At 47.6% G+C, this 72,089-nt stretch overlaps 2 protein-coding genes and 1 long non-coding RNA gene across 3 annotated transcripts in view; all 3 read right to left on the bottom strand.

Moving 5' to 3' along the window:
* Window positions 1-257: 257 nt before the first annotated feature.
* On the bottom strand, window positions 258-8,440 carry LOC144142684 (uncharacterized). Its single transcript, XR_013317031.1, has 3 exons — window positions 8,136-8,440; window positions 6,339-6,607; window positions 258-3,448 (listed from the first exon to the last, which is right to left on the bottom strand). It is a non-coding gene; the product is annotated as an uncharacterized LOC144142684 (long non-coding RNA).
* A 2,543-nt stretch (window positions 8,441-10,983) lies between these two features.
* LOC144158166 (uncharacterized) lies at window positions 10,984-13,781 on the bottom strand. Its single transcript, XM_077688845.1, has one exon. The coding sequence runs from the start codon at window positions 13,779-13,781 to the stop codon at window positions 12,084-12,086; it is 1,698 nt and encodes a 565-aa protein (XP_077544971.1). The 3' UTR covers window positions 10,984-12,083.
* Window positions 13,782-55,512: 41,731 nt separating this feature from the next.
* The window catches only part of LOC144158181 (potassium channel subfamily T member 1-like), a 254,850-nt gene continuing 238,273 nt past the window's right edge, over window positions 55,513-72,089 (bottom strand). Inside the window, 2 exon segments of the mRNA XM_077688863.1 lie at window positions 55,513-62,829; window positions 67,403-67,649. Coding sequence (XP_077544989.1) covers window positions 62,764-62,829; window positions 67,403-67,649 — 313 coding nt within the window. The 3' untranslated portion in view covers window positions 55,513-62,763.

Genomic DNA, 72,089 nt, shown 5'->3' on the forward strand with positions numbered 1-72,089 from the left:
TTGGACTACACTGTCAAGAGCTTTGACATCTACAATGACGTCTACAAAGCAGGCTTATACTGGTAGAATGTTTCATACCATAATTACTGTGTGTTCAGAGCTCACGTGTGAAGTATGGATACTGCTGCTTCAGCAAGAACCGAGGATGAGCACCCTTCCTGGTTCTGAAAAAAAAATAACAGAGGAAATGCCTTAAGCAGGATTCTGAAACGGGGTTGAAAGAAACAAGAATGAACAAGAAATTCTTTCAAAACATGTAAAGCAATGCAAACAAATATTTATTTCAACTTATTTCTACAAAAGACCACCTCATGAAGACTGGTGGTGGGGTATTGGCTCAAAAAAAAAGCAGAGAGCACTTGTACAAATGCTACAGGGAGCCTTCGCAGCCAACAATTGTTTGAACACACCTAAACTAATCACTGTTCAACAAACTCATAAAAAATGTTTGAATGCATAAAAAACCAGTGGTAAACACAGGAAACAGTTAAAACAGAATGACGGCACAAGTTTGTCCCGTCGTTCTCTTCTGTGTCCTGGGTTTTCCTATGGTTTTTCCTCCATTCAAACATGTACCAGCTAGCCCAGTCCAACGTCTTGGCATCATAAAAATATGGATAGTCAATCCTTACACAAAGTTGAAAAAAAAGAAAGTATAAAGTAGGTGACAAAATTAAAACGACAGCAAATTGGTTGGCTTTTAATTTTAAATGATAATATAAAAAATAATGGCATGAATGAAAGTGAGCAGCACGCGAAGTACCTTGTTGCTAGCCCGACATTCCACTTTGAAGCAAAATGTCCGCTTTCAACACTACATAGGCTAAACATGCAATGAGGCATTCCTTTAGGCACACAAAATATACCATAATTGTTAAAAAAGCTACGAATTAGTTGAAAAAAACCTGACCACAACAAATTGGAATTAGTGACTAGATACAGTTTCAGAAATACACAGCGACATCATATAAAAATATATGGTTCCCATACAAAGATTGATCATAACGAAAATTCAGGACTACATTTATCAGACTGGCATCAATGTGCAAAGCAGCTTAATGAAGGAAGACGGTCTTCACTAAAAACATGTGAATATTGGGAGCTCATGTGCTTCCCTGCAAGTTGGGTGTGTAAACCCACTGACATCTTAACTAACCCGCCTGAATCATCACTTGATAGACATTGAGGAATTTTACGAATTGGTTTATTGTAGCCAGCTGTCTAGTTTATTTCCCTATTTTTCTTGGCATTTCGTGTCTAATTCTAAATTTGGTGACTAGATAGCTTTTACTATGGTCATGCACTGGTGACGACAAATATTTGATCTTACTTTAAAAAAATTTCAGTTTTGTTTTATTGCTCACCAGCCAACGATCTGAAATATCAGAGGCGCTTAAAACGTATGTTGGCATTTCCTTCCTGCAGTGTAGTACAACTAATCATGACTTTTACCATAATTTGTTCACAAATCGTAATATGTGGAAAGTATTCAGCTTAATGAAAATGTCATTTCAGAAGCATACACAATCAACAAGGCCTCAATGACTCTCATGACGTGGTCCACTTGTTTCTGTCACAAATAACCTGAGTGCAGACACATTCCACCGAAGACGAAGGTAACATGCCCTCTTGGGTGATGAATATTTAAAAAGCCTTACGAGTAAATTTGCTGCTGAGCACGTGAAATTGTGTCATTAAAACCAGGGTGTCGAACCGGAACCGAACCGAACCGAAAACCGGAACCGAACCGGTATTTTTTCCGGAACTGAACCCGAACCCGAACCGTTATTTTTTGAGCACGCTGAACCCGAACCGGAACTGAACCGGAAAAAGAAATAACGGTTACCGGTTCATGCCGAAACGGTTCGACCCTCTGTTGTTGATATTGCACAGTCAATGCAATTCAGGCCTTTTTTTCTTTCCCGTACCATCAACTTCGTACTTGCTCGCGCACTTTCCCCTCCAGACAATTGAACACTATCACGCTTTATGTAACAACAGGGGAAATGAATGAGCACCAATGTAGCATTGGTCTGTTGCTGCTGGAGGCGCGAGCGTAGTGCAAGCTGACCAAACGAAATGTCATTCTCGGCAGCTTGCAGGTGATATAAAACGACTTTGCCCTTCCCTAGCTGCGACTTCATTGGAGAAATCAGGCTGCAGGAGTGCTCCACTGCGCAACAGCGAAAGCTCACACCCGATGTGTGCAAACTTTTTGCATTTCATAATTTGTTGAAAAGGTCCGACACCTGCAAATTATTAATACTTGACAAGTGTGACCCCAGGAGCTGCTCAGTGGCTAAGCTGTTTGCTAAGCCGTTTGCCCAACTCGCTACATTGCTTCTACTGCTACTCGTTCCGGAGGGGAGTACTGCTGTGGACGAATTAAAGAGCGTCTACCCAAAAAGTCCCATCTCATGCTCCACGTGTCAAATTTCCCTTTCATTTTGTAACCGCATTACCTGTTATAAGATTCCGCAATGCAGCACACGGAACGATGGTAGGGGTTCAGGCGGTACGATGACATACTGATTGTAATGCACACTTTCGGTATCGCAAAAGGAATTGCAGTGGTCAGAGCAATAATGCAGTGACTGAGCGTAACTAAAGCTTACTTTTAACAAAAGTGTGGCTAACACATTCGATAAGGTGACAGCTAACAAATTATTCAGGGTTACCAAATAATATAATTCATTGGTAGTATTTATGTGCCTGTTGTACAATTTTTCTGTTTTGTTACAAATATAAAAAATGTGCGCCATTGTTATTAAGCGCTGGTATTTGAACACGCCCGTACGCAGGACTAAATTTAAGGCCTCAAGGTTAGCGTGATGGGCGATTGCATAGCGACAATTGCGATTTCAACAAAAAAGGAAAGGACAGAAAATATATCCCACCATCATATCTCTTGGCGTTGGCTTTATGAATAGTTGCTAGGACAACAGAAAGTCTGAGCGATAAAGAAGGTGGTAAATCGTCGCCACTTCATGTGTTTTTCTAATATCTCCTAATTGTTTAAAGTTTCCTTTGCAATTGCGCCACTGCCCTTGGGGAGCAGCACCATTTTGAATGTCAGTTTGTGTTTTGATTTGACGGTCGTTTTAAACTAGTAAATGTTTTTTTTCTAATTTTAGTGATAATTCAACTAATCGAACCGGTTCGCGAACCGGTTCAAGCTCCCGAACCGGTTCGCGAACCGGTTCGGTACGTGATTTTGTCGAACCGGAACTGAACCGGAACGAAATTATTTCACCCGAACCCGAACCGTAACCGAACCGGTATTTTTTTCGGTTCGACACCCTGATTAAAACAAAAGATCCCTCTGCGGCATCTTTCACTTGGAGGAGCGCTTGACCACAAACTTTGAGAAGCTGGAAAATGCTCCATGAACCGCTCCAGCCAGCAGAAACGATGCAGGACACAAGTTGGTAGGCGGACCGTTGGCATCCTGCGATTGTGAAGATATTTCTGTTTAGTAGATGCTCTTCTTTTTGTACCACTGTTTATTTCACCTTTAACAAGCAGCTGAACTCCTTAACGTTCGCATAATAAAATGCTGCAATGCGGAACAGTTAGCAGGGTTACCTCAATTTTGCTTTTCTACGAATTAACACAATGTAGGTAATCTGCACACAACTACAATCAAACTACAATTTTCACCTACTTCACTGCTAACATCAGCGTTTGGCTGCTCAAGCACAAATACAGGTTAGACATGTGAGCTATCTGCTAAACGTATCCCCACAAACTGAACAATCAGGCATCAGAAATCGGCAAGGAAGGAGGTGTCACGTTTAAATGGCACTTTTTTTGTTCAAAACATAAACAACACCTGGAAGCTTGAAGCGTGAGAGGGGGTCTTTCACGCTGACAATGTCAGAACATAGCTTGCTAGTGGGCACCTGCACGATGTGCACAATGTGTTTCTTTAAAATGCGTGCGAAAGTTTGATTGATATGTAGGATGAGAATTGCAGCACGTTTTGACACAGGCCTTGTGGACGCTTCTGCCTGCTAATGTCAATGTGGATTCTTGCTAGTCGCCCTCTTCGCTTCTTTCTGAATATAATGCTTTAGGCATTATATTCAGGACAACGACTGCATCAAAACGTGCAGCAATTACCCACGTCCCACACATCGATGAAACTCTCACACACATTTTCAAGACACGCAGTGCATACATTGTGCATGTGCCCACTAGCAAGCTGCGTTCTGACATTGTCAGTGTGAGAGACCCCCTCTCACGCTCCAAGCTTCCGGGTATTGTTTATTAGATTCCATGCGCTGAATGCATATCAGTGTACATTGGCGATACGGGCAATCTGCACAGAAGATTAATGCAGCACTGGAACGAAGTGAACAAGGGCCATGCAAAAACAAGTCCACTGGCAGAGCACCGTGAGAGGACGGGACACGTGGTCGACTGGAACAAGACAAAATTACTGACAACTGAGTGCAATCTATCTTCTCGATTACTGCTCGAGTCCCTCATTGTTCAGATGACGCCCAACATTATCAACATAATGGATGGCAATCTGCACCATATTTATGCAAACTCATTGCGCCGCGTAATGCCCAATATATAGCTTCGTTTTCCACGACACATGCTCACCGTGAACAAGCAACAAACCGTTAGATGGCTTTCTTGACTTGGTCAGTGACCTACGTTTCATCACTGCAATAATGCTTTTACCTGCCTACACGGCATTCCGTCAAACACTGGACTACACCACATGAGCCATTGGCGTTCTTAACCTGCACCAGAGTATATAACCTTTCACTACTGCTATGAGATAGACCCATAAACGCACTTCAATTTGGCCTTTATATTTAGCTCTTGGAAACATTATGTATAATTTTACCTTTAAGTTGCACCTGCTACAGCAGCTGGTACTATACCAAAAACATGAAAAAAAAAAAAAAAACGGTGGTTTAACACGCCAAAGCTACACTTGGGATATGGGGAGCACTGTAGGGGAAGGCTTCGCATTAATTTTGACCATCTGGGTATTTTTGTGCGCATCGAAATCTCCAAACACGGGCGTCTTTACGTGTTGCCTCCATCTGAAAAGCGGCTACACCAAGCGGTATCTAACCGACATTCGCCTCCACAGCACACCACCCTAGCCACGGCAGTGGGTTAAACATATGAAATAAAGCGAGTTTTGGAGTGCAAATGAAAATATTAATCACACGTCTTATTTTCCCAATCGATGTACCTTTTGAAATCCACCATGCAATCCCCCCTCCCCTACCGGCCTACCAAAACACCTTTGTCTCAAGAGGTAATCAGGCTGTTGTTAATGAAGTAAGTATTTACAATCCGAGACTTGCCACCGTTAAAGTCATGCACTTTGTTTTAGAGATAAGCGACATTAGCCATTTGCAGCACCAGGAGTTAATTGTGTTAAGATCAGATTGAAAGCATTGACGGTAGTAGTTGAAAGAAATTGTGTGATAAATTACAACATCATCTGCAAATAGACCTACATGGGAGGATATGCAACATGGAAGATAGACCAAGCAACCTGCCTGGGGGGACAACAAAGTGGCACGAGCAAAAGAAGTATATAGTTATTAGAAGTAAACTGCATTTGAGAAGAATGAAAATCTTTTGCTCAAGTGAGGACATTAGGGTGAAGTTTGAGAAGTAGTCTGTGGTGTGCAATGCGATTGAATGCTTTAGAAAAATCGAGAAAAACTACCGCAGTTTGTAAGCCTGTGTCAATGGATCAATGTAGATCGTGAACAAATCCTGAAAGTTGTGTTTGTCAAGTAACCCTTGTGAAAACCGTGGTGATACTCGAATGTGATATTGTGATTTTATAAATAATTAGCGACCTGAGAGTGGATGAAATGTTTCCTGACCTTGCATATGGTGCTTGTTAGGGAAATTTAATGGTGAAGTACCGTCTCCTGATTTAAAGACTGGTGCTACCTCGACTATCTTCCAACCATTGAGATTAGTGCCTGTCATGAGAGACTGCGAAAAAAGCGCTGTCAGAATTCTACAGACTGCGGGATGTATTTTTCGGTATAGTATGATTATTACCAGTATGATCTGAAGTAGACCAGTTTGTATTGCAAGTTTAAAACCATATCGAAAGATCCTAAATGTTTGCTTGGCTTGATTACATACGAATACTTGCTTCAAAGTCAGTTCAATTTCTCTTCTTGTCCTTTAGTCGTCAGCCCCAGATTCTCTTCAATATCTCTGCTAAGCAATGACACGCTCCATACGCACAGCACTGCTTCATGAAAATGTTTCAAATAATCAGAGGCCACAGCACTGCTAACAGGTATACATCATGGCAAGTTCCACAACATGCAATAACTAACCTGAAAGTACATAATCGGTGGGTGCACCGATATGGCAGCAGTGCCTGGACCGATGTGTCGAGCAAATGCGCTGACTTCTGAACGGGTGGTCCAAGCGGCCAGATGATGGATGTCGACCATTCCTGGCGGCAAAGCGTACGGAGCACCAACGAAAGGCCAGGCAGTACTTGGGTACAGCAGGTGCAGTGTCGGTTGGCCAAGGGAGGCCCTGGCAAAGCCTTTGAAACTGGACTGGAAGGCAGCTGACCCAGGACAGCCAGCAGCAGCACCTGCAGGTGCATAATCTGTGAGTGTGCTGACACTTGTTGAAATACAAGAAGAGCACACACAAAGCACGAATGCTTACATCAAGTAGATTTTTAATCGTTTAAAGACAGTAACCTCCAAGGCACTAATAAGTACATTCCCGGAACACCCCAAGTGAAATTTAGGTCACAGTAAGAATGTATTTATTAGACCCGCAGGTACTGTGAGTGGGGTATGCATGATATATGCAAAGCTAGCTACTGAGCTAATTTGCATGGAACGCATGCTAGCAGCTCATCTGTATCCCTTGCTTTCAATCGGAACTGGTGTGTGAGAGTTGAGGCTCCTCCATTTCAATGTCTGACTTGTATCTGCACGTTCAATTCTCCAATATAAATCGAGTTGAGTGAGTGCCTACAGCTTTCTTGTTAGTCTCTGTATGGCCTGCGGTTTTGCGAAAATGAGAACTTGCGAATTGGCTCAATTTTCTGCACTAATTTAAACAATACATATGCCTCTGATATCAAGCCCCAGACTTCCCGAGAGCTACTCTGACAGAATCGGCAGGCGCCTCGTAGGCGTTGTGAAATCTCCCCCACTACCCCGAGACTATGCTAACTCCCTGCGAGGCCACATGCGCGCATTTCACCTTCAATTTGCACGTATGTGAATTCTATACCTCTATGAACTCTCAGACGGGCGTCGTCATATTCGTGCCGGACTCGTGAAGCTCGGCAACGTAAATTACCGCACTCGCTCGCTGGCGCGCGGCCCGAACTCTCTCACCGTTTCCGGCCCTTGCATACTATGTTCTCCACCTTGCACTTTGTAAATTCTCATGTTTAACTACACCTCGTGCGCCCTCATCTCTTGCCTGCTTTTCTTCCAGCACAACTTCGTCAGCACCCGGTCGACGCGTACGCTGTCGGGGCGCGTTGGCGAGCGAGTACGGCAATTTCGCTGTTGTCGAGCTTCACGAGAACAGCACACATATCGCGGCCCGAAGACCGCGAGGCGTACGGTCGCCGGTCTCGCGAGCGCAATAGCTGCGAAGCGCTCTGCACGGAATTCGTGGGGGGGGGAGAGAGATTTCACAACACCTACGAGACGCCAGCCATGGAATCACGTGTACGCGTTTTCACATGCACTTCCAGGGAACCTCCTGTTCATGTTATTTCTTGGTATACCGCGGGTATTCACGAGGGAGGACTAATCACAGCGTTGTGCCACTCACGCGAAATTGCGACTGCGATCTGCAACCGCAAAGGCACTGTTTGAGAGACACATAAACAAACGCCCCGGTGTTAAAGAGCCTTGCGTGATGTGAAATTATTAGCAGCCGTGTACCATAGCGCGAGCATCGTAGCCAAGGTCTAGCTTCAGCGTAAATTGATGCTGACTTCTGCGGAAACGGTGGACTGGGCGCCACACAAGTATACTAACTCACGTAGGCTCTCAGAGCAAACGAGATGGGGGTCTAGCGAATTACTGACCCATAAACACCAGAACTCGTTCCAACCAAATACAGAATAATAAAAAATGCGTACTTACCCGAGCAAAAACGATGTTTCCAACGAACAATTCTCCTTCACTGTCGTCTTCATCTCGCGGACACACGAACACGCTTTGTTCTGATGCAATGTCATCCACTTTTGACGCGCAGTAGTTTATCCGGCGATGATCGTTCTTCCGGGGTCCCCATGTTCAACACACGCGTAGGTTGGAAGGGTAGACATCACCCATAAAGCTTCTATAACTATGATTTAAGCTTGAAATAGATAAAACAGATTAAATCACGCCACCAACCACTCGGCACAAAACGCCATGAAAAAACACACACAAAAGTGAGAGATAGTTGCCAGACTTCAAATGCAGCACCTCTATGTTTGACGAAAATTGTCAGTCAGTCAGTAAACTTTATTGATGGGAAAGGGGATAAGGGAAGGGGAAGTGGGGCTAGAGAAGTGAGTGGAGCCCTCTTTCCAGGGCCCCAGTTTCAGCTGCCCCGATTTTCGCTCTCCGGATCACCTCTCGCTGAGTCCCGAGGGCGGAGTTGGCCAGGGCTGCCTCCCATGTCTCTAGTGTGTTGGGTTCGTGGGCGTTCTCCGGGGGCCATATAACGGGGCATCCCCAGGATGCGTGGAAGAGATTTGCCACCTCTCCACATTTTTTGCAGTGTTCGTTTGTGGTGTTCGGGAACATCAGAGCAAGTCTAGACTTGTGGATGAAGGTGTTCGTTTGAATTTTCCTTAGTGTTTGGCTTTCGTAGGTGTTAAGGCCTTTGTGTGGAGGGGGAAACTTCTGCCTGCTGAGACGAAGCCTGGCAAGGAGTTCTTGGTGGGTTTCAGGAGGGGGAAGACTGTACGAGTGCTCTGACTCGGCGCGGTACGTTAGGAACCTCGCTACCTCATCGGCCATCTCGTTTCCGTCTAGCCCCTCGTGACCGGGGCACCAAATGATGGTGTGCTTATGCTTCAGGGTTGCAGGAAGAATCCGCTCTGTGGACTTGGGAACTCTGCCTGCCGCTAAGTTTAGAATGGCTCTTTTTGAGTCCGTGAGGATGTTCAGCGCTTGGTCGTTGTGTTCGCCCCATCTTATGGCTAGTAGGACGGCGCTTGTCTCCGCTTCGTCGGTGTCTAAGTCTTTGATAGTTATGCAGTCTATTAGCTCGCCTAGGTGGTCCACCGCTACTGCTGTTGAGTTCCGGTTTGCGCCTCTGCTTGCATCCGTGTAGACTGTGTTGCTCTGGTGCTGGAATGATTTCCGTAGGTATTTGATTCTGGCAACCCTTCGGTCTTTGTGGAGGCTGGGGTGCATGTTCTTGGGTAGGGGGCGTGGGATCAGGCTTTTGCGTTGAGTTAGGGTGATGTTGGTCATCCGGTCTTGCCTGATTCTTTCTTGTGGAGTTCCGATTCTTCGCAAGATGGCTCTTCCTGCTGAAGTTTTGTTGAGACGCTCTCTCTGGGCTACTAGCACCGTTTCTCTTAGCTCTTGAAAGGTATTGAAGATTCCTAGAGCTGATAGTTTGTCGCTTGATGCATAGAAAGGCAGACCTAAAGCTGCCTTGTATGCTGTTCTTATGTTTGCCTCTATCCGTTCTTCTTGGGCTTTCGTGGTGATGTGGAAAGGGAGGCTATATGTGGTTCTACTGATTATGAGTGCTTGGACAAGTCTGAGTGTCTCTTTTTCGCTCATGCCGCTGCGGATTCTTGTAATTCTTCTGATAATCCCAGCAAGTTGGGTTGTTGTCTTCTTGAGCTTCTCCATCGTGGCGTCAATCTGGTTGTTGCTCTGTATTATCATGCCTAGTATTCTGATTTGTTTTTTTTCTGGGATGGTCTTTGTTCCGATTTGGATTTGGGAAGGTAGTTGTTCTTTTGTTGGATAGATTCGGATGAGCTCGCATTTCTCAGGTGAACATTCGAGGCTGTTCTCTCTTGCCTTTTCCACAACCACGTTTGCGGCAGCTTGCAGTTGTTCCGTTTTCTGTTGGAGGTTTCCTTTGGAGACCCATAGAGTAACGTCATCAGCGTAGATGACGTGACCTATGTCTGTGAATCGGGTTAGGGCTTCCGCAATCTTGACCATTGTAATGTTGAACAGTATGGGGGAGATAACAGAACCCTGTGGGGTGCCTCTGTTCGGCATTTGGAAACAGCCGGATCTCAGGTTTCCCAACCCTACTGTTGCAGTTCGGTTAGAAAGGAAAGCTTTGACGAAGTTGTAGATCCGTTCTCCGCTTCCTATACTGTTCAGGGCCTCTAAGATTGCCTCGTGGGAAACGTTGTCGAACGCTCCCTTGAGGTCTAGAGTCAAAAGCATTTGGTCTTTGTTATTCTTTTTGGCAAGGATTTCTTCCTTGAAGAGCAGGAAGGCATCTTGTGTGGATAGGCCTTTTCTGAAGCCGATTAGGCTGTATGGGAGGAGATCATTGTCCTCTAGGTAGTTGTACAGCCGTTTGGTTATGATGCGTTCGTAAAGCTTGCCCGCACATGAGGTAAGCGATATGGGTCTCAGATGGTTGATTGCTAATTCTTTGCCTGGTTTAGGAATAGTTGTGATTTCCGAATGCTTCCACTCCGGTGGGATGGAGCCACGTTTCAATGTTGTTCATTTATGTATTCGGTAAGTTCTTCTAGCTGCTGATTACCGAGGTTTCTGATGATGTTGTTCGTTATTCCATCTCTGCCTGGAGCGCCTTTTCTTTTTGCTGAGATTATTGCATCGAAGACTTCCTCTTTGGTGATGTCCTGATCAAGGATGTCGTTCTTTGCGCCCTTGTATTGGGTGTGGCTGTGATCCGGGGTGTCTTTGTCTCCAAACTTGCTCTTGAGTGCTTCTAAAAGCTGCTCGTTTGAGCCTTGGAACGTGTGGGCTAATCTTCTTACACTATGTTGGCTTTCTCTTTTGGTGTTGTTTGGATCCAGCATACTTCTCAAGATTGCCCATGTCTTAGAAGTGCTGAGAGTGTTCTTGAGGTTTTCGCAGAAATCATCCCAGTTTTGCTTGGAAAGCTTATGTGCGTATTCTTTCGCCTCTTTCGTGATGTTTTTGATTCTTTTTCGGAGTCGTTTGTTTCGTTTTTGTCTCTTCCATCTTTTGATGAGTTTGGCTCGCTTTTTCCATATGCTCATGAGATGGTTGTCCACGCATGGTGTTTCCTCGTCGCATTGTATTGTATTGGTAACTTTTCTTTGTCTGGAAATTAGATCTTTGCTCCAAATATCGATGTCGGTGATTGGGATTCTATCTTCTGTTAGTGGCAGTTCTGATCTGAACTTTTCCCAGTCTGTTATTCTGGCAGGCTTTCGTTGCAGTTTGTAGTTGTCTGACGTGGTTCTGACGCAGATGATGTTATGGTCGCTGCCCAGATTTTCATTAGTGTTGTGCCATATTATACGGTGGTCACTGCTTTTAGCAAAGGTGAGGTCCGGGCAGCTGTCTCTATTATTAATGCCTCCTGTTCTGGTGGGGCTGCTGGGATCGTTTATGGATTCTAGTCCATATCTGTCCATGTTGTTGAGGAGGTTTTCGCCTTTTTTAGAGTTAAAATTGTAGTTCCATTCTCTGTGGGGTGCATTGAAGTCCCCCAGTGCTATCAGTCTATTTCCTTTCACCTTGAGCATGGTTTCTCCCATGAGCTTTGAGAAATCCTCGCTTGCGTTGGAGGGTGAGCTATAGACGTTGAGAATAAAGACGGAACTTTTCTTCCTGTCGTTGGGAACAATTTCTATTAAGTTGGCCGATGGGGATCGGGTCATTAAGAAATGCTTGATGGTTGTGATGTCTTTTCTTGCGTATATCGCTGCTCGTAGGTCTTTCGTTATATCCATGCGGGTGTAACCTAATATATTCGTCATATATTCCACTTCCTGCAGGCATAGGATTTCGGGCTTCTCTTCTTTGCTTTGTATGTATTGTTCTAGGGAACATTTCTTGTTGCGTATGCTTCTGCAGTTCCATTGCCATATCTCTAATTTTTCTGATTTAGGGGCCTTTTTACGGTGCTTCATTTTTGTCTGAGATGTCTGCCTCAGGGTCTTCTATCTGTGCATCGAGTGCTTGTTGTTTGCTTCCTCTTGGGTTTAGTTGTTGTTCGAGTTTTCTCTTTGCCTCGTTATGCTGTTTCTGTTCTGCTGATTTCGCCATGTTGAGGAGAGCTTGCTGTATTTGGTCCATCCTATTGTTTAGAGCTTGTTGCATTTGTGCTAGGAAGAGTCCTATGCCACTGGGATCGTTTAGCAGCTGGGGGGGAACTGAAGGTTGCGGTATTGGGGCAGGCATGTCCTTTGGGGTAAAGGCGCACGTGCTTATGGCTGGACTTTTGTGCGGGCTTTCGCTACGTTTTTCTTTTTCAGATAGCTGTCTTCGGAGGTTTTCGATTTCGTTGTTCTGTCTGGCTAGTTGGGCTCGTAGTTCTTCAATTACCTTATCCTGTTTGGATTGTAAAGAGTCTATTTTAGTGTTTGTGTTCTGTAGGGAGGCAGCTACTTTTGGCCAACTCACCTTCTTGTTGCCTTCTTGCTTGCGCTCCTGGGAGGCCACTCGGTCTTTGGTGGTCTTGTTCCCTGTGGAGGCTTCATTCCCTGAGGAGATCGTCGCCTGCTCGGTGTTGCTCCGCACTGGTGGGTCGGTGGTTTCTTCCAGAGTTGGCCACTCCTCCGCAAACCATCTGGGCTGGTTGGGTTTTTTTGCTTGCTTTCCTTTGGGGATGTTGCCAGGGGGTATCCTTGAATTTCGAAACTTCTTCTTGCAATCCTTTGTGCCAGTTACGTGGCCCTCTTCACCGCAGAGAGCACACTTTGGGGAGCAGGGGTGTTCCGGGGCTGGGTTATCCGTGCCGCATTGGGGGCATTTGCTGACGTGTGGCGTAGGGCAGACATCTGACCGGTGTCCTGCCGTCATGCAATTCTGGCAGGCTTGACGCGTCTTTCTGTAGTGGTAGCACAGAAGTTCACCACCGTGGAAGTACACCGCCCGGGGAACCGTGTCACCCTCGAAAGTCAGCAGTGCAGTTTTCGATTGCCCCAGCATGCGGGCTTGGATTATTTTAGTGTTCAGCGTCCGCACTCTCAGGCCTCTCATGAGGTCTTCCGATGGTGTTCCCGGTGGAAATCCGTGGACGATTCCCTTGACTTCATGCTTGGAGAAAGCCACGTACGATGTTGTGTCATACGTGATGCTGCCGAATGTCAGGAAGTTGATTCTCCGAAGCTCATTCGCAGCCTCTTCGCTCGGCGTGCTGACGATGATTATGTTTGAGCCCCATCGTGGGCGAACAATCGCTTCGCTCAGGTTGTTCAGTCCTCCCGGGCACGCGTTTGCTACGGCCTGGGTTATCTCGAGTGTTGAAAAGGTCTTCAGAGGGAGTCCTTTCCTCGGCCTGATGACGATTTTAAAGTCGTCTTGCGGCAGGGGAGGGAGTCTTCTCTTTTGTTGCTGAAAATTGCCTTGCTTACTTGCACGGTCGCTGTTTCCGTCTTTATCAGGAGCTTCCCGCTCGAGGGTTCCTCGTGCTTCTTTCTTCATGCGCTGTTTAGTGCGGCGGCTGAGTGCTTGTTCCCAGCCGGCGTCGTCGTTGTTTTCCTGCACAGCGTGCGCTGGTGCTTGTTGTTGAGAAAAAGGCGAAAGTCCGCCGTTCGTCGTCGTTGAAGTCCCTTGAGACGCTTGGGGTTGGTCTATCGGCTGCTGGAGCATCGTGGCTTTCACGGCGCGGCCGGCGCCGGCGCGCGCGAACGTCGGGCGCTAGCCAAAGTTGCGTGCGCCGGCGTGGTCTGCGAAGTACGAAAGGATGGTCTTTCTCGTCCTGGGCCCTCGAAATACTTGTATTCCTGGGTGCAGGAGCAGGTTTGGCGATGAGATCGCCGCGAGAATTTCGAAACTGCGCCTCTTAGAAGGCCGATTTACTAAGATAACGACGGAGCTCATGCGAGACAGGTCTGCACTGCTCCGCTGCCGCGGCGGTTCTCCCGACGAAAATTGTGTTACTACTGTAATGTTGGTAATTATCTTTCTGCTTCCAAAGTCTGAAATGTGTTTATAACTTAAATTTAAGGTTTTTAAACACAAAAAGTGAATACACATAAAGTAATTGACATATATACTTATATTGTAAAGAGGTTTGACGTTTGTTTTGGTTTTGTTTTCACGGCGGGCTTCTCAAGAGAGAGGAGGAGGAGGAAAAAACGTTCGTGCGAGAAAACGAGCTACTTTGGGTTTAGGAAGAGGGCGGTAAATGTCGGCGTGATAGAGAGCAAGGAACAGGTGCTTACCCTGGTCGTTAAAAAAGGAGCTAATGAAACCCTCACGTAAAAAAAAAAAAAAAAAAAAAAAAAAAAAAAACACGTTCGACGAGGAATCGAACCATTGACCTACAAAACAGTAAACGGACGCGTTAACAAACAGCTATGTCGGCGGGCGGTGTTCGAGGCGCCTAAAACAACTCTATACTTACGTAAGTTGTCAACGAATATTGTCGCTTGTGTCTAGTCATCGCCTCCTTTAACGATGGTCTAGTTTATGCTGCATTTTTGAAATTCTGGCTGTCCTAACGCTTGTTTCTCACGCACCGGTCTTGCAGACGAGGCCGCATTGCTAGCGCTGCAAGCGATTGAGCCAAAGCTCCATTATTTGACTCAAGAAAAGCTATCGCAGTCAACCCGACCTTTTCTGCGCAAGCCACGGCAGCCACGAAATAAATGGAATGTGCCGTTAGAATTATGGCGTTGATAACGCTTGTTTGACCGGCACCGTCTTGCAGACAAGCAACGTCGCTCTAATACTACAAGCGATGTCACTCCTGGCATGCCAGGCGCATCAAACCCATCGTGTAAAACGACTGCTAACAGTGCGAAAACCTCTGAGTTTGTAACAAGTGGGGATTTGCGGTGGCGGCGACGTAATAGGTACAGCAAGCAGGTAGGCAGAACAGCAGCGTAGGGTTACAACCTTTCCACGAAAAAAAAAAACGGGCCTTCCGGAAGGGGGGGGGGGGGAGGGGGGATTGTGTTGAAAAAAGACGCCATGTTTTTTAACATGCAGTGCCATTTATTGTAGTGTTTTCTTAGAGAGAAATCAACATAACGTTTGTACTGAAAGTGATTGAGAGCTAGTTTGATCGCTCTACATGTGCTTCACTGAAAAGTAACCGCAATTGCTGACCGCGGCGGTAGAATTTCGTTATTTTGTTCTTCCCTTAGGTCCCCCTCCATCTGAGGCAGCGCGCTCGCCCGCGTATTTTCTCTCGACATAGGCGTGCGCAGGGTTCTCAATTTGGGGGGGCAAAGTCTTACCGCTGCGCCCCCCCCCCCCCCCCCCAGAGCAACTCCCGACCTCTTCTCACTGAAGGCCTTGCGGTGCGAACGCAGTGCAAAGAGGGATGGTTATAAAATTTTTATTTCAATGTGATGGAATTGCAACACACACACAATATTTCTGAGCAGAAATTTTACTTTCATGTGTTACATCGGCAAGGCATGGGGCAAATTTGGCGCCCCCTTCAGATGATTAGGGGGGGCGGCCGCCCCCCTGCCCCCCCTGTGCGCACGCCTATGCTTGTCGACACGTATTTATCGTCTTAGTTGTTGAATTGACGCTTATAAAACGCCAAAACGGGCAGAATCACGGCAGAAAAGCCAAAAAACCGGCTGATGACGGCTGGTTTTAGATATGGACCGGCAACCGGCCCGCTGTTTAAAAAACCGGTCGGGCCGGTCCAAAACCAGGAAGGTGGCAACCCTACGGCAGCGACGAGCGAAAATGATTTTACACGACCGCCCCCGTCGGCCTGCGCAAAAAAGGAAGATAGAACCCCTGCATACACGCCCTCGAAGAAAGCTGTACAGCCGATTCAGTTTGTTGTGGACGAAGAGCGACCGAGGCTGCAGCCACAAACGATTGCGCTTGCCGTGGTATGAGCCAAAGCATATCTTCACATAGTTATGTTATCGTCCGTCTGACTGTTACTTACTGAAGGGAAAATTCAGAACACAAACGTTGACGTCTAGCGTCTATGCCAGACATAGACGCTGCTGTTTAGGCCCTAAAAACCACCTTCAGGGCGTCTGTCGGTTCTGTCTGATGGCGTGCTCGCGCCGCTGATTACGAACGAGGCGTCTGTTGGCGTTGACTTATCGTGTTGGCGAGCCGGTAAACGCCATCACGGTTAAACTCCCTGTTGGAAGACTACGCTGTTGGGACGATAGAGTGCCGACAGAGCTTCTTATTGGCCCCACAAACGCCATCAAGGTTAAACTCCCTGTTGGAAGACTAGGCTATTGCAACGATAGAGTGCCGACAGAACTTCGTATTGGCCCCACAGGCGTGCTGTGAACCCAACAAGAAAGTCTTGTTGGAATTTTTGCCCGGGGCATAATAATACGGGAACAAATTCTTAGGTAAATTCGATTTCGTTGAGGACACCGATGCCTCGCGTAAAAGTTTTATTTATAGGACTACAAGAGGCATTTTGTAGCCTTTCCTTCCCGTGCACCCAGACATCGAAACGAACCTTGTGATACACTCGAAGCAGTAGATTAGTGCAGAGGGGAATTTAAACATTCAGCACGTTTTGTTCAATTTACGAACAGCAATTTTAGAGCCTTTCCCCTGGTCTATGTGGAGAGTTCATATTTATTCTCTCAACGGGCGGTGAAATAGTGCAATGTGCGGTTTAAACATTCAGCCTGTTTTTGTGCAATTTTGCATGCTTGCATTCACACACCATTCTTTTAGGCACCCTAACGATAAGGTGCCGTGGTAACACCCCAATCGAGAAGAAATACTTTTTAGCACCCCTTTAACGGTCGTAGCACCCTATGAAACTGTTGATTACACCCCTGAATTTTGGCACCCTCGAGGTGGGGTGCCCGAGCAATATTTGGGTGCTTGAAAGGTGCAAAAAGGGTGCAAAATGTTCAGTACACCCTCCTTGCACCTTAAAGGGTGTAAAAATGTTAAGATGTACACCCCTTAATATGTGGCACCCTCATGATTGGGTGCCGGAGCAATGTTTTAGTCCTTAAAAGGTGCAAAAAGGGTGCAAAATGTTGAGTGCACCCTTTTAGCACCTTTAAGGGTGTTAAAAAGTTTAGTGCGTAGCGTAGCAGTCCTCCAGGGCTACATATACGCCATGGGCGGCTTCAACGGCGAGGACCGAACATCGTCGTGCGAGCGGTATGACGTCACGCGAAACCAGTGGGAGTTCGTTGCGTCCATGCACGCAGCCCGGAGCGACGCCTGCGCCGCGGCGGCCGCCGGACGCGTCTACATCTGGGGCGGCTTCAAAGGTGACGAAGTGCTCAGAGTGGTACGACCCGTCGGTTGATTCGCGGTCTTACGCGATGAGAATGTCGAGTCCCCGCAGCGGCCTGAAAGCGGTTGCGCACGATGACGTGATATACGTGCTGGGTGGCTTCGACGGTGCCCTCAGGCTGGAGACGGCCGAGAGGATGGACGCGCGCAGGGGCCGTTGGTTCGAGCTGCCACGCATGACCATCCCGAGAAGCAACTTTGTGGCCGTGCTCCTGGAAGGGATCATCTACGTGGCCGGAGGGTTCGACGGCGATACGACGGTGTCGCTGGTCGAGCGATACGATATCCAGACCCGTCAATGGCACCGCGCCCCGGACGCAAGCATTGCGTGCAGTGGTGCTGCTGGTTGCGTTTACCCGGGAATCCCTAACCCGAGGGACTGGTTGTGATGACCCCGAGAAAAAGCACAGAGCTGTTGTCAACTGCGCCTTGTCTATCCTTCCCGACAATCATAATTCGCTGAACGTTCGGACCTTTTCCTCGCTGGCCTATTTCTCGCTTTCCACTGCTCACATGTGTCGGGTGCTGATGGTTTGACGAGTAAACCATTCGCTACCCACAATTTGCCTGATTTTGCAGCGAAGTTGTTAGCCTCTCGCTGGTCGGAAATTTCGTGTCGTTAACAAAAAACTCAGGCACGATCCAGCAGTGCTCGCCCAAAACACCGAGCGCATGCGTCAGTATGGGAAGGACCCAGCATTTGCCGCCAGAGTAAGTCCAGCGCAATCTTTCTTTGCAGCCAGGCATACAGTGCAGAGGTCAGTATTCGTTAAAACCGTAAAACAAGCATCGAAACTGCCCGATAGAAGATACAGTGCCTGTGAACAATGGGACCCCCCTATGTGTTTCTGGTAAAAACGCTTTGCAGCTTCTCGCGAAAAGGGGGGGTTGGCATCATTCGAGGGCGAGCGCATGCGTCAGTCTCTGCCGCCACTGAAGCTGAGCGCTAGTGACAAGCCTGTCGAGACGACGAGGAGCATTTCAAACCCTTCCACATCAGCATGTGTAGTGGTTTACAAAAGCTTCTCTGGACATCCACTTTCGCAGGGCGGGATGGCGGTCATTTTTGTAGTACAGTGGCTTTAATATGAGTGTCAAGAAAGTTTGATTTGAGGCGCGTCATAAAGATATTGGAGTAGTTAGGTCCGTCTATAGATCCACTTGACGTTCCGCTGACTTGCACGTAATTAACCACATCGAACTCAAAATATTGTGTTCAAGAATAAGACGAAAAAGTAATTAATAGGCTTGTCGCCGACTGCTCATATGCAGATGACAGCCGTGATGCTATCTGCATACGGAATGTTAGCGCATAAAGAAATAACATCGAGGGTGATCAGTAAGTAGTTACGAGGAATTTCAATTTTTATGTGCGAGAGACAATCGTTTGAATTCTTAGTGAAAGAGGGAAAGCTGGACGGAATATCGTCAGCGAGTGCTCAACATAACGCCAGAGGATTTCGTAACAGTGCCAATGCCAGAAACAATGGGGCGACCAGGGTTGTTTCTTGTGAATCGTATGGAGAAGGTAGAATTTACCGGCTACTGTGCATAAAGGTATCAGGGAACGAGCCGGGGTTTCATCGATTGCTTTTTTTATTGCAGGCGTGCTCTGTATTGTAAATTCCCGCAGCCAGCATTCTATTTAACGCATTTTTTTTTGCTTGTATAGGGCAACATGGAACTGGTATGGTCCACTGCCCAGCTTAGTACAAATCACAAAGAAAGAATTCTTGGAACAGTTCTTGCTTGAATGTGGAGTCTCTTTGCTTGCTTGACTAGAAACTTCAGCTACAGAATAGCGAGAGACATTACAGCTGCGCTTTTTCACAAAGCGGGTTAATTAAGAGGTCAAGAAACCGGACTGTAATCAGTTCGATGCTTTCGGTTTTGGTTCGCCAATGAGTAGGCTGGGTTGTATCGTCTAGCCTTCTCTTCTACTATGGTAACACACCAACGAAGAAGATTGGCCAAAACATGGGCCATTTTTTTAGTACTTTTCTTAGTATCTTGCATTTTTGTCCATTCTTTTGAATTGTTATCTTTCTCCTGTTTTAAGGCCCCACAAACCCACAAATATCGCTATGGTTTTTCTGTTTTCACCATCTGCATCTTGTATTATTTCTGAGTATCTACTTTAAATAAAAAAAATATTTAATTTAGGGATTGACCAAGGTATACTTGTAGGTATATGATTGAATAAATGAATTAATTTAGACTATGGAAGTTGGTGTTCCTCGTGTAGGGAAAAGTAGAGAGAGAGAGAGAGAGAGAGAGAGAGAGAGAGAGAGATAGAAGTAACGGGAAATGATAGACGAACGCGTGCTACTATGGGGGTAGCTGTGGTGTTGGCCCACCCGCGCAGGGAGATTGGTCAAGAAGGTACAAATGGGCGAGGCTGTGGGCGCAGCAGATCATCGTCTTCCACAGACTGCTCCAGCAACCCCTGCCTCCGTTCATCTTTCCTCTTTATTTTTAACACACCCGCAGCTACCATCAACGACTATAGCAATGATCGTAAATGTGATGCGATGCGCGGATGCCGAAACCAGACGACGTGTGGAACCAAGAGGAAAGAGAGTGGCTCCTTTACTGAATGCAGCGTTTATTAAGCCCCCCGTGTTGTCTCGCTTGCTTGGCGAAACCGAGAGGAAAGAGCGTCAGCACCAGATCGATGCCCGCACTCATTGACGAGCTGGTCGGCCGCTTCGGTGGGGAGTGTCACCAGCGCGCTGGGTAGTCTCCAAGACGTACTTGTTTCCCGAGCAGCTTCTGCGGTGCACCTGCTAAGCGATACGCGCCGGAAAATTTGAAACAAACTCCAGGCGCAGTGTTTGTCGCTATTGTTGCTTGAACCTAATTACCGTGTTCAATTGAAACCATTTGACCGGGTCTATTGTAGAGGAAACTGCGCTATACTATGCCATTGCAAAATGTCTTCGAAGCTCTATTTGCTTTGTCTCGTAATTGACTCGTAGTACTTACGCCGTTGTTCAAGTCCCAGTTAAGAAACTCTGTAAGGCCTTGGTCCACTTCCTGAAAAAATGTAGAGTCAAGCTTAATTCCACAAGCCGCAATGTTTACGTTGTCGTCACATAATCATTTCCATTTCGTGCCGCGTGACATGCGATATCGGGGATTCCAGTATACGTATTACACGTTCAGTCAAAAAGGCCCGAGAAGGCACTAAAATACCCCGCCCCGTTGGCTCAGTGGCTATGGCGTTGTGCTGCTGGGACCAAGGGCGAAAGTTCGACCCCGACCGTGGTGTCTGTTTCTTTGGCGGAAGCGAAAAAAAAGCCACCAGGGGGCCAAGGAGGGCGAATGTGCTCCACGTCGGCTCTGCTTTCGGCCACCACAGCAACAAATTTCGCTCAAAAGCCGGCAAGAATCCACGCCAACAGAGAGAACTCTCCCTCCGGAACCTGCTGACACCAGATTTAGCTCGGTGAGCCACCTTTTTTGGAATTCCGCGAGCACCGAAAACTCACAACGGTGGCGGCCCTGCTAGCCCTAACATAAGGCCTAGCCACAACCGGGGAACCAAGCGAGGATGTTGCAACCACCAGATCCCGGGGACGGGGAAATGGACCAAAGCAAACCTCCGGACGAAACCCGGACGCCTCCGGAAACCCCAAAGAACCCGTTATACGAATGGCACACCGTCGTGAATGGGAAATACATCCCGGTCAGCAAGCTCAACACGTCCAACGCGGGAGCCGTTATGAGGTCTAGCCGGCAGCCACTGCTACCGCGAGACGAACACAAAGTCATCGTACGACCACGCAACGGCCTACAACTAAATGACATCGGAACGGTAGCGCTAGCGAGGGCGCTGAGCAAAACGGTGCAAGCACCGAAAGAAATTTCAAGTGCCTGGACAGTCATCATTGAGCCAAACCAAAACATCGGCATTGTAAGCACACCACACGCTCAAGCGGCCTTATACCTGAAAAAACCTCCGAGCTGTCGACATCAATGGGCAAATGTGTGAAGTAACCGCCTATTTGGCGGCTCCAGACAACTCAATTAAGGGAGTTATTCACCAGATTCCACAAGGGACCACAGAGGAAGAGCTCCGAGACCAGATACGGGCGGACGGATATAACGTCATCCAAGCGAGAATGCTCGGACGCTCCACTTCAGCAGTGATCACATTCGAGGGCAAAACTCCGCCCCACCACATCTGCTACTGGGGTGCATACGTCCGATGCTACCCCTACAGAAGATCCACCCTTGTATGCCACGTGTGCAGAAAGATGGGACATCGGGCGGATGTCTGTCCGAACTCATCAGAGGGGGCATGCGGTGACTGTGGAGAAAAACACAACCCTCAACAGCTGTGCACTCCTAAATGCGCCATCTGTCAAGGAGAACACTCAACGGGGTCCAAGGCCTGCAACCAGCGATACAGACCGCCTGTAAAACCGAAACAAACCACTGACGACAAGACTTCAACCACCGGCGCCCGGAAAACACGACTGGAGACAGAAACCGGACAACGACACCGGTCCAGGTCTAAAACAAGAAACCCATCATCCACCACAGCACCACCAGGGATGGCCCAGGATGGAGACAATGGACGGCGAGCCGGATCCAGACCAAGATCCCCGTCAGGAACCAGGCACGGCCCGAAGGCGGACCACGGGCAGCGATCATCATCGGTAAGCTGGGCAGACCGCCTCATCTCCACTGCTCCAAAAAAATGATGCCAACAAAAACGACCCAACTTTAAGTCAAATTCTAGCAGAAATCAAACAATTCAAAAGCGAACTGCAACAAACCAAAGACTTTAACAAGCAATTACTAAAGGAAAACGAACAACTTAGGGCACAGCTTATGGCTAATCCGAACCATCACCAACCACAACCCATCACACCAACCTTGCACCCCTCATCCCAACAAAACCAATCCATGGAAATTCCACTCGTTGCCCAACTTCACACACCAGCCGTGCCAACCTCACCCACACAAACACCACACATGGAAATCCCACTCAATCCCCAACCTCAAACCCCAGCTATTCTTGACCCTGTCTTTGTGGCACAGAGTTTCCACGAGTTCAGAGAGCAAATCCAACAGTTGTTCGTCCTGTATAAACGCATCATGGACAAACTGAATGAGACCGATGACCAAAAAAGAAGGAAACTCAAATCCCCGAACGAAAACACCATGGAAACCGAAACGAATCAACATGATGGGCAAACGTAAAAAAAGAAAGGAAGTAAACATGTTCCACATATGGCAGTGGAATTGCAGGGGCATCAGGCAAAAACGAAGCGCCCTCTCGCTTTATGCCCAAACAAACGCTAAACCCCCCAACATTATCTCCTTACAGGAAAACAATGCCGAAGTGGCGATAACTGGATTCCAGTCTTTTCCAGGGACAGATCCCACCAAAGTCATTACTCTCGTAAAGAAGACGCACACAGCAATTGAGCACAATATCGACTCAGCAGGTATCGCCCACTCACTAATCGAAATTCTTCCCGAAAACAAAGGCCAACCCAGAACGTGGATACTTAACCTTTATAGCCCCCCCAAGGATAAAAACTACCCAATACACCAATTGCTGACGGCTACAGCCAAAATAGCAAATAAAGACCCCCTAATTGTATTAGGGGACTTCAATGCCACGCACCCTCACTGGGGATATTCCAAACAATGCAGTAAAGGAAGGAAGACGTATGAAGCAGCCAGTCAACTCAATCTGACACTGCATACCGATCCCAAATACCCAAAAAGAATGGGAACGAGTGTAACCAGGGATACGTGTCCCGACCTTACCTTCACTAAAAACGTAACTCAGGTCAGCTGGGAAAACACGGGGGAAAACCTCGGTAGCGACCATCACATACTAATCACTAGGATAGAGAAAACAGCACCTAAACGAAAAATCCGAACTAACAAAATCACCGACTGGGACGCTGTCCGTAAGGATAGATCCACGGATAGTGAACCCATACGGGACATACAGGAGTGGACAATACAATTAATCTCGGACGTAAAAAAAATTAGTGCCAATCCACACTGTGAATGTGGTTGGAAAGCAAAGCTGTAAACCACACCCACAACGATTACTCATGGGACGTCACTTAAATTCACTCACGTCGCTGTACATATTGTGAAACCAGAGGGAAGTGGAATGCACTTAGCCACACCCTCTATTACTGTAAGAGATATTCTTGGTAAGGTTAAATTAATGCACGATGCATGAACGGTGGTTGATTGAGTTGTTTGGTGGAACACATGAGTAAAAACTCATTTTTTAAGAAATTATAGATCAAACCCGGTGTTAGACGATCTCACTTCTCAGTCTCTGCCTTCGCGGACGGAGGCGATCAGATCGGCTGCAGAAATGGGGGAGGAGCAAGAGAGGAGGGAGAGCATCAGTAAATACTTAAATTCAGATTTCTGAACGGCACAGAGTGCCGCCCAGGGGAGTGGTTCCTTCTTCACTGTAGCGCATATTCAGTCCGCGCCGACTGTGCTCTGCCCAGCAGCTGAAACTGGGTAGGCAGAGAGGGGCTGGACAGCAGCATCTCACATTGCTCTTGTTCGGTGGTTGACGGAAAGAGAGGAGGGTGCTCAGGGATAAAGTCGCACACCCCGATTATGTGGCAGAGTGTTCCTACTTCTGAGAAAAATTTACATTCAGCGACGTAGCGATTGGGGTTCATTAAGTGAATGCGCGTCGGGTGTGGGAAGGAGCCGGATTGTACGAGCCGTAGGGTAGTTTGTTTTTCTATGAAGAGGTCAGGGTAAGGTGAAGGTAGGGTCTGTCTCAGAAGGCGATAATGCTGGGTTGTGTCCCTGAACGAGAGAAGCGGGTGACTGTCCTCGTGCAGCTCCATAGGATGGGGGGGAGGAGGTAAAAGTGCAGGCTGGGTGGTCGTATTCGTTGCCTCCTATGGAAGCGTTTGCGGGTGTCCAGATGAGCTGAATGGAACCATTTCATGAGTGGTTTTAGCACGCGCAGTGCAGGTCGGGATATCAAAACCGACTGGTTATTCTGGTAGACTCGTTGGGAATCGGTGACTACCTTACGAACCCCTGTTAGAGTGAGAGCCAAGGCGATGGCTGCCTTTTCTGCTGCCGTCATTTCTTCGGTCTCTAGTGCGGCACCCGCAAGAAGGTTGGTTCTGGAGGTAGCCTCAATGATGGCGTACTGCTAGTCTGGATGTTGGGAGGCGTATGTGTAGATAACGACATGATGGCCACCGAGGCTGGTGTTGAGCCTTTGAGCCGTGCTTGTCGGCGACCCTCGTCGTGTGAGGGGTTTATATTTTAAAGAAAAGGGAGCATATTTAGTTCTTGTCGCCAAACGTCCAGGAGTATATCAAGCGGATTGGCATTCTGTGCTGCCCAGCTAATCTGGTGAAGGATGCGGCGACCCGCCGCAGTTCTGCTCATTCGGTGCTTCTATACACAAAGATGGCCCTCTAACCGCTTTTCCACCGTCTTGTAGAGCCCCGTGCGAAGCAGCCTTTCGGTAGACGCACTCATGGGAAGACCAGTGGCTTGCTCAACCGCCTTTCTAGTCATTATATAAAGCATCTTAAGTCCTCCTTGCCGTAAAGAAGGCAGGGGGCTGACGTAAGTGATTCGCAAGAGGACAAAGGCTTGAAGTAATCGAAAGGTATCAGATTCCTTGCGGCCTCGCTTCTTGGTGTTAACTTGCCTGATCATGTGTATGATTTTATTGATAGTGTGAGGCCCTGCAATGATCTGTCACTCTTGGTGTTGGTCTGAAGATGTAGGCGCAAAATCTTGATGCTGGGGATTGGAGTGATGGCCTGGCCATCAAGGGGTATTTCAATGTGTTCCTTGAGGTGTCGTTTGACGTGAGGGCGGACGACCAGAAGCTGATAATTTTTACGTGTTTACTGGAAGCCACAGGTCTTAGCACACTGGCGTACTAGAAGTGAGGTGCCATGGGTTGGTGTGAGCTTCTTTTAATCGCTATCACGTGGCATTCAGCGAGAATGCAGGGGTTGAACCCGTAGATGTGCTTGCTGAGTACACCCCTTTTCTTCCCTATCTTCGCATGGGCTCGTAGCTAAATCGGAAAGATAACGGGCTTTTGCTTTGTTACCCGGTTAGTTCCAGGTTCGATTCCTGGCGGTGCAGTAAATTCTTTCATTTGTTCTCGGGAGTTTTCTGGTGACACCAACGGTCGCGAAAGAACCCTTGGGGGGTAGAGGTAGAAAGCTTTGCTTTAAAAGCACACGAGAGAGATCGTGGGTACAGAAGACATCCCAGCAGTTGACAAACGACTACTCCATCTATGGGATGCATGCAGGAGCCTGAAGAAGAGATGGAAAAGGCAAAGACACAACAGGAAGCTCAAAATTAAAATAGCGAAGATAACAGCGGAAGCAAATGAATACGCGAGAGAACTAAACAACCAAAACTGGGCAAACATGTGCAACAACCTACAAGGCACGCTGCACTTCTCTCGAACCTGGGCACTACTTAAACAACTAGCAGACCCAGTACAAGGCAGCCAGCAACAAAAACACGATGTAAACAAGATTATACACAATTTCCCGGGAACACAGGAACAACTAAAAACAGCACTCGTGGACAAATATCTCCGACATCCCACACGGACTGGGCCGCAAACCTACACGTACAGCGGCGATGCCAACCCAACCCTAGACAGGCCAATTACGGAAGCGGATATTAGAAGGGCCCTTACTAAGATAACAAAGAGCACCACACCCGGCAAAGACGGAATAACCTACAAATACTTGAAAAATCTAGACGACAGATCTATAGGAGCTCTCGCAAACTACTACAATAGCCACTGGGAGGAAGGAACACTGCCACCGGAATGGAAGCACGCAGAAATTATTCTTCTCCCCAAACCGGGCAAAACATTGTCAATAGGTAACATGAGGCCAATATCGCTAACCTCCTGTGTAGGTAAGATAATGGAACATGTTGTCCTGGATAGACTGCAGAACTACATAGAGGCTAACCATCTCTTCCCTACCACAACATACGGTTTCAGGCCAAAGTTGTCAACCCAGGATATTTTACTCCAAATAAAGGAACAAGTTTTAGATGCAGCTTCTTGTGTAAATCAAGCGGTCATTATGGCCCTTGATTTAAAAGGCGCATTCGACAATATCACCCACCAAACAGTTTTATCCAACCTTAACAACCTAAACTGCGGAGTTAGAATATTTAACTATGTGCGTTCTTTCTTAGAGGACCGGACGGCCACGATAGGAATTGGGGATATACGCACAGACACGCACAAAGCACCGAATAAAGGCACACCGCAGGGATCGGTGATATCTCCAATGCTTTTTAACGTAGCAATGCACAAGCTTCCAGGAACCCTAAACAAAATCCCCAATATCCGTCATGCAATATACGCCGACGATATAACCATATGGACAACCACGGGGTCAGACGGAGAAAAGCAAGAAGCCCTACAAACAGCAGCAACGGCCGTGCAAAAGTATACGCCTCCCAGTGCGGACTACAATGCTCGGTGGAAAAATCAGAGTTGCTTCAAATCCTCAAAAGAACACCGGGAAAAACATTCGTACCACCCACTCCGATGACAATCAACATAGACGGGAAACCTATCCCAACAGTAAAGACACTAAAAGTGCTGGGGCTAAGACTACAGCAGGACAATGGCTGCGGAACAGCCCTAAACCATTTAATGAAACAAATAGAACAAACACTACGAATGATCAACCGAGTAACCAACAGAAGACACGGGATGAAAGAAGGGGACATTCTAAAAGTTGTCAACGCTCTCATAATCTCACGAGTCGCATACTCAGCTCCATTCTTATGTTTAACAGCCACTAACATCAAAACACTCAACACAGCACTTAGAAAGGCAATCAAAATGGCGCTAGGATTACCCCAATGGACGTCGACACAGAAATTAAATGAACTCGGAATTAGCAATACAGTTGAAGAAATACTCGAGGCACATAGAATAGGCCAGTTTGAGAGGTTAAAAACCAGCCACACTGGCAGGGAAACCCTAAAGCGACTGGGCTACCGTGTAGATGACACCATGCACGCAACCACCCACGAGATTCCTGATTGCATATCCAGGGCCCTGAAAGTAGCACCCATACCTAAAAACATGAACCCTACACTCCACTACGGTAGAAGGTTGGACAGATGCCGTAATATCGAAAGAATATACGGCAATTCATCGTACACGTGGTACACAGATGCTGCCATTACGAGTACCGGTGGCATAGCCGCCATCTGTGCGCACAACCCAATTCAGCAACGCACCATAACTGCTAGCGTGCGGACATCATCACCTATTGAAGCAGAAGAAGCGGCAATCGCTCTAGCTATCATATCAGGTCAGCAGGATTCACGAATGAACATTGTTTCTGACTCCCAAAACGCCTGCAGGCAGTGGGCGAGAGGGCGCATCGGCAAAACAGCCCACAGATTAGCAATCGGCTACAAATCAAATAATCCAATCAAAATCATATGGGCCCCTGGCCATGAAACTCTAGAGGGCAATCAACAGGCTCACGCCTGGGCTCGCGCCTCCCTTCCCCGAGCTGACAGCCCCCAAGCAGAGTTTCCTGTTCCTGTTATGCCCACATATTCCGAAATTCTAAGCTACTACAAAGCAACCCGAATTAAATTCCCACATCCTCATCCCAAGTTGCAAAGACAGGATCAAACAGCACTCCGCTCAATCCAAACGAACACCTTCCCTCACCTCTCCCGTCTACACAAACTGTACCCAACCCAATACCCGAAGCTGTGTCAATGCCCCAAGTTCAACCAAGTAGCCACCTTCTACCATACGGCAGCAGGGTGCCACAAGATTCACAAACACCCTCTAACAGAGGAGCAGTGGAGTGAGGCACTGTCTAGCGCCGACTACGACGAGCAGTGCCGAACGATCGCCAGAGCAGCCACCGGCGCCCTGGAGACTGGAGCCCTGGACTAGGGGCACCCACCACGTCCAACTACCCAACAAACATAATAAAGTTATTTCTCTCTCTCTTTGGCGGAAGCGGAAAATGAAAACGCCCGTGTGTTGTGTTCTCGGAGCTCGAATTGGAGATACCCAAATGGTCGAAATTAATCCGTAGTTCTCCAGTACGGCGTTCTCCGAAGATCAGCGCGTTCACCCCCCCCCCCCCCTACCTTTGAAATTTGAAAGGTACTAAAAATGGTTAACAATGAAATAGGCGTGCATTTGGCCGAATTTGGTGGTTGGAGTGACCGCCAACTCTATGCTTTACAAATTCCTCTAAAGTGAACTCGTGATGGTCGTGAACATGACCTTTTAAAGCTTTTTTTTTTCTCAAGTTTGCTTGAGACCAGAGCAGTCGTTGTGATGGAATGCTTTCGGAGCATTCGCTGTTGGAAACACAACACACATCAAGTGTCAGAAATATATTTTTAAATCTTTCGTTCGCCGTCATTTGAAACTAACTCAAAAAGTCTGAACGTACTTGCAACGTCTACCAGATTTTTTAGCAACCTTCCAATGCGCACAAATTTATAAAGACCTTGCTTCCGTCCAGAAGACAGCCGAAACCTCTATCGATGAATTAAACGCTGCGAAAAAATTGCGACTAAAAATAAACTCAGAGGGAGAAGTAAGGAATAAAAATGCAATCGTATACAATAGCATATGCATTAAAGAACTACGGGAAACATAACCATAAAAAGGAGTGGCCAATTTACTTTTCCCGAGAAGCTTCTTTACAGCCCCTCAAACCTACCTCTATGAAATCGTCTCTCAGAAATACTATGTCGCCGGCAGTCGCATACACGCTACGGTGTGCGAAAAGGAACACACCCTGCGTATCGTTCAGGCCACAAGTATACAAAGCCAAAGTATACAAGGCCAATGACAAAATCATCACAATTCCCATCGAGGTTAAGGAATCGTTTCACCACCCGAACACGACGCGCGGAGTTAAGTCGAACCGAATGATTCTAATGAAGACATCCTGAGGTGGCTTCGATGTGAGCAAGCTAAGGTACTTAGCGTTGAAAGAATTGGCAAGACCAACAGAGAAGTCATCACTTTTGACTCTCCAACCCTCCCTAAACTTGTGAAGTACTCTAAGGGCAATTTTCAAGGTAACAGCCTACTCCCCGAAGCGTATGGTGTGCTGCAATTTGCCGCCAGATCGGACACATGGCAAAACACTGCTGCCCGCACCAAAGCGTCTGCCGCACTTGTGTCAGGGACCATGATGAAACCAAGGAATGTGGCCCCACCGTTTACTGCGTTGCATGCAAAGACGTCGGTCACATAGCAGTCAGCCTGAAATGCCCAAGCCGTATCCCACCCCCTTCCAACACACCATGCAGGTAACGACGCAGCAGGCTGTGGGCACTCGTGGTTCTCCTCCTCTCATTACGTTCCTCTCCTAAGGTATCCTCGGGATTAATGCTACACACACACATTTACCGAAATTGCTCCTTCACAACACGGCGCCGCCCGTGCAGTCAGAAGCAAGTTGTGGTAACCGGACAGCAGTGGATATGGCCAATCCAACGGGATGGCTACGCACACCACCGTGCACCGAAGACAAGGAGGTTGAGCGCGACACGAGCTAGGATAGCACGCGGTGGACGGCATATGGGAGAGAGAGAGAGAGACAGAAAGACTTTATTGAATTGTCCTGCGGGGGGAGGTGGGCGGGAGCCACTCAGGGCCTGCCCCCTCCTTGACGTTTCCTAAGTCGTCCCCGAGACAACGCCTTGCGGGCGTCTACGAGGTCGACGCGCGGAGGGTCGTCGGGTGTGATCCCTCAGACCTCCCGTCGGCGCCTCCCTACGCTTCTGCCCTGCAAGAGCAGCCTCGAGCCGCTGGACTGCCCGGAGTTGAACATAGTGGTCAGACGAGTCCATAGCACTTGTGATATCGTCCGGCCAACGCGTTGAGGCGGTTGCCTCCACTGGATTTAGTTCACAGTCCCACAGTAGGTGGGCCAAGGTCGCGTTCGTTTTCGCGCACACACTGCACAGCACACTTTCGTACACTTCTGGACACACATATTGCGCCAGCACCGGAGTTATCACAGAGTTTGTCTGTAATTGTCTATACAGCACTGCTTCAGCCCTGGTGAGCTTGGGGTGTGGGGGCGGCCGAAGCTGTCTGCCGAGGCGGTACCACTGTAGTATTTCGGCGTAAGTCACGAGGGGTTCCTGGTCTGAGTCCTGCTGCCTTTCCGCCTGAGAGATGCGGGGGGGCGCCGCGCGGTTGGTAAGTGCGCGCGCGGCGGCGTCCGCTGTCTCGTTGCGGTTAGGGTGGCCGCTGCCGTCGGTGCTACCGTTCATGTGCGCCGGAAACCAACGGATGTGGGTAGCCGGCACCGATTCACTGTTCACTGCACAACACTGCACTACGCGCACTGCACTTGTACACACTTTGTCCTTGGCGAAGTTCGCGATGGCCGAGCGCGAGTCGCTCAGTATTGTTGTACATTGCGGGTTCGTTAGCGCGAGTGCGATCGCCACTTCTTCCGCCTGTTGAGCAGACGGTACGCGAACACTACACGCACTGTACACTTCTCCGGTGGTGGCTCTCACCGCCACTGTTGCGTAGGTGTCTGGTCTGTCGGGGTATTTGGCTACATCCACGTAGATGGCGCCCGTGTCGTTTGCGTGCGTCTCGGTGAGGGCTCGGGCCCTGGCCGCTCGGCGTCCTGGGTTGTAGTCGGGATGGACGTTGCGGGGCAATGGGAGTATCTTGAGGCGTTGTAGCGTTTCCAGAGGGAGACCTCTTGCCTTGTGTGTTTCCGTCTTCTTTGGTCCGAGGCCCAGCCGCTCGAGTATTCTTCTGCCTGTACGTATGGTCGAAAGGCGTTCAAGCTGGGCCATTCTTTGGGCCTCGCTAATCTCCTCCAGGGTGTTGTGGAGGCCCAGCTCCAGTAGCCGGTCGGTGCTGGTGCTGTTCAGTAGTCCCAGAGCGGCCTTGTATGTCTTTCGTATTGCTGCGTTGATTCTGTCGCTCTCGTGCTTCTTCCACTGGTGGAAGGCCCCTACGTAGGCCACGTGACTCATGGCGAATGATTGTATCAGTCGCAAGAGGCTGGCCTCCTTCATCCCGTGATGCCTTGTTGTTATTCGTTTGATAAGGCGGGTGGCAATTCCCAATTTCGTGGTGATGCGGTCGACCGTGGTTCCGTTGCTCCGGCTCGCTTCGAGGGTCATGCCGAGGACGCGAAGGGTTTGCACTTTGGGGATGACAGTTCCGTCTCTCGTGCGTATCGTGATTTTCGTAGACTCTTCCTCCGCCTTTTTGCGGTACCTGCCTGGTGGTGGGATGATGAGCAGTTCAGATTTCTGCGGGGAGCATCTCAGGCCAGTGTTCGCCAGGTGGTTTTCGATGACATATACTGCAGTCTGTAGTGTTGTTTCAATGTGGCCATCGCTGCCCCCGGGAACCCACAGGGTAATGTCGTCTGCGTAGATGGTGTATCGGACTTCCGGGATCTCCGAGAGCCATGAGTGAAAGCCATGGCGATTACCAGGGAACGCAAAACCCAGCCCTCGATCGCGACATCGAAGAATGGGAGGTACGGGCAGCGCTACAGAGCCTCAATTGCAAATCTGCGGCTGGCCCGGACCGAGTAACTAACAAGGCTCTGCGGAACCTCAGCGATGGGGCCGTCACGGCTCTCACGGGGTACTTCAACCGCTGTTGGCGCGCAGGGGCGATACCACGACAATGGAAGACAGCCAAAACAATCCTCATCCCTAAGCCCGGTAAACCGCCCAGCATCGAGAACCTGCGCCCGATATCCCTCACGTCGTGTGTAGGCAAAGTCCTCGAACACGTGCTCAACAACAGATGGCAGCGTTACCTCGAAGGCGAAGGCCTCTACCCCGACACCATGTTGGGGTTCCGGGAACGGCTCAGCACCCAGGACGCCATGATCTTGTTACAACAAGATATACTCGACACATCCATCCTCACCCACGACAACAAAGCGGTGCTGGGCCTTGACCTGCAGAGCGCCTTCGACAAGGTGCGCCACTCCGCCATACTGGCGCAGGTCTCGCGACTGGGCATGGGGGAGAGAACGTACAACTATATACGAGACTTCCTTTCGCAGAGAACAGTGGAAATCCAAGCAGGGGATCAACAGCTGCCGGTGAAAGAACTGGGCAGCGTGGGAACCCCCCAAGGTTCGGTGATATCGCCGCTGCTTTTCAACCTTGTGATGATCGGTGTAGCCGAGCGGCATATGGGACTGAGCTAGGGTGTGCGGTGGGACTGCCCAGGTTCGGACTGTAAAGGTGTGGTTTTTCGGAGACTTGGTGTTGTTCTCGGGAGCCGCGGCCTGATGCACGAATCTTGGTACCACAAAGTCAAACGCAAACAAGACTACATGCATATGGCGGCACAAACGTCAAGATTCTCGTGCGTGGAATCTACATAATGACGTTTGTTTATACCAAAATAAGGTTCTGTGCAGCACTTCACTGAATACCGTGACAGCTCGACGCACACAATATTGAATAGGGTGAAGCCCGTTCTATACATGGTGATCAAAGTTAAGTCGGCAGGTTTTTTTTTTTAATTAGGCGTTTAATTTTACGTGAAGGCCACCTCTACACGGAGGTAATTGCGCCCAGGGGGAATGAGGTGGTAATTATTGATGTCGGTGGCTTAATTAACTAAAATTGAATAATTAACTTTTTGTGGCTGCAGTAAGCAGGTATGTTTGTATTGAGAAGTTAGAGGCAATCGTGTTTCCATGCAATTCCATTTGGCAGAATTCCTTTAGCGCATCCGTACTCCGAGATATCAAACGGCGAAGTTTAATTGCCGTTCTCATAATTACGCATGCTAGACAGACGACCGACAAATGACGCACGCACGCGCGCACGCACGCACGCGAGCGCGAGCGCAAACGAGATCTAAAAAGATGCGATAAAAACAAAGTAGCCATGCCTGAATACAACGATCCCATCTTTTTATCGCATGTTGTCAAGGGTCCGGTACTCATCCGAAAACAGTGGTAGAGGTGCTTCACTGATACAGCCTGCGCGGGGTTTTGGGGATAAAATACGCTTCACGCAGTTTTCGCGCCTCGGTGTCACGACCCTTTCGTGTAATGATTGTTTCATTCAATCGCGTAAGGAATCCATTGCCACACTCAAGGCAGTGATGGGGCAAATGCGATCCGGAGCCATTCTTCATTGAAAGATCGTGTTCCCTTAGGCGGTCATTTACGCATCGGCCGGTTTGTCTGATGTACACCTGACCGCAAGTGAGCGGGATTTGGGTAAATGACGCCAACTTGGCAGTCCACGCACTGCGCACTGTGCTTCTTTCCGCAATAACTTGTCTTTCTTTCCCCGTTGATGCGCTTACAGAGGTTCGCCAACTTGCACGGCGCAGAGAACACAATAGGCACATCATATTTTTTGGCCACACGCTTTATATTACGGGCCAATTTGTGCATATAAGGTACTATCTCGCGTCGTTCTTTCTTTTTACTGGTCAACCGATGATTCGAGTGTCGGTGCTTCATGTTCTTGAGTAGCGACTCAGACACAACTGACAATAGACTGCGAGGATAACCCGCTTCTTCAAGTCATGACGCCTGGGCATTGAAATTGGCCTGCATGTTGTGAACGCATGATTTGGTAAGGGCGCACTCTAAGCACGAAATAGCAATCGCTCTCTTCACGGTTTTCGAACGAGCGGATCCAAACGGAAGAAGCCATTCGGTAGCGCGTGGACAGTACATCCAGCAAACGTGGTTTTCTGTCTATATCTAGAAATCTAAGGTTCTGCCCTCTCTGAAGCTCATGAGTGAAACTCAGGCTGCCTCCGACCTTCCTAAAAGGCCCCAAAACATGTGCCACACTTTCGTGGTAGGTTGCAGATTCCCGCTTTCTTAAAACAGTAGAATTGCTTGTGTTTGGGCCAGTTGGTTAATATCGACCTAAAAATTCAGCTTGAACGAAAAACCGCAGGACTTAGGAATGAAACACGGACATAATGCTATCAGCTGTCGCGCTGTGCATATGTTGTGCAATGTTGTGCAATGTTTTATGTATATATGTTCCTCTGTTTTATTTTTCTGCATTGCGTCCATGTCTTCTTCCTAAGTCCTGTGGTTTTTCGTTCAAGCTGAACTTTCAAGTTCTTAGAACAATCAGGTAATAGTCCACGTATCTAAAAACATTAAGAACTACGCCATTTTTTACCACATTGCGCAACCGCCGGTCAAAACTGGAAAGAAAAATGGTAGATAGAATAAGGGCCACACACGAACCAATGCTGATTCCCTTTCTTTGCGGGTACAGGTACCCTGCAAACTTCGCAACTGCAGCGCCTAAATAAAATTCCAGAACGGATAAAATGCGTCTACAGAGATGTCCGTCGCATTTTGAAACTTCGTTGCTCCAGTGACGTCAATGCACTTTTGGACACAGGAAGGCAATTCGTCATGCGGAACCGAAAAGAATAAATCCTCGATATCCACAAAAAACACACCTCCTACCGAGCAATTATTGCCCAAGTAGGCTATGACATCACATGAATTCTTGACAACAAATGGGTCATCTGTAATTAACATTTGCAAGTGCTTTTGAAGGAACCTGCTGTGTTCGCGTTGCCCGCTAGGTTCGGTGGCGTTAGCAAAAAAATACCAAGGAAGCGAAAAGCACCGCCTGTAAAGTGTGCACCACCACAGATGGGGTATTAAAACAATGAAGCCGGCTTTCGAGCCTGTTTGAGCGTGAGCACAGAAGGCACATGCGTATCCGCACCTCCTACTGTACCATTTCAAAGGTACTTGTCTTTCTGGGATTCTAAAACTTAACGAATTGGCGAGACAAAATAAGTGTGGCCTCACTGCCTAGAAACATGCATCCGGAGTACCATCAAGACCGACGGCTTGCCCGTGCGAAGGCGCTCCACAAGCAGTACAGTTCAAACCCAGCAGTATGCTACGTCGACACGGCGGACTACCTTGGCCAACGTGCGGTAGTGGCCGGGGTGGTAGATCAGCAGGAAAATGCAACCTCATCTTGCTCAATCCCTACGTCCAACCCAGAAACGGGTGAATAGGTGGCCATAGCTCTTGCAATTACGGGCACGCAAGCTACTACCATCATATCGGACTGCAAGGCCACCCTGCGCAACTATGCGCGCGGTAGGATCTCCAACACAGCCGCCAAAATCCTTACGAACAGCGTGACCCCACTTTCAAGGCACATCCGCCTGGTATGGACGCCAGCTCACTCGTTAATCTCGGGGAACGAGATGGCACATGCAGTAGCCCGAGGATACACGAACCAGGTTGACTTCGAATCCGACAACGTGCCGTCTGTGACGGGAGGGGGGGGGGTAGAGACTGGCAACTTACCGAGAGATTACTCAGCACTATAGGCTGGGCCGACTGAAATGTCCTGCTGCCCACACTACGCTAAACAAATGGCAAACAGTTGCTTGGCGCAGGTTGCAATCAAATACGTTCCCTCACCCCGCCCTGTGTCACCGCAGCTATCCGGATGAGACACGAACAGATACAAGTGGTGCAACATTGCAGCAGCCACGCTACAACATATGGTCTGGCGGCAATGCCCCAATAAACCACGGGCCTTTGATCAAGTAATACATATAAGAAATAGTGAGCAGTGGGAGGCCGCATTGCTCTCCCCGAGATACAAGCTGCTGTCATCCAACTGGCAGAGGACGCCGCCGGGGACCACGGGTTCCTGACAGTGTCTGATGGGACCAAGTACCGGACATTTCCGCACGGTGCATTCGTCTTAAAAGGGATGACAATACATTCTGTTCTCTCTCTCTTGCTAAAGCCACTGCGCGAGCCGGGGACTCGGCGATTGCCGCGAGGCAGGCCCACACAAGCGCTCCGCATTTTTTTTTTTGAATTTTCTCTGCGCGTGCTACGCGGACTTGCGCGGACGCAAGAAACTCCAAAAATGTACCGGTGAAAACTCGGAGACCACGTGTCCTGTGGCAAGGATGTCTTTGTCACTTGCACTATGGTTGCAAATTCGGCTCTTAACTTGTTAAAAGTGCCGCAGCAATGAATAATTCCCCCCTTCTGAGAAATGTTTACCTCCGCTATTCACTCGCTTCATTCAGTGAGGCCTGCAGCCTTTCTTCAGCGCGCGCATCATCATCCGCACAGCTCAAACGATGCTGCCATGTCTGGCACTCGTCTCATTAAAAGTGGCCGCATGCAGTCTGGCCCATGATGTGGGCATATTCAGTCTAGTTACCCCATTCCTCCCCAGTGATCTGAGCTCCACAAATATGCCGTGCGAGCGCTGATTATATGCCGGGTGCATTTTTCACGGAGACAAATGAGCCAGGAAGCAACACGTATATGTGACATCACGGATAGCGTTTATTGCGCTTGCAATAAAGATAGCGAATACAGACTAATTAGTAAGCTAAACAGTAACATTCTAACTACGCATTAAACAGCACTTAAGAAACCGAGATAGTTCGACTCACCAATGAAATCTGGGACAGCGAGGCACCGCCCGTCCGGCACGATTGCCGTTCGGTGGCCGTGGGAGAGACAGGAGATCGCTCAAGGCCCGCGCACCACATGTTATCGAGGTCGAGAGAAGAGAGCCTCCACTATCCTCGTACTTCCCGCGAAACTTCGCCCACTGGTGCCGCTGGTGCAGTGCTACGCTGGTTCAGGCAAAACACTTCTGTCTCCAAACCACACCCATCGGGGACGGGATGCTCACGAAGGTGTTCCTGCCGCACGTCTGTGCAGGAAAAGCTTGCCAAAAGGGTTCGTAGAAATGTCACGACCACCAACAAAGTCTGGCAATCTGTCACCCACAGACCGAAAGCACATACACCTCCAATGAGGTATTGGACAGCACTTGTAAGCAGAAACGTTGACTCCAATTGTCTGCCTTCCACAAGTTTGCGGGGGTCGTGTACCTGTCAATACTGCCCGAATCCTTCAAACCCTTTCAGCTGATCGCTACAGAAGTATCAGCCTAATCCGCACACCAGCGAATTTGTCCCTACCGGAAAATGGGCTAGCGCCCGAGGCAGACTCACGGCTGAGTTTACGGGATGATCTAAATCGATACGTCTCCTCTACACCCCCTTCCTCCCCTAGGAGGACCGGTGACGTCCTGTTCTCACATCGATATATGACCCGTCCCTCCTGTGTAAGTGGCATAACTTCCCTCCTCCCCATGCGGTCCTGAACAAGCGTCAATCCACCCGCTGGAGACAACCGCAGCTCGGTACTTATCCCAATCTCATAGCCTAGATTCCCGTATACCTCGGCACGTGTCCGAGCCGTGCATACCTCACTCACATTATATGGGAATGTTCTGATCTTTCTACACGTAAGTAATATCTCCAGGTTACCACTCTACAGCAGTGGGAGACATGCCAGCTTAGCCCCGATGCTGACCTTAAAAAATCTTGTCCAACTAGCCTTAGATGACATTGGCGATCTACGGGTGGCCGTCTGATTGGGTGGGCGTTTCTGGGATCTCTCACTTCCTGCCCTCCCTTGGTTAGTTTTATGCCAAAGGAAGTTTCTCATAATCATTTTCATGATCACGCTGCCCCTCGCGATATTCCGTGGTTGGAGTAGTCAAATCCTCAAATCCAGCATTCATCAAACACTCGATCCGCTTGTGTTTAGCCCGCGTTGACGACCTAAATCTTGCAATGAGGTACTAACTAACCCGCACTGACACTTTAATTGAGGTCACTGTGACTTTTTCGCCACTTGGGCTCCTGTACGGAAGAACCACACCCAACTGTCTGCGAGATGAAGTTTTCCACTACTACTACCAAGTACTTGCGAAAGCGCCCGTCTATTGAGACTTCAGAGCACGTTGAAGGTCCCCAGGAGATCAAAATTAATCCACAGCCCTCCACTACGGCGCACCTCACAGTCCACGTGTAACTTCGGTGCATAAACCCCTCAAAACTTGCAAACAAGTACTTATATTCTAAATTCTGAAGTGTGATGGGTAAAAAAAACGTTTCAGTCTCCCATTCACTACAGTGGCTCACTGACATTGCTGCATCATTGCTGCAAGGGATGTACATCGCTGCATCATTATAAATGTAATATTCGGAAATTAAGAAATAAATTAGGACGAAATATGATCTAAATGTCGATTTACACTTAAAATGACATGGTAATAACGTATTCGCGTCATTTTAATTAGACGTATTATCCCAATATTACATCTATTACGACGCTATATCGCCAGATTACCAGAAAAAAAAAATCGCGCCAATCCACCCCGTGAATGTGGTTGGAAAGCAAAGCTGTAAACGGCACCCACAACGATTACCCCTGCGACGTCACTTAAATTCACTCACATCGCTCTACAAATAGTAAAACCAGAGAGAAGTGAAATGCACTTAACCACACCATTTATTACTTCAAAGGGATATTCTTGGTGAGGTTAAATGACTGCCAGATGCACGAACGGCGGTTCGTTGAGTTGTATTGGTGTAGCTCAAGAGTGGAAACTTTTTTTATAAAATTAAAGTAAGCTCCAGCCCGGTGTTAGACGATCTGACTTCTCTGTCTCTGCGCGGCGGACGGAGGCGACGAGATTTGCGTCAGAGGCGGAAGAGGCGGAGAAGGAGGAGGAGGAGGAGGAGGAAGAAGAAATACTTCTGTTCAGATTTCTGAACGGCCCAGAGTGCAGCCCAGGGGAGTGATTCCTTCTTCTGTGGGGCCCATATGCAGTTCGCACGGCCTGTGTTCTGTTCACCCTCTGTAACTGGGTAGGTAGAGAGGGCCTGGACAACAGCATCTGCCATTGCTCTTGTCGGGTAGTTGACGGAAAGAGAGGAGGGTGCTGAGGGCTAACGTCGCACACCCCAATTACGGGGCGGAGTGTTCCTACTTCTGAGCAAAATTTACATTCAGTGTCGTAGCGATTCGGATGCATTAAGTGAAGACGCGTAGCCTGTGGGAAGGAGCCCGGATTGTATGAGCCGTAGGGTAGTTTGTTGTTCTCCGGAAAAATCAGGGTAAGGTGTAGGTACGGTCGGTCTCAGAAGGCCATAATGCTGGGTTATCTGCCTGAACGTGACAAGAGTGACTGTCCTCGTGCAGCTCCATAGCACGGGAGGTAAAAGCGCAGGCTTCTTGGGTGGGCGTATTCGTTGCCCTCAATTTTAGCGTGAGGGTGTGTCCAGATGAGCTGAATGGAACCGTTTCGGGAGTGGTTTTTTCGCACGCGCAGTGCAAGTCAGGACACCCAACCCGACTGGTAATTCCAGTAGGCATGCTGGGAATCTGTGACTACCCTCCGAACCCCTGGTTGAGTGAGAACCAAGGTGATGGCTGCCTCTTCTGCTGCCGTCATTTCTGGGGTCCTAAGCGAGGTACACGCAAGGAGGTTGGTTTTGGAGGTAGCCACCATGATTGCGTATTGCTGCCCTCGATGTTTGGAGGCGTCTGTGTAGATAACTGCATGATCCCCACCGAGGGTGGTGGTTAGCGCTTGAGCCCGCGTTTTTCGGTGACCCTCGTCATGTGAGGGGTTCATATTTCTAAGCAAAGGGAGCATCTTTAGTTTTAGTCGCCAAGAGGCTGGGAGTACGTCAAGCCGAGTGACATTCTGGGCTGCCAAGCCAATCTGGTGAGGCATGAGGTTACCCACCGCAGTTCTGAGTCGGACCTTCTGGTTAGAAAGATGGCCTTCTATCATCTCTTCCACCGTGTTGTGGAGCCCCGTGCTAAGCAGCCTCTGTGTGGACGCACTTATGAGAAGACCAATGGCCTGCTCGGCCGCCTTTCTAATCATTATATAAAGCATCTCTATGTCCTCCTTGTCGAGAAGAAGAGAGGGGGTTGACGCAAGTGACTCTCAAGAGGACAAAAGCTTCAATTAATCGAAAGGTACCGGATTCCTTAGGGCCTCCCTCCTTGGTGGCAGCTCGCCTGATCATGTGTATGATTTGATTAATGCTGTTTTTGAGGCGCTGCAAGGAGACGTCACTCTTGGTGTTAGTCTGGAGATGTCGGCCCGCGATCTTGATACTGGGGCTTGTAGTGATGGCCTGACAATCAAGGAGTATTTGAATGTATTCTTTGATTTGGCGTGAGGGCGGACGACAAGGAGCTGTGATTTTTTTTACGTGAACGCTGGAGGCCTACTAGAAGTGAGATGCCATGCATTGTTTTGAGCTTCCTTTAATTTTTGTAACTCTTAGCACGTGAGCAAGGTTCTCACAGGGCCACTAGACGGGCGTGAGTGGTCGGGTGACGCTTTCAGGTGGCATTCAGCGAGAACGCAAGGGGTAAAACCGTAGATGTGCTTTTTGAGTACACTACCTGTCGTCCCCGTCTTCGCGTGGGCTCGTAGCTAAATCGGTAAGCCAACGGGCTCTCGCTTTGTTAGTCTACTAGTTCCAGGTTCGATTCCCGGCGGTGCCAGGAAATTCTTTTATTTGTTCTCTGGAGTTTTCTGGTGACACCAACGGTCGCGAAAAAACCCTTGGGGGGTAGAGGTAAAAAGCTTTGCTTTAAAAATTGAGTTTAACGCACCGTGATGAGGTGCACCGTATGGAGGTCTACGGATTAATTTAGACCACCTGAGGATTTTTAATATGTGACAAAACCTCGACATGGGACATGTTCCTTGTAATGGTCGGTCACCATGGCCGCAATGAAACCCGCGTCTCGCCGAATTTTCGGATCAATCCCAATATTACTCGTATATCGCGGAATTATCGAATCGTTCCCGATGCAATATCGCCGGATTGTCGATGAGCTGACGCTGTCAATTCGCATCATGTAGTGAGACCACCTTGCTATTTTTCAAGGGAAGCTTGACATAACTGACTTGAACGTGCGATGTATGCTGAAGGCCATACAGTAAAGCCATTCTAAAGGAGCTCCGCTGATGATGACATGATTCACGTTCGCAGGTCAATGGGTAGGCCACGGGTGATTCGTTCGTCCGAAGAGCTGTACGCTAAACGCCATACAGTAAAGCCCACCTTAAGAAGCTCTGATGATAATGATGACCTGAATTCACGTTCGCAGGTCTGTGCGTCGGTCAGGGGTGATTCGTTAGGCCGAAGAGCAGGCGGTTATGCGGGCACGCGTTCTTGAGCGTAATCCTGACGGTGCTCGTGAGCGTCCTGCAAACCCCAATGTTTGTCAGGCGAATGTGGAAGCTAACCAACGACGAAGGCCTCAGTTGTCGTTGTGCATTCCTTGTTTACCAGTGTTTTGCCATTTCGTGTAGGAAAGGGACGAATAATTTTTGTAAGTGCACGGTGAAGCACGTTTGGGGATTGTTGGCCACGTCGACATGAAACACCGACAGCCCGTCTAGTGCACCATACGCTATACAAACGCAGCACCGACATGCCAGTTGACTGATAAGAGTGAAGGAATCTGTAGGTTTTCTATTGCATGAAGTGGGCTTTTTTTCAGGGGTGCCAAACAGCATGTTTTTGTGATCTGAGACGAACTAAAAATAAGTAGAATGAATGCGTTAGGCTGCATGCTAAGGTGAACACTAGTGATATAACGCTTATTCCGCGAGCACAGGAGAGAGGACGTGATGGTCTGCGCCAGATAAGATCGGTGTTGTACCCGCATTCTTTGTGTCTCAACTGTATAGTCGGTGTTCAGCCTACTACTCGTCAGTACTACATTCGAAGTTTGCGCTAACGTTGGCCCTGAATGTCTAACTTTTTTAGCGAGCACGCCATGACACATCGTAAATCACAGAGCTGCAAAAAAAACAGCCTTCTGCGCTACATCCTTCTTTTTTTTAATATAACCTACCCGAAAATGTTCGTTAGAGTCTATGATGAATGGAATAAAGGTATTAAAAGATGAATTTCCTATCTTGCAGCTTACCTATCTATTCCTAAGTACTCAGTGGGGAGAGCAGTTGGACAACGTCCTCTTTAGATTGCATTACACCACTACTTGATCGATTATAGGGCATCGCCAAGAGCCAGGTGAAAATTCGTGTTAATGCATGTTGCAAAGAATTGTTGGATTTAAAATTTTAGTATCAAATCACCGTCTGTTACTACAGTTAAGTTGCATGAACTTTTTTATTGTTGGAAAACATAAATCGTCAAAGTCCTCGTCTCGTCTATTAAATGAAGTGTGCCGGCTTGAGTTTCGGACTTTACTCGAATACAAACCTGGGCTAGTTGCTACATTACGAAAATGAAGAAACTGCGCGAAAGATGCGGACAGAAAAATGTGAGTGGACACACATCGCTTTGCACTTTGTGTGTTCGCTCACCTTCTTTTGTCGTCTGTCGCGCATTTTTTCACTTTCAATGGGTATCGGTTGCGCCAAAATGGACAAACTGGAGCACTATTACGCCGTACGTCACGATGGCGCCGAGTACGCGGAAGATGAACCCACGAGTCAAAACGAACACCTTCCAGGCCGTCAGCTCAGTGTAGGGCCTCGAAAAGCACGATAACAACGACACTGCCCGGAGATGGGCCTCCCTGGAGCCAGCGTCTTCCGCGTCTAACGTCAGCCTTTCGATGTCGGGCATCGCCAGCGTAGCCTCCTCGTTAATCGCAGCAGCCGACGTCGAGAATAGGACAAAGAACAACAGACCAAATCCGAACTTGACGTACACTGCAACCTGTCGGAACCAATGAACACGGTGTGCGGGACTGGCGAAGTTATTCAGGTTGTGGTCAATGAAGTTGTACAGGTTGTTGCATATGTCTGCCACGCAGGCCACACATATCCAGAAGACCATTGGTGAGAAGGTGTCTTCAAAGCGATCTATGGCTTTTGCGAGCAGCAAGCGCAGATGCTGCACGTGACGTAGCTTCAGGCTGACATCGTCCACCCAGCCGCTGTGCTCATCGTGGCGACGGTGGTGCCAGTGAAGGGACAGCCGAAAGTCACGCAAACGGGCTTTGAAAAGCACACAGCAGACAGCGTAACACATGGCCACGTTTAAGACCAGCACGTCTGTGCTGACGGCGTACACCACGGACTCGAAGGACCACAGGATGTCCACCGCTGCTGGCTCCAGCCGACTGGCGTTTAGGCCAAACCACAGCTCGGCGAAGTAGGCGTCACGAGCCCGGGAGTTCATATCGGGTAGAAAGCTGTGGAAGGCAGCAAAAATCACGTTGCACAGGGAAAAGGCCAGAGCGATCCACCTGAGCGCATTCACTCGTCTCGACCGCAGGCTAGAAGGATCCAACTGCGGAAGACTTCGGTAGAGCCAAGTCAGCTGGGACCTGTTCGCAGAAATGCGCGCGTCACGGCTTATGGCTAGTGACGTGACCACAACGCTGCAGCCGATGCGAAGGCAGGCCAGGGCCCGGCGTATCGCGCCGTGCTCCTTGCGCGCCAGAATGCAGCAGAGAAGTAGACTGCCATGGTACACAAGCAGTGCGGTCAGCAAGACGGCTACCACGCAGGCTTTGACCTTCCTTTTTAATGGACAAACACTGCGCTTGGACGAAAATCGCTGCAGCGTTCCGAAGTCACAAGATGTGGTCTTGAGCAACAAATCGACCTCCGGTGACGACGAGGCATTTTCGTCACCTTTGGGGAAGATCACTGCTGCCCGTCTCTTCATGATGCTGCTTACTAGTATCCGGTCCTGATTCTGCTCACGATTGCCAGCCCACCTTCTGCTCTTCAGTCTTCTTGGATGTTAGGAAAGAATGCAAGACAGAAATGCGCAGGGAAACTCACTACGCTGCAGCGAACTTTGCCCTTTTTGTGTAGTATATACTCAAGCGCGCATTTACCAGCCAAGCTATTCAGCGATACGAGCGTGCATGGTCAAGGCTAACCCTTAGCGGGCGGTGGGTCGGGCTACCATAATCACAAGTGCAATAAAGAGAGCGGATCAATCCCCACCGTTGATGCATGCTGCTAGCCCGTATTGATTGACGTGTGCAAGGCGAGTGCGGACAGGATCAAACGATACGGCAAGAGGTGTTGTGGTCGCCAAAAGTCAATGCCCAAATGTCTGGAGCCCCTCACGAATGAGATGTTTCCGGGCAACCTTTCAAAACAGATTAATTATTTATCCATCTTGTTGCACACATAAGCTCCCAGTTTCGTGGCAACCTTTTCGCTAAAGGGGTGTGAGTTTTTTTTATGCGAGAAATCAATGACCTGGCATGCTTTGGTGGTAGGCGGGACTTCACCCCGGGCATGCGCAGTTGACACACGTCTACTTTTCACTGTTTTGCCGTGTATATGCACCCTAGTACAACTTGGCCAGTCGAGTGCACTGCATCTTGTGTGCGTAGCTGGGAGAGGACGAAAGAAAACAAATTATGAAAAGGACTTAGAAGGCTCACCGCGTGTCAGTCTGGATTGGTCACCACACCACGCTAGGAAACAAAAGAAATGGGTGATGGGAACAAGAAAAAAAGAACAATTGCAATATAAAAACTTATTCCCCATGTGTTTCACGCATAGGCTCAGTGCAGCGGTTAATAGATGGGAATAATTAAGGGAGCACCCTTTCTGCTCAACAGCTCAATTAGAGAACAAGGCGCTCCCAAGGAATTCGCCCAAAGGGCTGTTACAGAATGCCGGCGTCGCTACACTGAATCCAGCGAAATTACTTGGCGTGATGCTCTCGTATTCTCACTCTATAACTAGTAAGAAATACCGTATTGTAAATTTATTGCTGCCTAATTCCACCTGATTAAAAAATAGAAAAGAACAAGGTTTTAGGTGGATTTCACGTAAGAACCGCACGTTCCTCTATTCCTTTTCTGTGTGCATACCATAAGGGCAAATGACCAGAAACCTCTCTTATTAAATGTACAGTTATCTAAACTCATTTAAAAATGATTCGAAGACAAAGAAATCAGCACAGGCGTTAAAAGTTCCTGCATCTTAATAAATCTATAATTGAGGGCATTTTTTGTCCTAAGCTGCTGTGTAAATAAATAGTTTTTTTAAATAAATAAATAAATAAATAAATAAATAACTAAATAAATAAATAAAAGAAACAAATAATTTAAAAATGTATATAAATGGTGTAAATAAATAGTAAATAAAAAGCAGAAATAGTTTTTGCCGAAAAGACTATATTGGGAGCAGCTACCTACTCTCGAAGCACTCAATTCACCATGAACTGTGAATTTCCAGGAAGTCTTTCCTGATTGGCTTTCAATTTTGGTCACGTGCTTCCGGTTGATGAAGCAGTTGTCTGTGCTTTAGTCATTTGGACGTTTCATGACGTTTGCTGGCACCAGTTCTGAAGTTTACCCGCCGCGGTGGCTCAGTGGCTAAGGCGTTGCGCTGCCGAGCACGAGGTCGCGGGTTCGATTCCCGGCCGCGGCGGCCGCTTTTCCGATGGAGGCGAAAAGCAAAAGCGCCCGTGTGTACGAGATTTCGGCGCACGATAAAGATCCCCAGGTGGTCAAAATTAATCCGGAGCCCTCCACTACGGCGCGCCTCATCACCTGCGTTGCGTCGGCGCGTTAAACCCCACACTCAAATCAATCAGTTCTGAAGTTTGCCTTATTTCGCTCTACTGAAAGCGCATAACTCTCTGCCAGCAATAAAAAACAAGACGAAATGCAGCGGGCATGACAACGTAGGCCTGTCTTTGACAATACGGCTTGTATGCCACGCCCTCTCTGTGATTGGCAGAGAAGGCGTGACGTATATAACCAGTTGGCGGGAACGCCTACATCACACACTGGCAACTTCAGCCTGCGTAAAAGTGACGTGATGTTACGTAACAGCTTGCAAATGGCGGCTACTGTCCCCGTGAAATAGTGTAAAAGATTTCACCGACCTTTGGCGCCGTGATATCCCCGTGAATTTGCAGCAGGCGCAGTTTCGCACTACCGGCGATTGAAATGTTTTCTACCGAAAGAAATAATAGTTTTGACTGTTTCCAAGTCAGCGATAACGGCGCATAAAAATAACGTCCCGTATTTTGTTTTTATGTTTGCGATAAAATAGCAGTTATTTGTTTGACGTAACAGTAACATAAGAGGGCAGTACAAGCCTCTCCGTTACAAAGAACCCGACACATGGCATTTCTGCACACTTCTCCTAGTAAGCTGGTGGGTCACATGATAGAATTCAAGAGCAAAAATAACAAAAACTGAATGCTTTATTGATTACTGCGCTGATTGAGGTCGAGCTTGACAAATGAGTGAATCGGCGGCATCGGTACGCTCCGCCGTTATCAGGCGTTGCGTTTCGCTGCCCTTACCACGTCATACAACCGATGGTAACGGCCGTCTTTTTCTGTGATCACGCCGTAAACTTGTAACATAGCAGCAGACGATAGCGTGGGGAAGGTGATGGCCGGGAAGGTGATAGCGCAACAAAGCTTGCATTGAAGTAGAGAGCTCAACTATGCACGGCCGGGCTAGAGCAGCGGCGTGCGCGCGTTGGTCAACATCAACACAGCGCGCGCCGCCGCTCTAGCCCAGCGTGAACTATGTTACTTTAAACGTGGCCTGCGCGATTTGCTGCCGGTGGCGCGCCGTTGCTCCGGCCCATGGAGGAAAGAATACTCAGGAGAGGCCCCTAGCACCCCAATGCATTGCGAAAAGTGTGGAGGAAGTCACGTGAATTTTCTTGAGCCCATGGAGAATGTTGCTTACTGGTTTACAACTGCGGCGGCCAAATTTGGGCGAATAGAACGGACAAATTTTTAAGGCGCTTGGTATGTGGCTGCCTCGCTACGCTTGCAAACCAGCGCAGTCGCTACGACAAACGTTTTTAAATTAGGCCAGTTTGAAAACTCTGCCGTCGGAGGCGTCTGCGTTCGCCATCCCGCCAGCCTGTTGCTATGACGACGACAAACGCTACTTTGCCAGGCTTAAGAGCTGAAAAATCGTCCTTCTATCTCAAAAAAAAAAATCGCGCCAATCCACCCCGTGAATGTGGTTGGAAAGCAAAGCTGTAAACGGCACCCACAACGATTACCCCTGCGACGTCACTTAAATTCACTCACATCGCTCTACAAATAGTAAAACCAGAGAGAAGTGAAATGCACTTAACCACACCATTTATTACTTCAAAGGGATATTCTTGGTGAGGTTAAATGACTGCCAGATGCACGAACGGCGATTCGCTGAGTTGTATTGGTGTAGCTCAAGAGTGGAAACTTTTTTTATAAAATTAAAGTAAGCTCCAGCCCGGTGTTAGACGATCTGACTTCTCTGTCTCTGCGCGGCGGACGGAGGCGACGAGATTTGCGGCAGAGGCGGAAGAGGCGGAAGAGGCGGAGAAGGAGGAGGAGGAGGAAGAAGAAATACTTCTGTTCAGATTTCTGAACGGCCCAGAGTGCAGCCCAGGGGAGTGATTCCTTCTTCTGTGGGGCCCATATGCAGTCCGCACGGCCTGTGTTCTGTTCACCCTCTGTAACTGGGTAGGTAGAGAGGGCCTGGACAACAGCATCTGCCATTGCTCTTGTCGGGTAGTTGACGGAAAGAGAGGAGGGTGCTGAGGGCTAACGTCGCACACCCCAATTACGGGGCGGAGTGTTCCTACTTCTGAGCAAAATTTACATTCAGTGTCGTAGCGATTCGGATGCATTAAGTGAAGACGCGTAGCCTGTGGGAAGGAGCCCGGATTGTATGAGCCGTAGGGTAGTTTGTTGTTCTCTGGAAAAATCAGGGTAAGGTGTAGGTACGGTCGGTCTCAGAAGGCCATAATGCTGGGTTATCTGCCTGAGCGTGACAAGAGTGACTGTCCTCGTGCAGCTCCATAGCACGGGAGGTAAAAGCGCAGGCTTCTTGGGTGGGCGTATTCGTTGCCCTCAATTTAAAGGGACACTGAAGTGAATTTGTCAAGCTCCCGTTTTTGCTTGCACTGCGTAGACTAGCTCAAATTAGCACACTTTTCATCGTTTATCCGGTTGACAAATCGGTAATTATTTTACAAAGCGCGAAAGAAGAAAAACTACCATGCGCGGTTTGCGGCGGCCGCACCAACTAAGGCTGTGACGTTGAGAGGAGGGGCGCCGTGATTGGACGAGGCCCAAGGTTAGCAATCACACAAGTTTCGGTTTCGGTTCTGTAAAACTTAACCAATGGCTTTGTTGGATGGGCATTCTCAATATCTCAGTAATCATCGTACCGCGCTTCTGCCATGTTGTCGGCTGTAAAATGCACAAGATAAGCCTCCCAGGACGGCTTGTAGTCGTAGCATTCACTAGCCGAGACCTACGCAGTGCATGAACGCCCTCCGCGTACCCGCAGACGCCCAAATGTCACGCGCTTTTCCCCCATATTTGGAGCTTGCCTCCCTCATGCCTGTATCGCAAAAAGCGTGTTCGCATCAGGCCAAGGGTCTGTTCATTCTGGCCTGTGCCCACTGCCTGCAAGCAGTCGGTGCTTATGGCAACAGCACGCCAACGAGAACTCGCTAGCGCGCCAGTGCCAGCCTGCGCGCGTTTTGTGAACTAGTTCGTGTAGCCATGAACGTTGCGGCCCCAAAAAAAGGTGAACTCAGTACAGAAAACATCTGCGGGCAACAAAAAAGTTAACTTACAAAAAAAAAGCACGTACCCGCGGGGATTCGAACTCGTGACTCGCAAAACATTTACGATGAATTCCTAGCGCCCCAGACTGCTAGGCTACGGAGCGGGACGCGAAAGCTTTGCTAATATAGGGTATATATTGTACAACCGGTTTACACTTTTATTTAGTTTTGGCATTTCAAGCCGCTTAGGTGACTATTTGTTGTACTGCGATCGTGCAGTAAATGTCGCCCGAGTTTCCACAGTACCTCACGTCTAGCAATTGCATTTCGTAGACGGAAAAGCGTTCGCAGATGCGTAGTCGTGCTGCTGACCGCTGTGCTTGTTCGCCCAGCGCAAAAAAGTGCTTCCCGCGCCCTAGTTTTACGCTGTACGGTAAAAATATCAGTTGATTTTATTTGCTTAGTACCTATATTGACTTCGCTGACTCTTCTCCCGCCTTCAAGAGGCCTTATATTTTCCTACTGGCGTACCAGTCAGCGAAGCGTCGCATGTGCAGCGCTTGTGTGAAGCGACCTTGACTTGGAGCTAGATACAGTGTACAAACAAACCAAGTAAAGAAAGGCACATTCTTCCATTCACAAACGTGCCCTGGCTTCGTTTCAACTAAGCGAACGAATTGCGACCAAGCAATTTTTTTTTAACTTCCTTGATTGCGACGACCCGCCGGCGCCCGGCGGACAAAACGCTGGGCCGACTGACTCTGTCGGCCGGGGAGCCGTGCAGTAGCGCAGCCGTGGCGCAGCCAATTGCCAGCTCGGCCCCTCCTGACGTCACACGAAAACGCCACAGAAAATGGGCGAGCGTAAAGAGAGGAGGACAGCGTTTTCGAATTAGTTTTTCTACTAAATAAAATCGCGTAAACGCGCCTAGAGTGGTCGAAACATGGCCTGGGGACTCCGGACTACAATTTGCGCTAGTAATCCCGCAATGTTTACATATCACTTCAGTGTCCCTTTAAGCGTGAGGGTGTGTCCAGATGAGCTGAATGGAACCGTTTGGGGAATGGTTTTTTCGCACGCGCAGTGCAAGTCAGGACACCCAACCCGACTGGTAATTCCAGTAGGCATGCTGGGAATCGGTGACTACCCTCCGAACCCTGGTTGAGTGAGAACCAAGGTGATGGCTGCCTCTTCTGCTGCCGTCATTTCTGGGGTCCTAAGCGAGGTACACGCAAGGAGTTTGGTTTTGGAGGTAGCCACCATGATTGCGTATTGCTGCCCTCGATGTTTGGAGGCGTCTGTGTAGATAACTGCATGATCCCCACCGAGGGTGGTGGTTAGCGCTTGAGCCCGCGCTTTTCGGTGACCCTCGTCATGTGAAGGGTTCATATTTCTAAGCAAAGGGAGCATCTTTAGTTTTAGTCGCCAAGAGTCTGGGAGTACGTCAAGCCGAGTGACATTCTGGGCTGCCAAGCCAATCTGGTGAGGCATGAGGTTACCCACCGCAGTTCTGAGTCGGACCTTCTGGTTAGAAAGATAGCCTTCTATCATCTCTTCCACCGTGTTGTGGAGCCCCGTGCTAAGCAGCCTCTGTGTGGACGCACTTATGAGAAGACCAATGGCCTGCTCGGCCGCCTTTTTAATCATTATATAAAGCATCTCTATGTCCTCCTTGTCGAGAAGAAGAGAGGGGGTTTACGTAAGTGACTCTCAAGAGGACAAAAGCTTCAATTAATCGAAAGGTACCGGATTCCTTAGGGCCTCCCTCCTTGGTGGCAGCTCGCCTGATCATGTGTATGATTTGATTAATGCGGTTTTTGAGGCGCTGCAAGGAGACGTCACTCTTGGTGTTAGTCTGGAGATGTCGGCCCGCGATCTTGATACTGGGGCTTGGAGTGATGGCCTGACAATCAAGGAGTATTTGAATGTATTCTTTGATTTGGCGTGAGGGCGGACGACAAGGAGCTGTGATTTTTTTACGTGAACGCTGGAGGCCTACTAGAAGTGAGATGCCATGCATTGTTTTGAGCTTCCTTTAATTTTCGTAACTCTTAGCATGTGAGCAAGGTTCTCACAGGGCCACTAGACGGGCGTGAGTGGTCGGGTGACGCTTTCACGTGGCATTCAGCGAGAACGCAAGGGGTGAAACCGTAGATGTGCTTTTTGAGTACACTACCTGTCGTCCCCGTCTTCGCGTGGGCTCGTAGCTAAATCGGTAAGACAACAGGCTCTCGCTTTGTTAGTCTACTAGTTCCAGGTTCGATTCCCGGCGGTGCCAGGAAATTGTTTTATTTGTTCTCTGGAGTTTTCTGGTGACACCAACGGTCGCGAAAAACCCTTGGGGGATAGAGGTAAAAAGCTTTGCTTTAAAAAAGATAGTGTGATGTGCTTTAGCTGAATATCTGCCTCTCACTGCTTTTGTTTGTTTTGTGGTGTTGACGCCGATTTTATCCCGAAGAAATGTGTTTCCCTTGCCAGAGTTGTTGTGTGAAGGCGTCCATTCAGCAGCAGCCCCTGAAGAGGCTAATCAGGATTGTATGAGCTCCGGCACATCACGGTATCCCTGGAAACGAGGCGGCGGACGCCATCGCTCGAGAATTGACTCACCGAGCGGGCGCCGAGAGCAGCGTTGCCGAACCCGAGCGCATGCAGCCCTTGACCTCTTACGCCGAGATCACGCAGCACTACAGGCTGTAGCGTCAGACACTCGCTCCCCCCCACAGATCTCTACGCCGAGAGCACGAACGTCATTTACGTGCTCTCCAGACTAATACATTCCCCCATCCTATCCGGCTTCACCTTTTCTACCGACAGAACTCCCCGCTTTGTCGATTTTGCGGAGAACCCGGAACGCTGCGCCATGTGGTCGGAAGATGTGACCAATCTCCACTGATTCCTCCCAACCTGCAACTTTCCACTGTCGAGCTTTGGGAGAGCGCCTTGGCGAGCACCAGCCTGGACGACCAGCTTCGGCTGGCTCAAAGGGCTGTCGATGCTGCCAGCGCTCAAGGCATGCTGGAGTGAGGACGCCTCCTTCAAGCTTCAGCACAATGCCCCCTTTCGATTTAAATAAACGTTTATTCTCTCTCTCTCTCTCTCTCTCTCTCTCTCTCTCTCTCTCTCTCTCTCTCTCTCTCTCTCTCTCTCTCTCTCTCTCTCTCTCTCCCTTGCCAGCCTCAGCTGCCGTCCTAATTTTTATAATACATGCGAAGGGTTTTTATATCTTTTATACGCAATATTTGATACCTTGGCTGTGATCTTTATGAATGAAGCGTCAAATTACACTGCATGTCGTAATAGTTATACGCGCGTCAGGTCACTGGTTGCTTGCGTGTTGCTTACGCAAACAACACGGCGAATCAGCGTGAATTCATACAGTCGAGAATAGCATAGAGTTTCTTAGTAAGTATACTAGAGAGGAAACTGTGCCTGGGAATTTATGTCGTCGTGGGGGTTTACGGGAAGACCACAGCTTCTGGCTTGGGCTTGGCATAACAATTGAATTCTTAAGCGGTTTTCGAGATTTGCTTTCTCCACCACACGTCTATGAGCTACGAGGTGTACCTCCATTTTGAATTGCCCAAGGTAGACGTAATTTGATCCCAATAAACGTATATTTCCCTGTTTCATGGAACAGGACGAACCAATGATTTTTTACCGAGGGTACTTATTCACGTCTAATCAATAAGAACGGTGACATGAAGGACTTGAAAAATTACAGGCCGATCAGCTTACTGTCAGTCGTCTACAAGGTATTTACCAAGGTGATCGCTAACAGAATTTCTGCCACCTTAAATTTCAGTCAACCTAAAGAACAAGCAGGGTTCCGTAAAGGCTATTCAACAATGGACCATATCCACGTGATCAATCAGGTGATAGAGAAGTGCGCGGAGTATACTGAACCCCTATATATAGCCTTCATAGATTATGAGAAAGCATTTGACTCGGTCGAAACCTCAGCAGTCATTCAGGCATTACGGAACCAGGGTGTAGACGAGCATTATGTAAGAATACTAGAGGATATTTACAATGAGTTCACAGCTACCATCATCCTCCATAAGGAGAGCAGTAAAATACCTATAAGGAAGGTCGCCAGACAAGGAGACGTACACAATCTCTCCAATGTTATTCACAGCATGTTTACAAGAAGTATTCAGAACATTAGATTGGGAACAGGTGCGATTAAGGGTTAATGGAGAATACCTCAGTAACCTCAGATTTGCTGATTACGTTGCCTTGCTAAGTGACTCGGGGGACGAATTACAAAACATGCTTACCGCACTAGACAATCAGAGTAGAAACGTGGGCCTGAAAATTAATATGCAGAATGCTAAAGTAATGATCAATAACCTCGAGACAGCACAGCGGTTTGAGATAGGGGGCGAGGCAGTGGAAGTGGTAAGCGAGTATACCTACTTAGGCCAGGCGGCGAGGCAGTGGAAGGGGTAAGCGAGTATACCTACTTAGGCCAAGTTGTGACCCCGGATCCCAACCATGAGGCAGAGATAATTAGGGTAAGAATGGGGTGGAGAGCATTCGGCAGGCATTCTCAGATAATGAATGGAAGCCTACCATTCTCCCTGAAGAAGAAAGTTTATGACAGCTGCATCTTACCGGTACTCACCTACGGGGCAGAAACTTGGAGGCTCACTAAGAGGGTTCAACTTAAATTGAGGATGACTCAGCGAGAAATGGAACGGAAGATGATAGGTGTAACATTAAGGGACAAGAAGAGAGCGGAGTGGGTCAGGGAACAAACGCGTGGTAAGGACATCTTAGTAGAAATTACGAAGAAGAAATGGACGTGGGCAGGGCATGTAATGCGAAGGCAAGGTAACCGTTGGTCATTAAGGGTAACAGAGTGGATCCCTAGAGAAGGCAAGCGTAGCAGGGGGCAGCAGAAAGTCAGATGGGCAGATAAGATCAAGAAGTTTGCAGGGATAAATTGGTCGCACTTAGGGTAGGACCGGGGTAATTGGAGATTAATGGGAGAGGCCTTTGCCCTGCAGTGGGCGTAGATAGGCTGGTGATGATGACTTATTCACGTAATTTATCCTTGAACCTTGAATAGCCCCCTCAGGGAGCTTCATCATCCTCATCGTCGTCGTCGTCATCATCATCATCATCATCATCATCGTCGTGAGTCTACAGGTCCACTGCAGGACGAAGGCCTCTCGATCGACTTCCAACTGCTCCTGTCTTTGCCTCAGAATTTTCTTATTTCTTCTATCTATCGAGTTATTGGCCTTCCCCTTCTTCTGGACCCGGCTCTCGGTATCCACTCTGTCACCCTGCTGGTCCACCGGTTCTCATTTTGTCTGACTATGTGGCGAGCCCAAGTCCATTTGTTTTTGTTTACTTGAACCATGGTATCACCTGCAGAAGTGTGTTCTCTGATCCAGGAAGCTCGTTTCATTTCTCTTAACGTTATCCGTATCATTATTGACTACATGGCCCGTTGAGTCGACTTAAGTTTGCTTACAAGTTGTTTAGTAAGCTGCCAAGTTTCCGCTCCATATGTCATTACCGGCAGGGCGCATTGGTTGACGCATTGGTTGTACATTCTTGTTTTCAGTGACAAAGGCAGCTTACTTTTCATTATTTGGTAGTGGCTGCCGAGTGAACGCAAGCCCATACCTAATCTGCACCGGATTTCATTCTCGTGGTTGGGATCAGCATAGACAGCCTGTACGTGGTAGTTTTCTACTGGTTATAGCGTTTCGTTACATATATGATGAACAGGGCGCCAGATCTTAAACAAGCTGTTCCACCTATCTGCACGTTGACAGATATATCCACTGAGCAATTGTGCTATGCCTCGTGCAGGAAATGTATTGTAACCAAATCTCCCTAACAAATGTTGAGGTATACGATGCATTTTGTGATAGCCGCAAAGCCACAATGGTGGGTGCCATGGCTCAAGAGCAAAGGCTTGTGCTACTCAACAGATCACGGGTTTGATGACCGCCACGTAGGCTGTATGTATTTTTCAAGGAATCAGGATGCTAAATTACTCCTGTGGGCAAGAGTTTGAGTACGTCAAAGAACGCTTCTCCGCGTACGATATTTAGGCGCTTCTAGATAAATCCTTATGACCCCTTTACGCGGCACGCATCGTATTCACGTGAGGAAAATTTCACATTTGAAATCTTTTCCAGCCAGAACTTTAAGTTATGTTTAGAACCTTAAGTTGCTTGCGCTTCCGGGTGGAACATGACGTAAATGCTGGTGATTGGCCTCGCCATATCGGGGTGCGTGTTTTAAGGTTCGAATCCTTTGTGAAAATGCATGCTTAAATCACAAAATTAAACGTTATGGAAAAGAGGACTGGTTGTGTTCATATAAAACATCAGCATCCGACCTAAACAGAGTGGTTTCCTTGTACCTCGTTCCATGTAATGGGGTCATGTTTTTGTACATTTTCATATTTGGCAGCAAGCTGTGTATAGCCGCCAGTTGTAGTTTTCGAATTGGTGCTGGGTGAAATGAAAATACAGGTTCTGGACACGCGCGAAGGCTTCATTTCATTTAGTATATTCCTCTGAATTTATTCATTGCATCAATTAGCGTGCATCTTGAGAGGTCCAACCCAATATTTAACTCCACAAGTTCCCAGAGATGAAATATGAAATGGTGAAACTACCAATGAAAAGATTGCGGGCATAAATGTTTCAAGACATCAAGAAAACGCTCAAGGCAAAGCTTAAGGTGTATCAAAATGCTTTATTTTACACATATGGAAACATGATACATGGTCAGTACATGATATGGTAATATTTCTCAATCTCACTCTATCGGAGGGTGGCCAAAAATAGTCATTTAGGTAGCACAAGGCAAAGACCGACACACACTCGGTGAAAAACGCAGAGCCCATGGCGCCGTTCTCGCGTTCGAGGGCCCACACGTACAGGAATGTGTGTCTGCTACGCACGTCATATGCACAAAACGAGCTCATGGGAACAGGTGCTGAACTGCAAGCCCATCACATATGTGTAAGCTGCCTCAGAACCTTGGTAGTTCGAAACTTCTGGTCCGTTTGTAGGGTGTTCTATTCTCTCAGTAATATACTACGCGCGTTCAAGTTCATCCATCTCCCATACCCACTCCCGTTGCGTGGAATCCCTGATCCAGTACAGGCTACGCGCTGTGCAGCACAGCGTTTCGACGAGGTTATCTAAAAGTATTTAAACATCAGTGCGCATGGTAGCGCTTGTGACACCGGCCCTGTTAAACAACCTTTAGTGTGTCGTCGCTTCTAATCTCATCCTGACGCCCCTCTCGTTCACCCCGTCGAGAATGCCTGACCCCGTGTAGAGGGTACTTATAAGACAGGAGGAACCAGAGTGGGTCGTATACAAGCCACAAGTTTTGAATTTCCCGCGCTTGCTGCCGCAAGCTAAGCGTTGTGGAAAAGTATCTCAGGTAAGTCTCGCGAGGTTATACAGTTTTCGTCAAATAAACCAGCTGGATGTTTTTGGCACCAATCATACAAGTGTTTTAGCAACTGAAAGTACTGCTGTGGTTCCATTTGTTCGCATTGAAGGAAGTTTGAACTGATGACGTTGGGAAGAAAGGAAGAGGGCAAGGTACATTTGTTTCTGGCAAGCGCTTGCTCCTGCCCACACGATTCGTATAATAACGGCATCAGATGTATCGCGTATCGCTATGGGAGAGCATTGAGGTGGGCGTGATGTAGTTAGGCGGAAAATTGGGCGAGTGGGTGCGGATTTAAGCAGCGAAGCGCTGCGGCGACAGGGAGGAGGAGACTCTCATGAATATAACGACCTTCGTGCTACAGCATTAAACGTAAAACTGAACTACATGAATTTTGCAATGATCAAAGTTACCTTAGGCAGTCGAAAGTATCTATAAACATTAGAAAACATCCCATGTTGACTTTTGAGTTATTGAAACCTACAGTGCATTAAAGCATTGGCGATCAATCATACTGGCGGATACGGTAGGCATTCTTGAATGGTAGTCAACGCTGTATACTTATGACTGTGATGGTAACAGTGCATTCCCGTCACTGTGCGTTCTTTTCACCCTTTTCCAAGCGCAGTCATTTTGTCGCGTGCGGCAACAAATGCCACATCAGCGTTTTGTCAAACGTATGGGCTAGTACGTGAACTGACGAAAGTACTCATAATCAGCCGGGCCTGTCAAACCAAAATTACAGGGGAACATATGGTGGGTTAAGATAACGAAGCAGGGGCAGTTCTCATTCAGCCCAATGCCATGCTCAGTGTGCTGTTTGGCCCCTAATTGACAGCGAAGTATTCACGGGTGCAGCTACATTAAGCCAAACAAGCCTCACCAGGGCTGTTCGAGCTCTTTACTTGTATACCCCGTATACTTATCATTACAGTCATGGAGCTTCGATTTTAATCAGCTGTCACCGTACTCTTGCTATGCTGATTTGTTGGATGTTTTAAAACTATCACTCAACAGTCTGTCGACTGAACTGAAGTTTATTTTTTATTTAAGATCTTATTAGCCGAAACTAACGCCTCAAAACCGATATCGTTCACGGGAAAGTAACAGAATGAGGGTTGTGCATACGGCAGTTCAGAAAGATGTGGGGTCAAATGCTGAAAAAACAAGAATGCAAATACTCAATGTTTCGAATAAAGGAGAAGAAAAAATGCTTGTCAATTCACCCGTAACCTGCTCATTTTGCAAAAAAGCTACCTTCTACCTTAAATCCTCCACTCCCACTCCCGAGATAACTCGGGTAACTAACTACACATGCACACCCCCTGCCACTTACCTAATCACCTGACACTCTCGAAACAACCCGTGTAAAAAAATATTGTGGGCGTGTTGCGCCATCTATCGAAAAGTCACATAAACGCATAGATTGTGTCGGGTACTATTTAAGGAACAGATCGAGCACATGTTTTTAATCCGCGCCACTTGGTCTTATCTCAGCAGCACGGCCATGTTGGCCGTGGCGAGTAAGGTGCGACCAAAGCAGTGTAGCGAATCTCATTATCTGCACGTTTGCCGCCAGCTGCCTCTTTGAGTGGAGCGTTGTTTTGGAGAATATCATACTAAAAATTTTCCCGAACACCTGTACTTCTTAATTAGTACATAATTACTTTTGCAATCATTTAAGTAATAATTTGTTTGCATTCGGTACATTTTCATTGAATAAAGTAACCCGATTAAGCTGCTTGAAAATTCTACTGAAAAGCGTAGTGCATTAAACATGAAATTTACATCCAACGAACACACAAAAAAAACCGGCAGGGAGTGATAGGGTTAAGAACAGAAGTAATAATGTACATGACAGGAAATAAGTACAAAAGTAAGAAAAATACGTGGTTTGAAATGGTATTCGCAATATAAAAGAGCACAATTCAAAGGCATCAGCAGGCGCAGCAATGTCCAATCAAGTAGCGGTACTGAAATACGTGTTTCTTCCAATTCAGATTGGACTTTATGTTTCGCGAACCTCCAGCTGTACCATGCAGTCAGTGATGAACGAATGAATATTTAGGTTCTAGGTTTGCAGAGAAATCTCTGCCCATGGGATATTGTTCCGCATAAATTACTTTGGATGTCAGTTTGGAATTTTACGAAGGCGACGTCTTCTAGAGTATGGGCAGTTGTAACTACTAATCTATGTCACGCGGCCACCCTATGTAACGACCACCCTAGTCCTTCACGATCGCATCCAATCTGCGCCGAAAGCAGAGTAAACGTTTTGAACACAATAATCATACACAAAACTCACGGTAACCTAATGCGAACCCACTATTTTTTCTACTCTGGTCTAATGATGCGTACCGTAGTCTTGATAAACGTCTGCGTACACGCTTGTAAAAGCATCAAAGTTTGCTGCTTATTCCAGGTTCACGGTGATGTCACGAAGAAGGAAGAAAAAGAAAGAGTGCGCGAGTGCGGGTCTGTTTTCAGTAAGAATGCAGAAAGGAAACAGGTAATTCAGGTGACATGACCGTTTACACATTTCTCTGTGTGATGGTGGTTTGAATCTTGCCTGGTTGTTTGCGTGACAGCAGTATGTCGTCAAAAAGATTTCACGAAGTCATGGCGTGCACAGTGGGGTGTGAGACACCTTGTCCTGAGGTAAACAACTGACTTCTAATTCTAAATAAAATGGCGAATATTTTACCGACCGCCCTGCCCGTTTGTGTAGCCCATGAGGTACGCGGGAACACCCACCAGCTTGCCGGCATTTGCGAGTTCCTTGAATTCTTTGTCAGACTAAAATGGTAGGCAGATTTTATTTGTACCGTACGCTCTCTAATAGAGCGAAATAGAAACTATCATATGCCCTAACAGACCAGTGGCTTATACAGTATGGGCTCAAAAAGTGGAGGTTACCATGAATTGGAACAAAAGTCGCATGGCCAGGTACATGTTCCACGGCACCAACAGACCGTTATGATGTTGTGGGGTACAGCACGAAGCATAGCAGTTTAAGCCCCGACCACGAATACGAGCGACTAAAGAAACGTAGGCCAGTAATCAAATATTACTCGTTAAGCTTGCAGAGAGACTCCTTATATTCGCTGTCCAGGCCACTCAACGGCTGTTTAACATCTATATGAGTAAACAATACGATTTCAGCAGTAGTTTCAGAGGAAGTTGACTACTGTAGCATAGGTGTGTCACCTTGATCCGAAGTTCTCGGTATTAGGGCAATGGATCTTTGTGTATGTCGCAAAAGATGAACCATATGTACTTTTAACTGTCAACAGGGCATATATTTCTTTGTACATCTAAACGCTGCAAAACACCCCAATTCGAATCAGTTCTTGAAGATAAGAACCTTAATATGGCACCACAAAGTGTCCCAAGCGTTTGTATTTGGTGGCTGTCTTCTTTTTTTTCAGATGCCTGATTTGGATACTTGTCTTGAAGTCACACATTTACGCAGCCACGTTCGCAAGAATACACGCACGTACGGACACGCTTATGCCCACACAGACGCACACACATAGCGGCACCATGTACGTACAGTATTTATGAAGCAACATGTGCATCATTTTCAACTGTAGCAGTTCGCAAGAGATGCTGACAAGAGCAAATAGTTGTATTTAGCATGACTACAACTACAGCGGTTGTTCACGAACAATACAAACGAGGGGCCGAAACACAACGCCAGCACAAGATGCAACAGCAACTACAGAGTTGTCACTACACGTTTCGCTTCGGCAAGCACCGAGTAACAGTATCACTTACACAAGGCAGGCTGAGAAACTATGTTGAAATATGCGAAGGCTGTGTGTAATCTATCCTCCCATTCGCTCGCTATACCGATACCGAGCAATATAGATAGATATATGTACAAGGACTTGTCGCATCACCATGTTTTCCCACAAGCCACATATCACAAAGGCGCATTTAGTTGCACCATACCATTAGCAGAGGCAGATAAATGTGCGTGCTGCCGGAATTTGTGGAGCCTCAAGGCTTCAGAACGATTCTACGGATACTACGACCAACAAACAACGTACCCTTGCCAGTAATCCCGACAGAGGCTGCGGGTATAGCAGGGCGAGTTCAAGCAGTCATTTTTGCACACAGGCGAAGAATTCTCACTATGGCTGCTTTTGCGCGGAAAGATTGAAGGAAATCAAGTGGGATGAAAAGCGAAGTTTGTGAAGTTTGGATGCGAAAAAACTGAGAGCCACTCCGCCGGTTAATGGGGCGGTATCGCGACAGCTGTAGATGTGCACAAGGACTATATATACGCGAGCTTGAACGCAAGCCTTGGAGCGCTGACATCGCCGCGGCCAGTCGCCCGACAGCGGACTTAACAAGCAGTGGACAGAAGTGGCTTAACGCACGCTTCCGACAGCAGATAGTAGACAGGCGAACCAGTTGGAGGAGGGAAGAACAAACAGTATAAAAAACGGGAAGAAAGAGGTGGTGCGTTTCCGTTGGCGTCAGGCATTCCGCCCTGTGCATGCCCAACGGCGCTGGGCGTTGCCTGGCGACGGAGATAACCCACGTCTTTCTTGCTACTTCGGCAGTCTTTCAGGAGGCTTCAGAAACGGGTTTTCAGGAACGACACATCTGGTGCACGATACGACAGGAGGCCTGCAGTCACAATTTGTCGAACTTAACAGGCAGTCGTGGCCTGACTTAGTCAAAGCCTTGGCTTAATCGAGCGTGCTGTGGTAATACATTTCTTTCTGCTGCTACATTAAGATTTCCCCGTTGTACTGTACAGTATGTTGTGCGTAGTCGAATAATTTCCTTCTACATTGAAAAGTTCAGCTGTTTAGCAAAGCTTAGATAAGCTCGCTTAATTATCACCACAGCAAGCTCATTTTAGTGAAAGGTCGCATATAACGCAATTGTATAATTTTGTGCCAAAGCCAGTCCTCCTTGATAGGAAATTGGCACTCCAGGGAGCATCAAAGTAAAAAAAAATGTAATAATGTATTTGCTGTTGCTTTACACAAGGAAAAACAAGGGTAACTTAAAAAGTTGCTGGTTTCAGCGTTTTTTGAACTATATGCTCTCAATATCCATTCCCAAATTGTTGGAAACGCTGCTTTCTCAGTTTACCATAATAAGGAAGGCTAACAACAGTTACCGTGATAAAAGCGTTGCTATTGAGACAACATCCCCACACTCACAGCGTAGGTACACCCGATTAAATTGAAATAAAAAAAGTGACAGCGTTCGCATAAAAAAGCACGGTGTGAAGGAATTAAGTAAAACGGCGCACAATGGCAGGCAAATTTTAAGTCTCGAAAAAGGTGCTTTCGGCAAATAATTACATTCATCAGTGATTTAATATGAAAGTGGTACTCATTTGCTGAACATTTATCTGTTCAGGGAAGCCTAACATGCACCAGTGTTTGTCGGCACCTTCGTACTTCTTGCACCCTCCCCTTAGGATTGCAAAATTCTAAGCTGGCACACACGCTAAAAAAAATGTGACGCCGGCATTTGTGGTCGGAAGGAAGCCTACAGATGCAACCATCTTTAGCACTGTGCTAGTTCATCTGTGACAGTAAGAACGCAAAAATACCACTAGCTGGCGCAGCACATATTTTTTGTGATCATGGTACCACTTGCGTTGATGTTTTGTCAGCTCCCTATCGGACGTTCAAGGTTCCACGCAGATTCTGATTGATTGATTGTAGTGTTTAACGAGACGACGCAACGCAGGCGATGAGGCGCGCGTAGTGGAGGGCTCCGGATTGATTTTGACCACCTGGGGATCTTTAACGTGCGCCGAAATCTCGTACACACCACGCAGGTTCTCAATACGTGCGTCCATATGTGCCGTCGAAGCACGTGTCGTCCAGAGAAATGTGAACATTTAGGTTGTGCGTACGGTTAGTGCGCACAAGCCACTTAAAATATCGAGGAAGCCTTAACTAAAGCTCTCTCGTCATAGAACGTGTGTATCTCAGGGGCCGAATAGTGGTTGTACTGCCATGACACTAATGTTTATAGATTGTGACCTCATTAACATTGCGTCGAGCCAGTAGGGGCGGCTCCGGATAACAGGACGACTGGAAACAATTGTGGCAAAAATAAATAGCACTACAAAACACAATAATTGATTAATTACAGGCAAGGGTCTGGCTGATGAATGTACGACGCTTGAGACATGCTTCGAGGCGCAGAAGTTTGTGCGTACAAGTAACCAATGGTCACTGCGAATGTTCACAAGCTCAAGCCGTAACCACATCTTAGGGCTCACATGCACCGCTTTCTCTGCGCGGTTCGCTTTCGAGTGCAGTCGCACGTTGGCGCGGGTCTGATCAGACGCCCAAGCGCCAGATCAAAGTAGCGAGGCGGAACCTCAGGCCTTAGGTCGCCGTGTGTCGCGGCCCGCGCACGATTGGGCTTCGTGCCAGGTGAGAGCGCGCGCAAGCGGACGCGGGACGTGAGGCGGGGGTTGGCTCGCTCAGTGGACCCCGTGGCGTGCCCTCCATGCCAGGGGGAACCTCAGCTGGCGTCATACGATCGTGCCCTGGCCCGTCGACGAAGGCGTCGCAGCCGTCACGTGAACGCTGCACTCGGACTGTCGAAGGAGAGAAGGAGGACGATGGGGTTGAAAATGTTATCACAGAGTGTAGATTGCTACGCTTCACGCAACACAGGCATGTGCAGGCGAAAATTTCCACCATGCACGTTCATCATTTTGGCGTCAGACACTAAATTGACCTACATTTCTCTAACGGGACCCCCCCCCCCAAATTATACTAGCGATTAGTGTAGTGAGTTTACTCACACCTTTAAGTTGAGAGTACTTCATGGTAGCCAGTAGCGACAAGTGGCTACTCAATGCTACACTCTTAGTCCCGTTCTGGGTGACGTCCCATACATGCAGTCTCAATTCCGTGATACAAGAGGCTCTGATATCTCTGACACGCACTCCGTGACGATATTGCGAGTTAGACTAAGAGCCATTTATGTTAGCGCTTAGAAATCATGGATACCCTGAAGAAATTTAACTTGAAGTAAATCTTTTTTAATATAAGTACTGTCGAGCCTTGCGGCAGTACCGACGCTGGATAAGCAACCGATGATCCGTCTTTTAAAAAATTCCGTGAGTGTTCTTCCCCGCAAAAGTACCGAATGACCAGCAGCTGCGTGCAATGCACCAATTTCGATGAGAAACGAGGTCCGGACTATAATTTAACTCGAAAATTTGATCTGCGCGGTGACATTACTATGGGCTAAACGCCATGCTTGCATTGTTGATGGTACACCTCAACCTCGATCTCTCGGGCCAAATTGGATGCTGGGCTCATCATCGCTAGCCTCCTTTGCCGCTTTAATGACAACACTTCGTCATTCAGGTGCACGCAGGTTAAGAATATCCACTGGTGTTTTTTTTAAAAAGGGTGTCAGGTTGCGCTAGGAATTGTTCCAATTTTTTTTCTGCGTATAAAAAGGCTACGGCGAACGTGAGTTGTCGTCTTTTGACCGTAAACAGAACAGGCGGTTTCCGAACCAATGGTGAACCTTACGGTAAAGGAGTGATTTGTGCAGTCATCAATGAAGCGTCTCTAATTTGGCCCAGAATACTGTCAAACGCGGAGGGCGCCAGTAGGACACAGCAAAATTGGTCTCTCTTCAAGGAGTCGTAATTTCCCCTCTCAAGTTACGAACCTCTGCATTGAACCCTTTTGTCCTACACCGGCTAAACAGGTTAAGGAGCACCACCTTTCTGGTACTGTTTACTCTGCCCACTAACTCTGACCATGCGAAGAAAACTTTGTGCTTGCAGAAGTGGTGCTCCGTGCGCACAAGGCTACTGCGTTTGGAATCGTGTGCGCAAAGAAGAGTTTGAAGTGGTTTTAAGCAAGTCATTCGTAAGAAGTGCTTTCTGTAGATGACGCACTTTCTGACTTCCCTGTTCGCAAGAAGCGCTAAGGACCAAAGATTGTTGCCCGAAAATCAGCGCTGTTCTGTTCTGGCAGTGGCCACTTACTTGTGGCCTCTTTGCACTTGACCGTTACTGCCGCGCTATCAGCTCAACATGTACATGCACAGAGGAGGAAAAAATCTTTACAAATAGGAAGGAGCAGTCTCTTAATCTGCCACGTCCTAACGAGGCGTTTTTGTTCGTTCCTTTTGACGCCTATCTTCCTTGGCATTTAGATGGAGTTCGCAAGACCGCCGAACTCTGTCCAACCACCGGACCTGAATGGAAGTGGCGCAATTCTGTCTCTTTTTTTTTTTTGCACTGGCGCTTCTGCAAAGCTCCACTGCCTTTCAGAGTGAGGCTTTCTTTCCATTTTTAAATGTGCCCTAAAAAGCCCAACCTCACAAGCAAAGGCCCCACAACATGAACGCGTAATAACGAAGAACTCGCGCATCGACGTAAGCGTGCGTAGCAGTACCCGCTGCCGCACATTACGCCGGCCAGGGCGAGCAACCCCATGACAGCTGGCGAAACCGCGACGGCCGCCGCATACAGCCTAGGCCTAACGCCACTTTCAACCTAAGCTTACCTTCATTGTTCCTGACCACGAAATCACGTTCAAGCAAAGAACAATAAAAACAGGACCACCAATTTTTTAAAGACTATAAACTTTCTCCGGCTACTTTAACGCTAAAATTTTGGTGTGCCAGTCTGTCCTTCGATTCAGCCTTCCGGCCAAAAGTTGAAACATTTCGTCAAAAAAAAGTATATACAGGAAAAGCCATTCTAATTTAATTTGAGGCAAATGTTAATACTTAACCTAGGTTATTGCATTCTTTTAGTTAAGAATACCTGTTGGAGTGGTTTTTTAATAAAGCAAGTGAAAAAAAAAACAAAACAAAAACAACGCGTTAAAAACTGCGTAGAAAGGCTCCAGCACGTGCGAGAAAAGCTAATTGAACAACGTCTTTTAAACTACCTGAATAAATTCGCAATTCTGACGCCTCGACAGTTCGGTTTCCGGCCCGGTTACTCCACTAATCTCGCTCTAATAACGCTGACTGATCAATTTAAGAAGGCAATCGATCAAGGTAAAATAGTCGTATACGTTTTCATAGATTTTAGTAAGGCATTTGATTCCATAAATCATGACATTCTTTTTCAAAAATTATCCTCATATGGTATAATTGGTCCCCCTTTAAACCTCATTAGGAATTACTTGCTCGATCGAGAACAAACCGTTAACGTATCAGGTGCAATATCGGATATAAAAATTGTAAATATAGGCGTACCACAAGGGTCTATCCTTGGTCCAATCTTATTCTTAATTTACATTAATGACCTCCCAAACTGCCTAACAACTCCAGCCGACTGCCTACTTTATGCTGACGACACAACCATTTACACCACCCACGAAAATATCGATGAAATAACACAGGAGCTAAATAACGACCTTCGGAAACTTAGCATGTGGTGCGACAGGAACAAGCTAGTAATATATCCATCTAAAACACAATTCATGTTATTTAGTTCCCGTAAGCTCAGGAACGGTAATGTGACCATACTCATTAACTCCCACCCCATATTCCCAAGCAATCAATGCTTGTTTCTCGGTGTTCAACTGGACTGCTCCCTTAAATTCACTGCTCACATTCAGTATTTAAAAAAGAAGACGGCATATGGCATTAGAGTTTTGCCAAAAGCGCGTCAATATTTTAGCTTGTCAACGCTCATTTCCCTGTACTATGCATTTGTTCGTAGTCACATCAACTACTGTACCGTGTCTTGGGGCCTTACTTATCATTCGCACCTCACCCCCCTTCAGCACATTCAAAACCAAGCGGTTCGACTGATAACATCCAGCCAGTACAACGCGCATGTGCCCCCACTTTTTCGGAAACTAAACCTTTTTACCGTTGACAAACTCGTTCTGTACAACCTGGGAATATTTGCTTACCGTTTAACCAAAAATTCGGAATACTTATACATAATCAATAGAAAGCAACTTTCCAATCCTAACAACACACGGCTCTCACTTCAACACAACTATCTGCTTCCAAGAGTGCGCACAAACTATGGAAAACAAACGGATAATTCGCTGCTATAAAGAAATGGAACAGCCTTCCTCTTGAACTTAAATATCTATCGTCTATTTCTTCATTCAAACGCTCACTCAGGACATTTTTATCCCGCTAATTCTTGTGGTCTGATTTTTGCTGTGATTACCTAGAAAATTCATTATTACGCCTATGTTCTTCATGACCAACCTTTAAATCTGTTGCACTGTATAATTATGTATTCTGCCTTCGAAAATATTTCTGTCACACAAACGTATATTATTTTATTAGCCTTGTTTGTCGTATTTTTCACCTTATTTACTGTACGCGCGACTGCATTTTCTGTACGTCTTTATATCACTTCTCGCGTTTACTAACAAGAGGTCCCACTACAGTGTTTACTTTGGGACCTCTTTCTGTATATTGTGTTGTATGACATTCACCAGGATCTAATAAACCTTGTTTCAATTCAAAGAAATTGGTCGCGTATCTGCTTCCTTCGCTGCAATGTCGTCGAAAGACGATAGCCTTCTACCGCCTCTGCGCCGTAGAGACATACAGACAGACAGAAAAAAATTCGGGTTTAAGAAGCCCAAGAAAGGCTGTCGTCTTGAAAAGAACAGAGCTCCCGCGCATGCTCTTGCACACATAACAAGAAACAAAAGATAAATAGAAAGATGCGCTCTGTCAAAAATTGGTGCTCGAGCAGTGCGAAGGCTGGAAAATTAAAGTGGACTGAATAAACATCCATTCAATTCATCACCAGAGGAGCGAAGGGGGAGGGGAAGAGCGTGGGGCGGAAGCGGATGAGGAGTTGTGTGACAGAGACGGCTGACGACTGTTGTCTTTCGACGAGATTTGCGGAGAGGCAAGCAGATACGTGCTGCCAATTTGTTTACATGACAACCAATTTTCAACCGAGAAGAAATGCGTAGGGTACACACCGAGCCCTTTCTCGCAGGTGCAATGCGGGATACCTGGTTTGCACTGGCTTCAGCGCAACAAGGTCATAGCAATGTATTCCCCGTGCGCCGGAGTACGCCTATTTTACGTGTGCTTACGCCAAGCTACGTCGATGCGCGAGTACGTCGGCATTACGCGTTAATATGGTTGGGCCTTAAGTCTGCACCAAGAAGAGGGGTAAATAGAAGGGCGCGCCCTACAACCACCTCGACCGCCGTTTCCTGGGGTGGCGGCTGAGGCTTGGGCGGGCTGAGTCCGCCGTTCTCCTGGACCGGCAGCGAGTCGGCCTTGTGCGCGCCGAAGTTCAGCCGGAACGACGACGTCTTGGAGCGGGCGCTGCCGCGTGTGGACGCGTTCTCGCGCCTGCTCGGTCTGGGCGTCTTGATGCGCACCGAACCGTGCTTGAGGAAGATGCGCTTGCCGGATATGGGGCTCGGCCGGATCAGGAAGCTGCGCCCGCCCCCCCACCAACACAGGACGTGATGAGCAGCATGCAACGAAGTGGCGACGGAGAAAAAGCCGGAGGGGAAAGCGGAAGAAAAAGCAGGTAGGTTAAAAGTAGGCGTAGAGCCCGACTTGCTACGCAGCGCGGGGGGAACAAGATTTAGGGGTAACAGAGGGCAGAAGAAAAGGGAGAAATAGAAGCGGAGAAGGCACTATAGTAAAGCCGTTATCGTTGAGAAAATGAATAGCGTTGGTCGCCTCTGAAGGCGACGGTAGCGACCAATGTCCTTACAGTTTCTCCGCCGTGAACAGCTGATCGACCATTCGGCTGAGCTCGGTGGTGAACACACCAATGTCTAGCGATTATTGGGGGTAACGACAAAGTGCACGCTCTACCCTCTATTCAGCGCCACAAGAGTCACAACTAGCGCTGTTGGTCATCTCGATGAGGAATGGGTAGGTTCTCGGGAAGGCTACTCCCAACCACAGTCTGCAAAGCAAAGCTGACTGGGATCGAGACAGCCCACACGGGAGATCGCGCTGGAGTATAGGATCCGGGACGTAGAGACAGTAATTTGCAAAGTCAGCTACTGCTTGTAAGCCAGTGGGAAAAAGCGATTGAAGGACTGGAAATTTTTCTTGGTAGCTATAAAAAGAAAATCTTCGCAAGAAAGGTTGAAGACGAAATTCTATTTATCATACCTTCCGAATATCATCTTGCCTTAACTTGCTAAAGGAGTTGTGCAGCATGCCATAATGGACGCAAGCTAAGCGGTGAATAAGTTTTCGGAAGTCCAAGCATGCCTTACTAACTGTAATATCCGTAGCCTACACAAGAACATTGACAGTTTCCTCTCCTTTCTGTCGTCAGTCTTTTTCGTCTGATTCTGCCTGTAAAAAGCGCTCACTTTGTGATTGTAACTACTATATATTCTGCACTGAATCGCAATATGCCGACTTTTACTTCCCTTTTTATGCAATGGCTTTCGTAGAAGAAGTTTAAACGTCTTTCAAAGTTATCTCGGTAAAAGGCCGCAAACAGTTCACCTTCGCCGTGTGGAGTGTAAATCATGCAGCACAAGTGCTGGAATTCCCCAAGGCTTTGTTCATGGTGCCATATTATTTTCGTTATTTATTAATCACCGGCCATCTATATTAAACAATTTCACTGCGGTTATAAACGCAGATGACACTGTTCAGATACGTACGCACAAGCCCCAAATGCAGGTTTCTTGTGATGCTATTGCATAAATAAAACTGGTAAATGAAGGGTATCTCGCTAATAAACTGTTTATCAGTCACTATAAAACGGCATATGTGGTTTATTATACCACAGATAAATGCTGGCACGTTCTCTCTACACATAATGGTTAATACTGAATGTGTTGCCACTTATGTGGTACTTATGTGTAACCTCCGTTGATTTAATCTGTTCGCAAGAAACTGAGTTTTGCCTTTTTGTGTCTCGCAAAATGTTATCAGCCCTTTTTTTGTAAACCTTACTTCACTTGCGGATCTCTAACGGATTAAGATCGTACAGAAGATAGCAATCCATAATATAAAATGTTCAAGCCCTACAGCTTATGGCTATCCTGTTTCCAAGCTATTTAACATATTGCCGTTATGTTGGTTAAAAGAGTTTGAGACTGCTTTGACGACCTTCGATACCATTGAATATAACTACCATTTACACTCATATATTGTTAAATTTCCGCAGCACAACACACATAATGGTACGATGGGTACTTTTGTGACACTTATAATTAAACCGCATATTATCAGAGGTTTTAACTACCATTGTAAATGGCCTGCCAATCTATCCAGAAACAAATTTCCATGCCACACTTACACTTTATAATAATAGCAGATAACTCATCGCCTGAGTTCGCACTGCCGGAGTTAGGTATTGTATACTATATTGTATAGAATATTATATATTATACACTCGTTTATTATTATTATTATTTACGTATTATAGACTGATTTGTATATTGTATTATATACTGTGTGTTTCAATGTACAACCTGACTTTCTTTTTGTTCTTATATCGTATGGATCCTAACTAGATTTTCCCTAGCTGCGCAGACGCCACTGCCATTTTTAATTTCCCTCTCTTCTGTGTCTGGATGAAATCTTGTTCAATTCAGTAATATCCATCTTTGCTACATAAACATCGATTTCTGACGTTATGACGTCTGGAATGCAAGGTCATAGTACAAAAAATACGTAGTGCTGGGATTCCCTGTCTGACACTTACATTTTACCATTAGGATTAGAAACTGCCGAAGTTCTCCGCAATATGTTTCCCTGTTGCGGTGTTAACCTTTACCAATAGAACCTGCCTTTGGCATACTCACATAAGCGGCCACATTTGAGCAGTGCTGTCGCAGCAGTGCAGTACATTTGTTCCAGACTCCAGTTACCCAAAACAAAGGCGTCCAGTAAAGAATGTGTTTTTCTAAAAACGTTCGGGCACTTCAGGCATTGGATCCTTAAAGGTCATTTCAATTTCAGCTTAGAGAATCACATACAATGTAGTAACACAGTCTTTCTTAAAGGGACCCTGAAGTGATTTGTAAACATTGCGGGGTTACTAGCGCAAATTGTAGTCTGGAGTCTCTAGACCTTGTTTAGACCACTCTCGCTGCGTTTAGGCGACTTTAGTCAGCATAAAATGATTTCAAAAATGCTGTCCTCCTCTCTGTATCTTCCTTGCCTATTCCCTGTGACGTTTCGTATGGCGTCAAAATGAGATGGCTTGGTTTGACTGCGCTACTGTACGGCTCGCCGACTGTCCGACAGAATCAGTCGACCCAGCGTTTAGTCGGACTGCCGCCGGCAAGTCGTCGCAGTTCGTTCGCTCAGTTGAAATTATAAGCCACGACAGGTTTGTGCCTGAAAGAATGCGCCTTCAGTTTGTGAGTTTCTAGACTGTATCAAGCTCTAAGTCCAAGTCGCTCCACACAAGCGCATATGCGACGCTTCGCTGACTGGTACGCTAGTAGAAAAATCTAAGGCCAATTGAAGGTGGGAGAAGAGACAGTGACGTTAATATAGTTACTAATAAATTCAACTCAACCGAAACTTTTATCGTACGGCATAGAACAAAGGTGCGGAAAGCAGTTTTTCCGCTGGGTGAACTAGCACAGCGGTCAGCAGCGTGCACATCTGCGAACGCTTTTCCTCATGGGGAATGCAGTTGCCAGAGATGAGAAATATTTGTTGAAATTTGGGTGATGCTTACTGCACGAGAGCTATTCACGAAATAGCCATCTAAGCTGCTTGGAATGCTAAAACTAAATAAAAATGTAAGCAGCCTGTGCATTGTATACTTTATATTTCCGCTCCTGACCGCACTGGCTTATGGCCGAGTGGTCTGGAACCCTAGGTGTGTTGTTTTGCAGTTTGCAAGTTGGGATCCCCGATAGCGCATGTTTTTTTTTTAAGTTGATTTTTTGTTTTTGAGCAATGTTTTTTATACTGAATTCACCATTTTTGCGCTGTAATGTTCATTGCTCCACGAATGAGTTCGCAGAACGCGTGAAGACTGACACTGGCGCGCTGGCGAGTTGTCGCTGGCGTGTTGTTGCCAAAAGTAGCGAATGCTTGCGGGCACAGTCCCGAACCAACCGCCCTTTTGCCTGGTGCGAATACGCCTCTTACGATACAGGCACGAGCCAGGCAAGATCTAAAGATGGGGGAAAAATAAATACCGCCTTATCGACCAGATAAAGGATGAAAAGTGTGTTCATTTGAGACAGTCTACGCAGTGCAAGCAAAAACAGGAGCTTGACAAATTCACTTCAGTGTCCCTTTAAGCAATAAGGGTGGCTTTGTCTGCAACTAAATAGAAAACACAAAACATTTATCCTGTAGATCCAGAAAACTTCCGTTCAAGCTAGCTGTTTGGATAGAACAGTTTAAGTACGAACTACAACCAGCTCCATGGCTAAAATGGTATTCTCTAATTACACCCTCCCAAATGCTACCACTTCGAGAAAGTTGTGCCACCGAATTAGTGTCACGCTGCTACTCCCTCAGCCCTCCACACGAAGTCCAAGAGCCTTCCGTAGTAACGCACCGCCCACTTACGATCTGAGATATAAGAGAAAAGATTGTAAGCTACTCGGAAGCAGGGCCTGATTCAAATAGCAGTTTTCGCGCATCCCAGTGTTTACAGCTTGAATTGCTAGCATTTCCTAAGATGTTACCAAAAGGCTTCATGAATATGGCTCCAGATAACATTTGCTCGGCTTGATGTCCCGCTTATGCACACATGTTGTAATCAGGCTGCCTGAAATAGGGTTAGAATTCTAGCGCAAAATTTAAAGTTGGGTTTTACTCGCCGTAGCTACACCTGGGCTGTGATTCGCACGGTAAGGGAGGGCTACAGGTTTATTTTGACCACCTGGGGATTCTTTAACGAGCGGTGAAATCTCAAGCCAC

This window comes from Haemaphysalis longicornis, unplaced genomic scaffold (assembly GCF_048455015.1).
Source record: "Haemaphysalis longicornis isolate Haplotype H1 unplaced genomic scaffold, Haemaphysalis longicornis Haplotype H1 scaffold_1, whole genome shotgun sequence".
NCBI lineage: Eukaryota > Metazoa > Arthropoda > Arachnida > Ixodida > Ixodidae > Haemaphysalis > Haemaphysalis longicornis.

Excerpts from the sequence above, each read along its gene's own strand:
- LOC144158166 (XM_077688845.1), bottom strand. The coding sequence starts at position 13,781 with ATGCTCCAGCAGCCGATAGACCAACCCCAAGCGTCTCAAGGGACTTCA.